Source organism: Saccostrea cucullata, unplaced genomic scaffold (assembly GCF_032062105.1).
Source record: "Saccostrea cucullata isolate Sc308-1 unplaced genomic scaffold, CSIRO_AGI_Scuc_v1 ctg942, whole genome shotgun sequence".
Taxonomy (NCBI): Eukaryota; Metazoa; Mollusca; class Bivalvia; order Ostreida; family Ostreidae; genus Saccostrea; species Saccostrea cuccullata.
Window position 1 is genome coordinate 113,953 of NW_026923157.1, and position 72,089 is coordinate 186,041.

Here is a 72,089-nt window from a genome sequence, read left to right on the forward strand (position 1 = left end):
ACTCTGGGAATCGTTCAGGTTAAAAGGTCACCCTAGTGGCCAGCATCTATGTTTATTTTTAACTTCAGAACTCGTGTCTATTACCTCTCTCTGACGAAAAGTGCAAATATACAAAAACATGTTACAATCTTATTTTAGTGCAATTTTTGTTATGATAATGATTTAAAGTAAATTAACATGTAAATTTCTATATTAAAAAAAATGTCTAGCATGATTGGACAAATTCGTTGACATTTTCACATGCCCAAACTGAGAATTTTTCTCGTCCCGCGCAATCAGACAAATATTAATGTTGATCCCTGCCTGTTTGTATGAAGTGTTGGGCAACACCATTTTAAGTAGATGTATTCGAGCAAATGGCAAAAACGTATTGTAGAAAATCTAGAAATAACTTTAGCGGGAATAGAATCAACCCCAGCTGGTTTGCTAGGATTTTCTGAAGACGAGCGATTTAGATGTACGGCTATGACCAGCGTTCTCATCAGCTGCAGACCTCAATATTATGGGAAACACCGCAAAACTCATCCAGGGCTCGCGAAGGTTCTATTCGACATTTTTGTTGATACTTTTATTTACTTGTTATTCTCATTTATTCATCGCTTTCAAAGGGAAAAAAGATAAATTCAACATTAATATACACCTATGACTTATAAAAATGTTTGCCATTTGAATTGCTATTTTTGCATTTTAACGTTTTATTTGACGTTTTGTCGTTTAAAATATAACTTAATAATTTTCCTTTCTCGGACCCTAATACACAAAATGTCATCATTCTTTTAATTTCCTTAGATTCGTCTGAAAACAGACTAAATTGTTAACGATTGTTATTTTATCGGAAAGTTGTGATATTTTACTTTAGATCGAAGATAGCTTTTACCCAACATTCTGTGTATAATTAGTCAACCCGCGGGCTGACTAGTTATGGTACGAAGAACTTCCAATGCGCTTGCGTGACCTGGAGTTCTGGGAGTGGTTCTGCAGTAAATCACGCCTGCTTATTTTATTTCAGTAAAATCAATGTAGATTGTAAACCAACAAATCCCTATTAAACACCAAAGTAATCTGTAAATTTAACTCAAAAAGGAATTTCCCGATGCTTATTTTTGTATAGAAGGTTTCAAACAGTTAACTGGTTCGCAGTAATTTAACTGGTTCGCACCTGATCATGTGTTTTACGCAGCGAAAGCATACAGTTGCTACTGTTGGATGAATTTAGTGTTTGACGCGTAAATTTAAGCTCTTTTATAAAATCTATTGAAAGTATTTTACTTATGTATTTAAATCTACAGCACAAACATTGGTTTATTACATATTTTTAGCTTTTCAGTTTTTACTGCTTTTACTTTCGTTTTCACTACAAGTCATTTCGATCCCGATGCTAAATAGTGGACAGACGTTAAGTCATACAACAGATACTTCGGAAAGAAAACACAACTGGCTAATCTTGCTCGTTTGTTGCCCCCCGCTGAAATTAGAGAATATCAATTTCAGTCTGTCTGTCTGTCCATCTATGGTTCTGTCTGTCTGTAACACTTTCACTTTCCCGCAATATTGCGTGAAGTCTTTGAACTATTGCAGTGATATTTTACACAACTGTTTACACCTTATATGGACTTTGGATGACCCTCTTGATTTTGAGGTCAAAGGTCAAGGTATTAAATTCAGTCTGTTTAAACACTTGTTTTCGCGCGATATCTCTATAAGCCATTGAGCTTTTGCAATGAAATTTTATACCACAACTCCCTATGGCCATTTATATGGCGTAAAGAATACCCCTGTGTATTTTGAGATTCAAACGTCAGTGTCATAAATTCATATATACTTCTGTGTGACTCTGTGTAAAACTTTCATTTCCAGTCAATATCTAAAGAAGGTTTTGAGTTTTTGCAATTAAATGTCATAAAGCATAACTCCCTATGGCCTCGCCCTGGACCCCCCCCCCCGATCTGCACATGCTTTTTTTAATCCGTAAATTGGCTTGTTTTTCATAAACTACGACCTGATAATCTAGGTTGTGGCAATCATATTTATGAATTAATAGGTTTATTATATTATAAGAGGTCTGATAAATGAATTTGTAGGTTTTAGTAATGTTTGTTTTATTTCAATTCTACTTTTTATGAAAAATTTTTAAGCCAAAATTCATCTAGTTACTAGTAAGTCAAATGACGATAGTTAAAATAAGCTAAAAAAAAGTTTAGGCTATACCGTCAAAGCTTACATGTAACCTGTTTGAATGAACAATAAATTTTTTTTTATTCTTAAATGTACTAGAAAATGTACAAGGTATTTCAATAATCTTTTATTTGTATTCTCAAACGAAGGTTCAGTATGGCTGTTTAAGTATCGCAAGGACAAGGGTGTTTCCCTTTTCTAAACACATAGCCAAGAGTGATTCAACCGGTGTAACGTTGAATATTGACCCGAGTTGAAAATTGACCCGGGGGTCATTTTTCAACGTTGAATATTGAGAACAAAAGTCCTTGAATTTATACCCGGGGTCATTTTTCAACAGCTTGAAAAATTTTTTCCTTACACCTGATGACGTCAACAAGTTGAAAATTGACCCTGTTGAATATTGACCCCACCTCAAAGTTTGAACATTTTTTTTTTTGCTGGGAAGTTGTTTTACGGGATTTATCATGCAATATCATTTTATTTATATTTTGGTTTCAATTTTTTCCCTTTTAAAGAATAATAAAAAAACATACAGTATCACCCCGTGTATATATGTACATTTTGATCAGTGCACGATTTCAGTTATCTTCAAGCATGACAACTTTATTTTGATGATACTTTCCAAAATCCATGGCATCCATAAATAACTACAAAACAACGAATAGGGCATAAAACAAAAATCTTTAAAAAAAAATCTGTTGTCTAGAAAGTGAGCCCTATATATATTGATCAGGCGGGTTGAACATCCCATCTTGTCAAATTCAGTATAAAAATAAAAAAATATATAGCCTAAAAATTAGAATGAAACACATCCACCAAAATGATTCCAATGATAGGTTATATTTGTGAAAAATAGAAATATTATAGCGACCATAGCATGTAAGTAATGCTGACTTTGAATGAATTGCTGAAATCCCTGTAACAATTAACTTATTTATCCGTAGCTTGTCTCGGCTTGAAAAATTATCGCTTTCGGACCATAACCTTGAGAACGAGATTATTCTTATTCTAAAAAATTCTTATTTTATACAATGTGATTCCTATTTGATAACTTGTTATTTCTATTCCATTATTTGTAATTTGTATTCGATAAATTGCTATTACAATTACAGGAAATGTGACATTATGATTCATATATCATAAAATTTACATATTTTTCTCTCGAAAACACGCGTTTCCTATTCGATGTCATTAATATTTAAAACAATCGGTTGCTAGTCGCTAATTTTGTCATTCCTATTCAATTATTTTATTTTTTTATTCGAAATTTTTTTGGTTTATGTGCAATAAAGTTGTTGTTCGAAAACATACAAGCATTCATTTCTATTCGAAAAAATACGATTCCTATTCGATAAACTTCTCATCTTATTACATAATATTATCTCTATGACCTCCTATGCGATGTTTTTTTTTAAATCTTAATCAATAATTGCCATGATTGCATTCTGGGAAATATGACAAATTAAACTAGAATTGGTTGTAAACTCATTTAAATAGGAATGTAAAGTTTAACATTATTATCGAACATGAATCATTTTATCACATAGATTGATAAAACAAAATGTGAAAATAGAGGACGAAGGCACAAGTTTTCTCTCTTCAAGACTTAGAGACTAGAGATCAGCATAAATTAAGCTGTTGCTGTTAAATATTATATAAATGTGTTTCGTTTTATACATTGATGGAGTAATTATAGAGGATTTATTTATTCAGAATACCAATTTAATTATTTGATTATGTCTCGTGTCAATTTTGACAAAGATATCCATTATGTTTTAATATTAAGTACATGTAGATCCTAATTCAAGACTTTAAAGCATTGTTACGTCTCATCAATTACGGAACATTAAAAAATATTAATACAAGTTGTAGTAATTTTTTTTTTCAGAAACATCAAGTCATACTCTGTACTATCTTTAATTGAGAAATCAATACTATTTGATATCACTCACTTTAATGAAATTTTCTAAAAGGTCTCCTGCAATATAGCATATGATCACAAGAAAAAAGAACATGAAGTCAATATGTATTTCAGATTCTATAAATAGTAACTCAAGTCTTTGTGCTGTTATACTTAATCATGTGATCAAGTTTGAGCCAATCAGAGAGCTTAGAATAAAAGGTGATATCACCTTTTCCTGCTAAATACTAGTAAGTGCTATCACCTATTTGAATAACTGCTATCACCTATTCGAATAGGTGATATTACCTGTTTGAGTTTCTTACAACAATCAATACTGAATGCTTCCTATAATATATAGATTACCACTGGAATCAAGAAAATTCGGACTCCAAGTTTTCATGCGTTTTCTACAATTTTCTTGTTGTATTCATGATATATAAGTGAAATAAATTAATTTGTAAGCAAAAAAAAAAAAAAAAAAAAAAAAAAAAGACAGCTGTTCGACGGGAAAAGGTGATATCACCCAATCAAATAGGCGATATCACCAATTCGAATAAGTGATATCACCTTTTCGAATTGGTGATATCACAAATTCAAATCAAATAGGTGATATCACTTATTCAAATAGAGGTATTTACTTATTGCAGTAAATACCAAAACGGGGCCTCATACCTATGAATTAAATCACAGTAGTGAAAACCCAATCATAAATATGTGTTTTTGTGCTGTTGAATTTTGAACCGGTTTCATGATCAAAATTCCACGACCCGGCTCAGTTTTCAACGGATTAGGGTCTAAATTCAACACCTTTGGTCTCAGTATTCAACGTTGAAAAATGACCCCCGGGTCAATTTTCAACCCGGGTCAAAATTCAACGTTACACCGGCGACATGATAAACTCTAACAAGGATGATAGTGAAGCTTATTGGGCTCCGTTTTGTTAAAAATTGCATAATGTCCATATATCCCCCTCCCCCTAAAATCTTATAGATCTGATAATGGGATTGTAGGATTATTACTTCTTTGAATAATGTTACGTGAATTGGAACTTAAATATTTATACATACTTTCCGTTCTTTTGATTTTGAAACAAAAAAATGCAAGAATCTGCATGCACAAACGCTTCTGTTCCTATGCAGAAAAAATATTAAGACGATGTTTTAATTTTAGTGCCAAACTCTGCTACTGATTAAAAATTTGTAGAAGGCATTTTTTCCAGTTCTCTATGATTCTTTAAAACATTATCACAGAGAAGAAAATTCCACTGGCTGACTCTCTAAGCTTTTTTTAAAAGCTAAACTTGTGATACATTTGTAATTGTAAACTCTACAATGTCGGCTCGTAACTAATACAGAATTCATGTGGAACAAATTAACAGATAAAATTTTTCGAATAAGTTCGAACGACCCTTCATTTTTCGGGAGATTTTAATTTTTTAATCTTGCTTAATCGACACTTTGGGTGAATTTAAATGAGAAAGCAGATGCTTGCAACCATACTGTTCTTACCTATCATATGGCTGTAAATTTCAAAAATATTAGGGGATATTTCTTTCAGATTCTTATCACGTTTTACAGCAGCTTAAATGAATTTTCACTCTAGTTTACTAATTCTTTACCATTCATTTTGAATACAGCCTCTTGGATAAACCTTGTTATCCAGTTTCTCACAATGAAAATATGAGATGAAAAGTGGTCAATGACATATAAAATGATATCAATTCTTTAAAGATTCAATCATGAGAGAACCCGCTACCATTTTAGTCGGTAGGAAAGAGTTGTATGCTCGATACGATGGAGCTTAACTGGCAGGCTTAGTTTTTATAACTTATAATTACATATTATTTTCTTTTTTTTCGCAACTTTTCTAGTTGAAATTTTCTTCACGATTGCATTTGGCATCGCCCCTTCAAATCCAAACCTAATGTGTCCTTTTAATTATATTGACTAATTTCATTTTTTTTTACCTGGTGCCTAAGAAAAATCTTCCTGACAGCTAAAAAATTTGCAAAATTGTAAAAGGCATTTTGATTGGCTAAGGCACTGATATTTGAGGCAGTATAAAATTTTATAATATTAGTGGAATTCTGTTTAATGATGATACGTATATTTATATCATTATTATCTGATTAATTTTACCTTTGTAAAATGATGATGGTGAATTTTCATAAGTTTCCCTAGATTATTTTTTATAAACGTAAAGCAAATGTCTCAGTAAATGTCAAAAGGCCTTCGTATATACTGAAATCGTGCAATAATTATGTTTGTTTTAGATACACAAATATCTGTTGTATAAGTATTCCTTAGATTTTATTAGTGTTTTTCTTGATCTGATGTACATATTAAAAAAAACATAATATTGTTCCATTTAAAACGTAATGTAAAACACACATGTACTCGTTGATTGTGTTAGATTGTTGAACTCTCTCTCTTTCTCTCTCTCTCTCTCTCTCTCTCTCTCTCTCTCTCTTATGTCCTTTAGATCTTTTTCGAACCTTCAATACACTATAATTAGCTAAATCAGTTTTAAATTTTTCAATCTAATATTAATTTAATCATGATTTAAATCTAATTCAATTTTAGTTTGAGAAATGATATGACAATCATACTCTTATACAAACGTCATAAAAAGATTAAAAAAAAAAGTATCATTTTGTGAGTGAACATAGTTTGCAGAAACCTTGAGCTCTATTCTGTCTTAAGTTATTCATTTAGTCAAAGACATTTGCTCATCTGTTGTCCGTTTTTAAGTTGAACATTTCTTCCCAGCACTCATAATTTTACATTCCGTTAATGCTGTCATTACCTTCTTGGCGTCGCCTCGTTAAAAGTCATGATAAATAAACCTGTAAAATTTTCAGTGCAATATCTAATAAATTGCTGTAAAGTATGATTGGATATTTGTGTTCTCAGTTCTAGATTCGTTTTTGCTACGTTAAATTTATCGTTGTCCTCTTTTCCTGGAATTTTTTACAAGTTTTCAAATAAGCACCAAAAAGGAAAATTGCAAAGCCCAAGAGGAATATTGTGGCAGTTATTATGGATTCCTTTGTCTTTGTCCATTTCTTCTTGTATTTTGGGTCGCAAGGTCTTTTTAGTTTATTGACATCATCTAAAATCATGGTCATATCTCTACTATTATTACTATATGTGTAAAATAAATACATGTATCATGAAACCTTTTTAAAAAAATAATTTCAATTTTTTAAAAAATGGTAAGTTATGGTCAGAATTACATTTTGAAATATAAGTCCAACGCATGAAAAAGAAAATGTTTACGAAAAAATCATATTCATCTGTCCATGATAAAAAAAAAAAAAACTTTGCTCACAGTTGGTTCTTTTGACAAAATCAAACGAAGAATTGATTATTGTTTTATTCACCTTGTTTGATATTGTCTTCATATTTGAGATCAAATGCTGAAATCGTGGATTTAAAAAGAGCTGCTTGATCTGTGTTTAATTTTACATCTAAAAGAAAAGTAGGAAATAGAGATGTAAACCATAAATATAAATGCATGGATTTTTCGATAATAAAAAAAATTGCATATAGAGCTTCCGGTGAAATGAAACGAAGAAATAACTATTGTACTATTTACCTTGTTTGAAATTTTCCTCAGATTTGAGTTCAAAAGCTGAAATTGTGAATTTGAGAAGAGTTTATTGTTCTGTTTTTATTTTTTCATCTAAAAGAAAAATACGAAATAGACATGTAAACGATAGATAAAATACACATGGATTAAATCTTTCAAAGAATACTTCAATCAAATATCTGTAAAAATGTTACACCTAACATGCACATATAACTAGAAACGTTCCCTTTATAATTGTAACCTTAACTTACTAGTGGAAAAATGAACACATCCACGCTGATGGTGACAAAGATCATGGGAACAATTACATTTCAGATGGCACCTGAGTCCGTAATACAGCGATGGACATCGGAAAGAACAGTTAAGTCCAAAATATCCCTTTTCACAGGCTTTAAAGGCAAAAGATATATGTATTTATTTTTAAAATTGTTATTTTTAATTGATTTTTTTTTGCATAAATATATAGAAAATAGAAAATCGTTTCATTCTTGATTAAAACTTACGGATGCAATCATTTCTAGAATAATCCATGTAATAGTCAGCACAACATCCTCTGTAAGCGAAAACAGAATATATGTATTCAAAATTATAAACACGTTCTTTAAATATCTATTTGTTGTTTGAAATAATAAAAAAAAAAGCCTTGTATGCTCACCCGTAACATCTTGGAGATGATTCATTTAAAGACAGAAACATCAAAAATACTATGAACTGAATAATATTAATAGCAACTGGCAATGATCCCCATTTGATTTCCACACCCATCTTCCAAGTTCACTGAAGTTGGAACAACTGATACAAATTCCGTATGAAGGATAACATTTAAAATACGTCCTTGCATCAAAGGCGCAAATGTTTTATAGGAAACTGAGCTTGCACATCCAGCTGTACAATAACAGGGAAAGTGGGGGACAAAATTAGAAACTCAAAAGCACAGATATTTTTTATCCTGATAAATGAATTAAATAAAACACAGGTTATAGAAGAAACATCGGTAAATATCAAATCCATAAATATCGATGTATTGAATTTTGTAATACGTAATTAATTATCTTTGAAGTGAAAAGTAATTTATAAATTTTGTGACTTCATGCACTAGTTCAGGGAAGGTCATTTAATATTCCAGACATTTTTTCAATCTTCTTTATGTATCATTCTGTTAGGTTTCTGGGGCATCTGCTCTCGTTCTCTTGTTTGCGTATTCCTATATCGTTGAGTAGTTTTTAAATAATCATGATACTGTTTTGACAAAATCAAAATCTACATAATTAATTAGCAGATAACCACATCCCTATAATAGTTTTCCAAAAATATTGTTTGTGTGTCGTAACTAATCATGTATTTATGACTCTTAACTATTTTTTTTAATTCTACTTATAGGACATTTCAGTTTTCATACCCATTATGTTAATAGTCAAGGCTGATTGCATGACCTACCAGGATTTCCTTTGCCTTATATAATATACACTTTAGGTATATCGTGTTCCTTTTATAGATTTTTTTTATTATGAGTAAATGCCTAAGAGATCTTACATTGATATCTGATATTGTCACTTTCTGATTCTGATTGGGATTATTTTTCACTGTATGTAGACATTTTAGAAGTATCCTTATTTTTGTTTTCACATTGTTTAATCGATAATAAAAAAGTCTTTTCTTCCGTTATCAATCATTTTCCTAATTATATAAACCATTGTGCTTTAAACTAACGATTCATAGGTCCTGTGTGTTTTCAATGTATTAAGCGGTTCCTTTGAGAACTCGTCCACGAAAAATAACCGCTATTATTACAATGTAGCATTTCCCATAGGTGTTGCGCCACAATTAAATTTGAAATGTTAAAAAAACTGGATTTAAAACTAAATACTAATATAAAATTATTTGAGACTTTGGGTTAATACGATGATTTAGTTATTCGAAAAGAACAGTATTCACAGAGGCCAAAGGGTGAGGTGACTTATGTTCTTCGAAGGTAACTTATTCAGCATGTTGACTAAAATACAAAAAAGTTTAATTATACGATTCAATAATTAAATAATAAAAACTCATAAAGAAGACTGTGCCGTCTTACTTGTAACACTTGCAAATTCCTAATAAATTCTATGAAAGAAGGTCGGTTTAATAAAAATGATCAGTCGTATAAATTTTATTTCTTTCAATGTTTCCATGGTAAAAGAAGTATTTTTAAAAGTATATTTTGAAAAGATTTTGCATTAACTCGGGGTGTCAAAAGTGTCAATAATTGATATTCGCTAAGTGTATTCGATTATATTCGAATATTCGATAAAATAGATTCATTTTGCAGTATAAAATATATATTTTTACTCTCCTGTCAACCAGTATGATGCCTTTTTATGTCATTATTTTGGAATAACACTTTACGTTGAGTTTTTAAATGCATAGCAATTTCAAGTTTACAGAATATATGAAGAGTATACATGTTCATCCAAAATATTATGAAAAATTGTTTTGAAAACTAGAAATAAAATTTGAATTTGAGACAGAAGGACAGAGTCAAGACATGATAAATAGTAAAATTGAAATAAAGGGCAGAATTCACAATGAAACAAGGAGCGCATATGTTGGATAAGACAGCTTTCACTGTATTAGTGCATTATATAGATTCTACTACAATAAACGAAATATTTACATGTTGCTGTATGGTTTTCTGGATATACTCAGGATAACAGCTCTATGCACCTGTGCTTGCAAGTTATAAAAAAGTGTTTTTATTTCTGTCGATCAGTTCATCTATGCCATGATACTTGTATTTACGTTTCTTTAATAAAATAATCTCTAAGACTTAGTGTTTCCTGAAATTTAAACATTTAAGTGTACATACCTTTTTAATCTTGTTGGTTCTCTTCCTTGTTTGTATAGATCATGTTTGGATGGCATATTAATATACTGAGATTGCCATCAATTTTATTTATTTAATTTGATTTCATTTTATAGATATATTCTACATCCTCCGGTAGAAATCAAAACTATTAGTTACACAATCAGGATACAGGATGTGAAAAAGAAATCTGCATTGGACGAGGCAAAACTTTAAATTGATTTCAATACTTGTTTCTAAGCTTTTACAATATTATTATCTCTGTAGAATATTTCATATGATTAATATTTACAGAAAATTTTATACCAACACCTCTTAAACCAAAAATTGATATTCAATTTATTCAAATTTCTTACACAAAGTCATTTTTAAGGACTATTAAAACCTTTGTATTCCTTGTTTGTGTGTTGTTTAACACTTCCAATATTTTTTTACTCATATGGAGACGCAATCATTTGCCGGTGTCGAGCTGCAAATGTTGTCTTTTACTTGGCACTCAGGGTTATTGATCAGGGATGGGTCGTTTTCGTACCAGCACCTATTGTGACATTGGATCCCGGTTCAAACAGTGAAGATCTCATTTGGTCTCCACGTCCAACAGTGGGATTCGAACCCCCGACGTAGACATCAACCTTTTACACCGCAAGTATAGACCAAACGCTTTAACCACTGTGCTACGCAGGCAATAACTATTTTACTTTAAATTTGTAAGGAAAAAGGGCAATCACGCATTATTCTATCAAATCAGGGCGGTGTATATTCTTTCTATTTGCCTTGGTGAGAAAACTACATATTAAGCAAGGCATCTCCACGGTCAAGGTTATGGAATGGATTAATAATTATATGTTTTTGTTCCCATGCTATACATTAGTATGGTGTACATGTTCTTTCTTTAAAAAATATTATTACATGAAAGCTTTTTGCAATCAAGATACACAATGAATTTATTTTCTATTTTATAAACGACTGTTGACGAGAATTGGTCTATTTATTTAATAAAATCATAAATACGACGTTAAAATTATGTCTTACTCATTTAACATATTCATCAATTTCTATGATTTCACATGAACTACTTATTATGGAATAAACGAGAAATGTATTTGTTTCACTTGCACTTTATAAAATGTTGGTTAATTTTCATAGACTGAGATGTTTTGAAGTATTTCAATAGTTATGAAATAAGGTATCTTTTTTTTGTTTGATTGGTATGTAAAACGGGCTGTTCACGTGATCAAGTCATAAACAAATAATAATTTTTTTATTCAACTTTTTAAAAATTTTCCAAAGATGTAGGATCATTATCTATTGCGAAAATCGTGATTTTGAACGATGTGATCGTTCTGTTTTAAATTTTCAATGTAAAAATTTCATTGTTAAAAAAGACGAAACATGCATGTAAACGAATAATAAAAATGAATAAAGACCAATATGATTGAAACTTCTATAAAGAATTACATATCAAATGGCTTTGTGTCAATAATGTAAATTTGACATGCATAATAACTCTTATGGAAAATCGTTTTTATTTTTTGCCTTACCTATGGAAAAATTAATACATCCATTTGATGGTGACATAGATCATGGGAACAGTTACACTTCATGCGGCCCCATAGTCCGTAATACGGCGATGGACATCAGATAGAACATTTAAGTCCAAAATATCCTTTTTCACAGGCTTTAAATGCGAAGATGTATAGATTTATTTTTTAAAATATTATTATATTCGATTCTTTTTTTATAAATATAGAAAATAAAAATCTTTTTTATCCTTAAAAACTTACGGCTACAATCATTTCGAGAATGATCCAGGTAATAACATCCTCTGTAAGAGAAAAAAATGTATGAATTCAAAATTATAAACACGTACTTTAAATATCTATTCTTTGTTCTGAAATAATAAAAAAAGCCTTGTATGCTTACCCGTTACATCTTAGAGATGATTCACTAAAAGACAGAAACATCAATAATTCTATGAACCGAATTATATTAATTGCAACTGGCAATAATGCCCTTTTGATTTCCACACCCATTTCAAATTCACTGATGCTGGAACAACTGATACAAGTTCCGTATGAAGGATTATTTTTTTAATACATCCTTGCTTTAAAGGCACAGATGTTTAGATGATTATTCCAAAAGTTTTCGTGCCTTATAGGAAACTAAACTTGCACATCCAGCTGTAACATACATGTAACAGGGATAGCCCGAGAGAGAAATTAGACACTAAAAAGCAAAATAAATACATGTATTTTGTTATTTTCATCGAGTAAAATAAAACACAGGTTAAAGAAGATACATTGATATAATATCAAATTCATAAGTAATGAAGTAAAGAATTATTTTTTTCTTTGATGCATAACGTCCCTCTCGAGACTTTTTCACTCATGTGGAGACCCTATATTACAGATATGAAGTTTTTTTTTTAGTTAACGTATATTTAATACATTTTTGTGACTTCATGCACTAGATAAGGGACTGTAATTTATTAAAGACATTTTACATTCTTTAGTTATCATTCTGCTAGATTTCCGAGACCTCTTCTCTCGTTCCTCTTTAAAGCGTTCTTCTATTTATTTGTGTAGTTTTTACAGTACTCATGGCAGTGTTTTGACAATATCAAAACCTACACAATGGCCAGCGATTAGAATTTTATCAAATATCCTTTTTTCTTACGATTACAAAGCAAAGCCATATGAATCTTTCAATTTATTTGTAATATCCCTTTATAGAATAAGAAGTTATTGAAATATATTGAGGTTTCATAATATACATGAAGTTTTCCAAGTATTCTCATCGAACATGTCTACATATATGTACATGTACATTATAAGAATTAAAACTTACATGGATTGTGTGATGAATATGATCAACGAGTGTGATCATGTATTACATGTACAATTACAAAACATTGGGTATCATTTTTCTTTTTAAGTTTATTGATTTCGAGGTTCTCCATGATCGTTTAACACGGTCGCCTCGCTAGAGTTAACTTAATTTCTCGTCAGTACCACAGTTAGAAAGTCAGCGTCATAGTTCCGACACAGGTAAAACATTAGCGCTTCAATGAGATTTTATAAATATAGTAATTGATAGATCAAAGTTTCCTCTAAATTTTATACCATTTTCAGTTTCTAATGCTTAACTGTTTTTATTTAATCTATTTAGGGTTCATTTTTTGGCTTACACGATCAAGCAATTATCTAGGCCTCCCTGGTCACAGAGAGAATTTATGTATTTCACAGTAATTGCAAATGAAGTTATTAAAGTCAGTCAAATAATATAAGGCTTAGAGAGTGTAACTTTAATGTAAAAAGAATACTACGTCCCTCATTTTTTTAAAAAAAAACAACAAACTATTGTTTGTGAATATTAATCATACATTTTTAAAATTTGTAAAAATAAACAAAATGCCTATGAAAAATAGGGCTTTTTGACTCTGAACTGTATGTTTTTTTTAATTCAGGTTTTAATATATAGTTCAGTCTTCAGATCCATAATACATAGAGATAACGTTGATTTCATGAACTTTAAACCATTATTCCCTTCGTCATATAATAGTTGTAAAGTGTAAAAGTACCTTATGTAAATATTCTTAAATAAGAAGTAGATGTCATATAGACTCGTAACTGCTTTTTTTTCTTATTTGAAGTTTGGGGGTTGGGTGTCACGACAGCCGTCGTGCTCTGTTCAATCAGTAAAAAAAGATTTTTTTTCTATTTACAATTCTTAATCTATAAATAAAATCATTAAAAACAAAATTCACGACAAATTTTTAAAGAAATTATTTACATTAAATAGAACTTAAAGTATCTTTAAATCCTCAATAGTATCCTAGTGGCTCAGAACCACGTCCACACAGACACGCTCGGTTCACGAAAAAAAACCCGCCAGCTGGCTCCAAGTTGGTATCCCGGTCTGGTTAAGGTCGTTGCCAACAGACACATGGCTAGATTATAATGGATTACATCAAGAACATTTCAACTAAATAACAATATTGAGTCACAGGTTACATATACAATTGCACTAATGGCACACGATACAAAACGTACTGGTAATTTGACCGAATACCATGCGCGGATCTAGAGGGGGTTGGGTTGGGGGGGGGGGTCCTGAACCCCCCGCCCCCCTGGAATTTACACGGTTAAAAAATGTATATACTAAAGCAAGAAAAAAAGTCACCTTGGACCCCCCTGGAATATGCTGACCCCCTAGGGAAAATGTGTGAAATGGGTACATGTATGAGAAGTGAAAGATTTATTGCTATTAATATAAGTCATAGACGTTTGGGCGAGTTAATTTTTTTTTCTTACTTGTCAAGAAATTTCTGGGATTCGAATTTTTTTTGACTAGGTGGACCCCCCCCCCCCTGCAAAAAATTTCTGGATCCACGCTTGGAACACTATTATAATACAACGTTAAGAGAACTCAATATCTTAACAAAAGTGGTTTTAACAATTAAACCCACAACACCGACTTTATCAGCGGAACTTAGTACATTGCACCGAAAATAGAACAATACACGCATAAGTAACTCTACCCAGAAAACCTGTATACGTAAATAGTAACAAAAACATTACCTAAATCAAATTTTTAAATAGTTCTACGTTTTAATGTATTAATCAAAAACTTACATATAAAATAAAAAGCAAAATTACCCCTTATGTAGATATGGTTACCGTTGAAAAAAGTATTTATCTACTCATCTTGGACTGTAAATGTACGTAAAGTATGTAAAAATTAGTGATGAAAACGTGGACCCCTGCTACTTGGTCATCTATGCAGCGATTTAAATAACTCCTAATACAATAGATCGCAATTGACCAATACCGGCAAAACTTAACTTGAGGTTCATAAAGGTATTAATATAAAGAGGTCCAGTAAAGGGTAAATAAAATAAATAAATTGTAACCAATAAGTGTCCTCCTTGAATGTGAAAGTCTGGTATATTGTATAGCTGTGTTCTTTAATGGTGATTTTGTTGCATGGCTTAGGAGAGGCAGAGACCAATCAAAATATAACAAATGAAATTCCGACCACGTGGTGCGTCACTCTGCCTTTTCTTTTATGTACATTCCTGGAGGTAAGACGTTTTTTTTTCAAAGTTTGCTATTTACCTCCTTCAACCCCGCCTCCACCTTTTTGTTTATTGTTTAAATTTATGTTTTAGCGTTTTCAGACCCATTTTCATTATTTTTCTGTTAACTCTAAGTGGTAATTACTGTACATTTGGATTATCTCCCTTTACAAAATTGGTTTATTTCTCATCTTGATATTTTTGTCTGCTAAAAATTTTATGTCATTGTTAATAATACTTTTAAGGATTTCAAACAAATTATAAAACGTCAGAGATGTGGCAACACACGACAAACAGACTTTTTACTTATTGAAGGTGGATAAGATAAGGTGTTCTAGAATTGAAAGGATTATAGAAAGAAATTAGCTAGTTGATTGCTAACAGGGCTATCAAAATACCTATTGCATTAAAATAAAAACCATAAACATACTGTAAAAAACAATAATAATTAAATATCGATTGTAACAGTGGGTGGTGGGTTGGGGTCGTAAAGTGCATATTCATGCATTTCGGAAATAATGTAAATCACTTTTTATTCGCGAAAATCTTTTTTTCGCCTAATTACGTGTATCGTATTCATTGAGATTAAAAAGAGCAATAACCACTGTTTGTAAAAGTTTTGTCTCGCTAATCAAATGTAAATTACTATCTCAGTTTTTGTATATAATATCTTTATTTTTGCTAAATCTTTAATTCATCGATATCGATCAATCGTTTTGTTTTGATCATTTATCAATCATTTTTTTAATGATTACATCCATTGTGCTTTAAACAATTTATTCATAAGGACTGTGTTTTCAATTTATTTAGTAGCTTCTTCGAGAACTCGTTGGATAAAAGGACAGCGAATATTTTCATTTCGCATAGATGTTGCTTCACTGTTAATTTTAAAGGATGAAGCATCCTGGATTAATAACTGAATACTTATATAAAATTATTTCTGATTTTCGTTTAAGACAATGAATAAGTCATCCATCTGAAATGATTCAATAATTAAATAATACAAACTCTAAACCATCTTACTTGTTTACACATGCTTGCTAAGTCCTGTTGAAACCCGATTAAAGTAGCAGGGTGAAAAAATTACTTAATCTTGTTGTAAAAATTTGATTTTTTATAACTACTTTTGGAAAAAAAGAAAGTAAAAAAGGTGAATTTTGAAAAGGATCGATTTTTAAAAAAAATTTCCTTAAATTTAGAATTTAAGTTGATGCACTCGTTTTGTCAGCGATGATTTCAATGACAACATAGATAGGTAGTTATTCTTTTGTGGATTTATAAAAACATTTTATTTAGCTATGATATATCGTTATCAATTTCAAACAATTTCATCTGACAGAAATAATTCTTTTGAGTTATAGAGAAATTAAATGATTAAAATTTATTGTTAATAAGAATAAGATTAATAAAGCGTATATAAGATAGTTCCTTTTATATCAAAATCCTCACCTCACCTCACATATCCCTTGACTTCTGTGAATGTCGTTGGAGCACCTTTGAAGACTTATCCACCACTGTCATCCAAAGTTCTCTATTTTCTGAAGCTCTTTGTGTTTCTGCGAGGCTCAGTCCAGTCCACTCAGGGATGTTGTCTTCCCAACTCTTCTTCTGCCTTCCCCGTTTTCGTCCTTGTTCGTTATTGTGCCTTACAGGATAGTCTTTGCAAGGCCACTAGTTGAGCGAGAAACTTGGCCGTACAATGTACCATCTTAGTTTTCGCTTATTGACGATAGTGAGAAGGTCATTGTGAGGTCCTATAACTTCTATGACTGTCCTGAGGACCACTGCATTGGTCACATGGTCCGTGTAATTGATGCCGAGTATCTTCCTATAGCATCTCATCTCAGTGCTCATAATCCTCTTTTCTAACTCAGCAGTGAGAGTCCCGGTCTCACAGGCATAAAGGAAGACCGACATAGCAAGGGAACGCATTAACTGAATCTTCGAACGTACAGTGATGTTTCTGTCTCTCCAGATGGTCTGTAATTTTGTAAAGGCTGCAGTTGTTCGTGCAATCCTTGCTATAATTTCTGGTTTGGAGCCTTCGTATGATATAATGGATCCGTAGTACTTGAATGACTTCACTGTCTCCAGACGTGTTCTGCTGACCTTGACTTTTGTGGTGATGCCTTGGGTGTTGTTGGTCATTAACTTTGTTTTTTCTGCACTTATCTCCATACCATATGCAGAAGCTTCTTGGTCAAGGTGTTTCACTAAGCTGGATAGCTCTGTCTCTTTCCTTGCAAGGCCACCAATGTCATCAGCAAATCACAAATTTGTGACGGTTTTTCTCCCGATGGAAACTCTCCTCATCAAGAGCATCATCCATAATCCTTTCAAGAAAGATGTTACAGAGGGTTGGAGAAAGCAGACAGCCTTAGTTTACTCCTACTGTTGTGCAGAACCAGTCACCAATACTATTATATCGGAGAATTGCACTAGTGGCCTTGAACAAGGTTGGCATTGATGTTGTATTTTCTCATGGTGGTCCATTAGGCAGCATGCCACACTCTTTCGAAGGCTTTTTTTTAAATCAATGAACACATGACAGAGGTCTTGTTGATGTTGTAGGTACTTCTCGCAGATTATTTGTAAGTTGAATATCTGTTCGGTGGTACTTCTTCCTGTTCTTAAGCTTGCTTGTTCTTCAGCAATGATGGTCTCTGTTATAAGTTTCAGTCTATTTAAAATGATCTCCAGCATCACCTTGCTTGGTTGGATTATTAAACTGATGGTCAGGTAGTTGTTACATAACTGTAGATTTCCTTCTTTGGTAAGGTGATAATCAGTGATTGTCTCCATGTAGTTGGTCATATTCCAGTGCTCCAGATGTTGTTGCAGATGGTTGAAAGAGCTGTGAATACAATAGAGATCTAAATTGCTTTTCATTCATGAAAAGCATGATTGTTTCCTATACTTGGTAATTGTCTTAGAGCAATGCAGCCATACGTTGTACTAGACAAAAAAATACTGTCTTGACATCTAACTGTTTTGCAGGGACGTTCATCTGCTACTGTGGATTCTAAGAAGCATATTATACAAATATGGACTTCAGTAAAGGTCGATATGTGGTTACGAGGGTTGTTCAATAAATAATGTCCTCGGTGCTCAGAAAGAAGCGAAAGAAGGTTTTCAATAATTTAGTCTTCATTATTATACTTATAAATCTCTTTTTATTATAACACATGTCCGTAACCTTTTTTATCCAATTTCTGATTGATTTTAGAACTCATTTTTGGGTATGACCCTTGGTATACTGGAAAATGGCAGATCCAATGATTTCATTGGCTTGTTTCTTCCTTATGAAAGGTGTTTTTTTCAATGTTGGAAATAGAAATAAGTCAAAAGGTCAAAGATCTGGCGAATATTGTTAATATGAAAAAATATTAACCATCTGTGTATCCGTAAAACCCCTTTACTCTTCAGGGCGTGCGGGTTTGGACGCTGTCATGAAGAAATTCAATTAATGCAGTGGATTTCTGATTCTGGGTCCTTCCTATAATAAACCTTTCGATTTTTTTGCAAAAAAATTGTTTTCTACCCTCATCCAGAAATTAAACTGTCTCCACGAATTCGAATTTAAACAACAATACCACTAATATTTAAGAACATTGCATAAAAATCGTCTTTGTGCTCTTGCTATTCTTTGCTCTTGTCAGACCTTCGCTGTTTTTGTCAAGTACATCTTATGGTAAATTTTGTTTTGAGGATTTTAAGCAATAGATTCATGTTCCATTATCTGTTTGAATATCCTAAAACCGTGGATAACTCCAATTACTAATATTCTAAAATACAATATAATTGTTAAGACATTTGTACTTGCTGTCGCTTTCACTCATTTTAGAAAATATAAGGTGACCTTTGAGTACTTAGCTTTTTCACCGTCAAACGTTTCTTAAATACAGGGTAAACTACCCCCGATGTGATGTCTACCAAATTTACTATGTGTCTTAAAGTCAATCCTACCTCTTCAAGTATTATTTGTTGAAATTTGGCAAATAGTACATAAGTGTTGTAGTTTTTTGTTGACAAGGACGGTACCCATTTTAAATGCAGGTTTTGGTTGCTGTACATGTCACATATTTTAGTGAATATTTCTTTGGGATTTTAAACCAGTTTTACAGAGCTTTTTTGAAGCTTTTATTTTCACTCTAATTTACCGATTCTTTACCATTCATTTATAATGCAGTATCTCGAAAAGCCATTGTTTCCAAGCTTCTCACAATGAAACTATGTGATGAAAAGTGGTCACATGAACTGTTATAAATTCATTAAAGATTCAATTATGAGAGAAAGCCAATTTTAATGTCATATGATATCTGTATTGTATGTCATACAGTTCAGGACATTATTTATTGAACAGCCCTCGTATAAGGACTATAATGGCAATTGATATTGACCGAAGACACAGAAAGTGATAGCGACCGAGCCTGCGAGGTCGCTATTATTTTCTGTGTCTGAGGTCAATATCAACTGACATGAGTCCTTATAACCACATATTGACCGTTCACTGAAGTCCATAATAGTAATCACAAGACGAAAGACCACCTTTAAGCAATCGCTTAATGGTAGCTTAATGGTGACTTAATGGTGGCTTAAAGAAGTTAATTCCTTTAAGCCATCATTAAGCCACCATTAAGCTGCAACTTACAGGTGCTTAATGTCCAACCTTCATTAAGCTACCATTAAGCCACCATTAAGCTGAACTTAATGGTGACTTAATGGTCAAACCTCAATAAACTTTTAAGCATCATATACAGAATCTTTGAACTAACTTTTAGTTGTTTTAATATCATTTACGCAAAATCTATTTCAAATCATAATTTTGTCTCGATCGTAATTTCTACGAGTTTTTTGACAACATGCAAAAACTTGTTCACTGAGAACAAAGTTGTTAGCTAATAGCCACAGGGACTTGCTCCCAGAGTCTAACAATTATTTTTTTTTCAATCATTAACAATGATAATAAAACAAGACATCCTTTGTCAGTACCGTATACTATTATCTTTTTTTAAATAAATCATTATTACATGCGTTGTTTTTATTTTTAGTGTATATGATTTTTAAAAATAAATAATTATTACAAGTCCTTGTGAAATATCTTAAATTTTCAATACCCAAACCAATTTGTTCTTAAAATTATCTTTATCCATGAACACAAAATACATATTACTTTTTTTTTTAAAAAATGGTGTTTACATTTCATGTGTTAAAAGAAACATTCCGCCAGAGAATTCACGGGAATAAAACTTTAAGTCATATAATCTCATAAAAAATCGTTGTATTTAATTTTTTTTAGGGGGGGGGGGGGGGAGGAGGGGGGTTACTGGTATACAAATGTTTAGTTTTCAAAGATTGACTTTTACCAGGGACCTATATAGGTCCCTGCTTTTACATCATGGATAATTTTAATTAATTCGTTATTTTTTTTTAAATACAGCGGTAAGTATCTGTCAAAATCTAGTCGGTCTTCAATGATTGTTATTTCAAAATCGATTTTCAGAAGAACAGCCGATCAGACTAAGCCTGTAAACATGACATCCGACCACATATACACACTGAGAAACGGGGTAAGTTTAACAGATTATCAGTGTACAGTACACCGACTGGCCAGACAATAGCCCTTTCAAAAAGATCCACAAATAAAATTGTTCATAATTTGATTAATAAATAAATTCTAGACTTTTGGAAACGTTCAACAAAATACTAGTAAATACTTTTACAAGTCCAAACCAATTTAGAAAAAAAAAACTTAAAATATTTAATATATTCCTTTGTAAACAAGAGTGGCGATAGCCTAATGGATAAAGCGTTCGCCTTGCAACCCTAAGGTCATGGGATCGCGCCCTGTCAGTGCCGTTTTTTTGTTTTTTTTTGTTTTGAATTTCGAATTTCGTTCTTTTTCATTAGTTTTACTAAATCAAGATATGTGCGAATTCTACATTTATAACATTGATAACAAATCACTTTCAAAATAATTTTTTACCCATATAAACAATATCATCGACTGCGTAATGTGACTTAATGGTGGCTTTATGGTAGCTTAATGGTAGCTTAATGGAGTTTTGGACATTAAGCACCTGTAGGTCTAGCTTAATGGTAACTTAATGGTGACTTAATGGTGGTCTAAAAGTTACCATTAAGGACCTGTAAGCCACCATTAAGCTACCATTAAGCTACATTTAAGCGCCCATTAAGGACTTTAAACTGGCTTAATGGTAACTTAATGGTGGTGTAAATGTTACTTAAAGGTGCTTAATGGTGACTTAAAGACAACCATTAAACCACCATTAAAGACCTATAAGCCACCATTAAACCGGACTTAAAGGGTGAGTTTCATCTTGTGTATATTATATAATCACCCAAAGTGATTTCACTGACACAGTCCTAACAAAACAGACTCGGCTGTCATTACGTCACAATAGCTAAACACACGCTTCTCATACTATGACGTCAAGTTTTACGTAACTTCAATGCAACAGAGCACTGTCGTGTGTTATCTTTTTCCGCCGACGCGCTACCGCGTCGTTATCACGAAAGGAGGAATATCACGTGACGTCCTTTCAGCCAATGAAAATTACCAAAATAGTCTTCTTATATTATATCACTTGATAAAGGAAAGGGATATTAAACGAAGATCATACTTAGAGAGGTGAGTCTCAAAAAAAGGTCAACCAATCCCCAGCCCCCCACACATATACCATTGATTCCTGAAAAATGTAATCCAGTTAGGAATCTGGGTCCACCGTCATAAAACTTTGAGAATTCTCAAAAGAAATTCTCAACTCAAATCTTGAGAATTACACAGCTGAGAATTTGAGAATTAAAGAGTTAAATGTATTTTTATTTTTCTCAACTTTTTTATGATGGCCGCTGAGTTTGAGAATTTTGGATTTGAGAAAATTCTCAGACTTGAGGGCATTCTCAGACTTAAGCATGTTTTATAACAGTGAACCCTGCTCAAACTAAGATTTATCCTTCCTAACATGAAACACTACTACAATTGCGCATGACCAACAAAACTTTCATCTCAATGTAGCACACATGTATTCTTTCAGGAGACTTTACTTTTTTGAGAGAGTGTGTTGTTTATATGATAAAAAATGCCTTAGGACAAGGTAGTGCCCTCCCCCTTTCTCTTATGTTTTGCTGTTGGGCTGCTCCTGCAAGTACATGAACATTTGAAAATTTTAGTGAACACTATGTACACTTATATAATTTCTTTGAATTTGAATGAAGTAGTCCTTTACAGAAGGTCAAAATTGGAAAAGGTCTTCACTTGGTTAAAATTCTGCATTTTGTGTTTTTATATGTAGCACGTTTTAAAAATGTCGTATTTACTGTTTAAAATTGGTCATACATGTGCAGTAAATATGACATTTTTAAAACCAGCTAATTTCAGCAAATTTTTATTTTTATTTAAATGAGGGTATTCAGACACACCTAGAAAAACATTGAATACACAAAATACACCATCCTGAAACCAAGCGCCCATGGTGTTTTGTACTGTTTATGATTTTTTCAAATGAAAATATTGAAAACATTTTATTTAAAACTCATTGTGTTTACTTAGTGTTTAATATTTAAACATTTTGTGTTGTTTAATATTTAAACAGAATGAAAAAAAATAAATTAAAAGATATTTTACTGACGGGTACTGTTCACATTTAAAAAATACAAAATCAAATTTCAACTTAATTATATTGTTCTCTCAGAGAAGAGGTCCCTTACTAAATAGATTCGTAGAGTCTTTGTAACGGAGGTGTTGATAGGGCTGGTTCAATCGTAAATAACACCATTCTCCTCCATGGAACCTGATTCCACCTCTGATGTTTCGAAGGTCCGTTTATGTTCTGCTCCTATTTTGTATTGTTTCATGGAATTATGAGATTGAATACTGTTTTTATCTCTATATGATTTAATTCATTCTAATTGATTTAAAAAAGATCTCTTGAATAAATTAATACATACTTAATCTGAACTGTAATTATCTCTATAAGTTATTTTCAAGTGAACTTTTCAACAATCATCTTTTTGATTTTTTGCGAAAATCGTTCACAACAATTTTGAATTATTAAGAGATAACAGTTATGAAGTTAATATGAGATTTCCTTCCGTATCAGAATAATAAATGATGTTATTTTAAAATTATTCAGGTCACTTGAAAAATTACGAAATCAAATTTTCATATTTTTTTACATGATGGCTAATAAGCCCATCAATATTTTTAAAGAAGAGTCATGAGATATAATTTCACAACCACGCACATACATGTATTCTGTTTTAAAGGGGAAAAAAGCAAAAATCAGTTTAGTATTGACAAGCTTAAATGCATACGTGGTCATGTCCCAAGAGGGGAAGGGGAATGCTTTCATTTTTAACTGTGCTTTTCCCTACAGATATGAATATTCTACCCCCGGGGATCATGCTTTGAACAAACTTCGATCTACAACACCTACGAATGCTTTCATATAAATATGACTGATGATTGCTTTGCTGTTTTGGGGGAAAATGTTTACAAATTTTTCCTTTATGTAAAATTTCTATCATTCATTATGGTCCAACCTACCACTAGGGGGTCATGATTTGAACTAACTTGAATCTACACTATCGGACAATGATTCCACATAAGTTTCATCTTTGCTGGTCCTTTCGTTCCTGAGAAGAAGATTTTTCAACAATGCCATTAATTTTTTGCTATTTTGTAATGATCTTCCTTTAGAGGATGATTGGTCCTTATTTTTAACAAACCTGAAAGCCCTTCACCCAAGGATACTCTGTGCCATGTTTGGTTGAAATAGGCCCAGTAGTACTGGGGAAGAATATGAAATTGTTTAAAGTTTACATATTTACAACGACAACGCCAATGACAACGACAGACAACAGATAAATTTCAATCAAAAAAGCTCAACTGAGCCTTTACAAAAATGGAAATATGGGAACATAGAATTGTACAATGGGAATGTAATATTATTAAATCAGAATGTAATATCATAATAGAATAACGAGAATGTAAAATTTTTAAATGGGACTGAAAATTTAACTTTGGAATTAACAGTGAAAGATACTGCACGGATAAGAAAGTTTTCAAAGTATTATGTCATCAAATAATTGTGTAAGAAATACTACATTAAAAAAAACAGCATGTCATATTGACAATTACATTTTGATAACAGCTTCAAGCACATGAACTTATATATTATAAATAAGATATAATTGCTTATACATTTTATCGAATAATCTCTTTACAACCTATTTTAAAATATGTTCCTTAATTATAAAAAAAAGATCAAAACACTTCCTAATTATTTATTCATTTTAGGTGCATACTTTTTTTATTCCCCTGTAGACAAAGGGAATATATAGGAATCACTTTTTCCGTATGTCTAGCTGTTTTTCGGCCTGTGTAAACGTCAATATCTTTCTGAAAGAGGAGATATGAATCAACTATATTCACAAAAAGATTGTCCATGACCTCATGTTAAAACCTTGACCCAAGGTCATTTGGGCATATTTAATGTCACTAACAGAAAAAGTTCAAGATTCCTGTCCTGTTTGTGTCTTTCTTCTTGATAACGAATACGTAGTAAGATCCCACAATTATACATTTAATTTAAAGAAAAATTAGATATTGATGTTCTCAGTTCTAGATAGCCTTTTGCTAAGTTGAGTTTATCGTGCTCCTCTTTCCTGGAATGCTTTACATATTTTCAAATAAGCAACAAACATGAAAAAAGCAAAGCCAAAAAGTAATATTGTAACAGTTATTAAAGATTTCTTTGTCTTTGTCCATTTCTTCTTGTATTTTGAATAGCAAGGACTTTTTGGTTGATTGACATCATCTGAAATTATGGTAATTATATCTCGACTATTATTAATATACATGTATATGTAAAATGAACATCATGAAATCTAAAAAATTAATTGAAAATAAACTAGTAAGTTATGGTCAGAATTACATTATGAAAAATAAATCCAACGCATGAAAAAAAAAAATGTTTACGAAATATCATATTTATCTGTCCATGATAAAAAAAAACATTGCTCAGAATTCTTCAGACGAAATTAAACGAAGGTATGATTATTTTTTTATTCATCTTGTTTGAAATTTTCCTCAGATTTGAGATCAAACGCTGAATGCATGGATTTAAAAAGAAATTGATTGATCTGTTAATATTTTTCAATCTAAGAGAAAAATACGAAACAGACATGTAAACGATTAATATAAACACGTGGATTTGTCGATCACAAAAAGATCTTTGCTAATAGTACTTCAGGCGAAATTAAACGAAGAAAAGATTATTGTTTCTTTCACCTTGTTTGAAATTTTCCTCAGATTTGGGATCAAATGCTAAAATTGTGGATTGAGAATGAGTTGATTTTTCTGTTTTTATTTTTCTGTCTAAAGGAAAAGTACGAAATAGACATGTAAACAATAGATATAAACACATGGATTAAATCTTTCTTAGAGAACTTTAAATCAAATGTCTGTTTTGAAAATGTAAATGTGACATGAGCACATTACCTTAAGGGACATCATTTGTAGTTTTAACCTTACCAGTGGAAAAATGAAGACATCCATTTTGAAAGTGACACCTGTCATTCGAACAATTACACTTCAGAAGGCACCTTCGTCCGTAAGACGGCAATGTACATCGAAAAGCACAGTTGAGCCCAAAATATCCCTTTTTACAGGCTTTAAACATGTTAAAGGTAAAAAATATGTATTTTTGTATACATGAAACATAGAAAATGAAATTGTGATTATAGAAAATGAAGAATCGTTTTATTCCTGATATATTAGAACTTACGGATGCAATCATTTTGAGAATAATCCATGTAATAGTCAGGACAACATCCTCTGTAAGAGATACAAATCATATTTATTCAAAGTTATATACATGTAATTTATAGATTGATTGTATGATGTTCTACGTATCATTGGAGAATTTTTCACTCATGCAGATACATTACCATATTAATGTGCTTCAAATTTTATCCTTTACTCGGCACTCAATGCCATTGAGCAGTGAGGGATCTTAATCGTGTCAATGCTTAACAGTTGCTCTCCATTTTTTATCAACTGAAGGTCGAGATTCGAATTCACGACTAGATCTCTACCGATGAAGTGTACATTTTAGATCGTTTTGCTGGTACAGTAAAACTCGTTTAGTATGAACACAGATATTGCGAATTCACGGATATAACGAACTTATCTTGGATCCCCAACTATGTTTATTTAACGAATTCCTGATACGGATATAACGAATTACGGATATAGCGATGTTATTTCAGAGGTCTCAGTGACTTCGTTATAACCGAGTTTTACTGTGTATATTGTTTAACGTCCCATTTGAGAATTTTTTCACTCCTATAGAGACATCAACATACATGCAGGTGAAGGGTTTCAAATTTAGAACTGTCTTCGGCATTTACGGTCATCGAGCAGCGAGGATTCTTTATCGTGCCAACGCCTACCGTGACAGGGGGCCTTCGTTTTTAAGGTCATATCCGAAAGACCCGTTACTTTCACTTTTAATGCCGAGCTCTTGGCGAAAGACGATCGCTTGTCTACCATGATTGGCAGATCTATTTCATGTTTAACATGATGATAAAAGCATTGTATACTTACCGTTCACATCTCGGAGACAATTCACTATAAGACAAAAACAACAATATTACTATGAATTGAAAAATATTAAAAGTCACTCGCGAAAATCCCCTTCCGATTTTCAGAATCATATTTCAAACCTCTGAGGATTGTACAAGATATACAAATTTTATGAAATAAATTACATTTAAAATACGTTCTTGCTTTTGAGGTGCATATGTTTGGATGAATATTACATGAGTTTCCGTGTTTTATAGGAAACTGAGCCAGTACTTACTTCAACTGTAACAAAACAAGGAAACAGTTAATCATAATCATAAACCAAGAAACGAAAAAAAAATTTTGAATCAACTCAGGTTTAAGAAGAAACATGAATTTTAATCAAATTCAATAAAAGTGATAATAAAGTTCAAATGTTTTAAATACTCTTTTGTGAGTTCATTTATGCATTATTGTAGATTTTTTTTTCGTGACTAATCATTATGGCAAATGAGCTTTCCAACATCAAATCGCAAGAATAACAAGGATTACAATAGTATCGCATAACTGATACCACTACTGGGTTCCCATTTTCTCTAAAGGATATCATCCTCTTTAAAAAAAAGAGTACATATCAGTAATATACATGTACTTGTTTAAGAATGGAACGTCTTGCAAAAGACACTCTGTCTTACAAAGGGAGAGGTCTATGAATGTCATCATACAAACATGCATGATTTACATCGTTATAAACAGCTATATAAAAAACCAAACCTGATCTATGGTTTTTACTTAGGACAGTCTATATCCCGGGACAAGCCCTCACCTCAGTAATGATGTCTCCCATACATTCGTACTGTAGCAAAAACGCTCCGAAACCATTTTGAAGAATACAAAAAAAATTTATTGAAAAATTAATTAAGACAAACCTTTCAATTGTTTGTCTTTTCATCATGCAGAAATTAAATATTTAATTTGAATATATCCGTTCGGTATTACAGCAAACCAAGAGGAATCTAAGATATCTTAAAACTACGAGGGTTGTTCGAAAAGTTCGTTGACATCCTTCATATCTTCTTTTATTTGACGTCATATGTTTTTCAAATTTGGTAGAAATATTTTAATAATTCAAAGTATTTGTATTAATTTTTTTTAAATATCACGATTTATTCAAAGCTCATCCAGATTTTAAAAATGGACAAATCGGGTCGCGAAGCAGGTCAAAATTTAGTTACAAAAAATACCCCAAAAAAAGTATGTAGTTATATTCTCTGTAAAATGCAGCAAAAACGTAAAACAACCTAGAAATTTGAATTTGGAATTGTTACAACGATTTGTATTCCAAATTATGGCTTACTATTTTGCTTCGTTGAAAGGAAATTTCTAATGATTAATATAAGGAAGTTTAACACCGTGCAAAAACTTTTCGAACCACCCTCGTATAGCTGTTGCGTCTGTTTAATGAATAAGAAGTTATAAAAGAATATATTTCGAATTCGAAACATGTCTGTTTTAATTTTTTCAAAGTTTTTTTTATTAAACATGTCTACAATTAAGTATCAAATTTAAAAAAAAAATATTTTGGCAGTTAATTGTCCGAAGAAATTGATGATTGAGTATGCTCACATTGTTCAAAATACCCCTACAATAAACGGAGTGCTTGCCTTGTGTATTTTTATCTTTTGATGAATCGATTTCAGGGTTCCCCAAAAACATTTTACGTGGCAGCTCCACCAGAGTTAAATTGACCAGCGTGATAGCTATATAATCAGTTGAAAAATCATGGATCCGTCATAAATAAAATATTTGCTCCATAGTGAGATCGTCATCATTAGTAAAATGAAATATAAAGTTTTAAATGAAAGGATCCTCTTAATCAAGGTACTAGTATGTGCTAATTTTCAGTTTCTAATACAATACTGATTATTTGCTCAAATTAGGGCTTTTTGGTTGGCTTGCACGATCATTTATAATAGACCTCGCCGGGCACATAAATCAAAGTGTTCACGTTTCTCGGTTATTAGACATAACATTTTAAATATTAAATAAATCATGCTTGAAAGGTTTGTCGGATTAGACTCTGGTAAAGAATGCGAAATTGCGATATTAAAATAAAGGTCAGAATTCACAATGAAACGGGGGTACATATGTTAGATTTGACAGTTTTCACTGTACAAGTTTTTTAGATATTCGGGATTATACATAAAATACTATGCTTGCGAATTTTAAATAAAAAAAAAAAACGTTCAATTTGATAATCGATCTCTCTTCGGCATGTATTTCTGTTTCCTTCATAAATATTATCGACGTGCCGTGTTTCCTTATTATTATGGAATTAAGTGTACATACCTTTTTCAAACTTGTTGGGTCTCTTCCTTGTCTGTTGGATCAATTTGGAAGACATACTCAGTATGCCATTAGTGTCATCCAAGCAATCATTTTTGTTACAAATATAATTTATATCCTCTGGCAGAGAATGAATCTATTTGTTGCTCTGATTTCAAAATTAAAAAAAAGACTACATAAAAATGTCCATAGGTTTCTGTACTATATGTATACATGGAATGTTCATTTTATTTTAAGGTGTAAAGGTAAAATATCCCTTTCGTATAGATTTCTTAACAATTTAATTTTAATTTACGATTCTGATATTCATACACAACAATAACATGACATTCAAATGGAAAAAAAGTTTGAAAAAGAACGCGTTGTTTATAGTTTCAATAGAGAACATTTTGACTAATTATGATATCAAAACAAATTGAGACAGTGAATTAAATATCAATAATTTATTATGGAATCATTGAATAAAAAATAAGACAAAAAATATGTGAAAACAATTTATAGCGATATATATTGTAATCCATATTATAAATTGTAATGAAACATTGCTTTTTAAACTGAAATAATACTGATATTGATATCGATTTTGAAGCACCCATGTGCAAAACATATATTCCCATGTTAAAGTCTGGAATGGTATTTCTTTAGAATTTTTTCAAGAAAAACAAATATAATTGTTTAAAAATTTAGCATCTGACACATACCTTACTTTAGCATTAAAAACATTATTTTGAGAGAATAATCTATTTTAACAAATTAAAGGAACCATGTAAATTTTCTTCGGATGAACTATTAGTATATCACTTTTAAAGCAACAGGCAAAAGAAAATCGAAATCAATATTTGTAAAAAAAAAAAAAACAGATTTTATTGATTTAACAAGATACGTATCGTAATTCTACTCATAGTTAAAAAAGTTGCCTAGAAAAAGACAATTCACAAAAAGAAATTAAATTACGATATTTTGCTTTGAATGTTGTTTCATTTATCAGAAGTTCAATTAAAAGGATGTTTGTCATAATCGCTAGGAGGGTAGTTACATTAATAAAGCAAAATGTCATCTAAAATAAAAGAAGGACTAAATACAAACTCTTGATAGTTTAAATCCCTCAAGGCATTCCCTGTTACACATGTCTTATGTCTTTGAATGCAAAGAAAACCTCAGCATACTCATCTTTAGCTATGCACTGAAGACACTGATGAATATCATTTTTCATTACATACCTGCAGGTGCATCGTCACACCCAGGAAAATTACCCCAGTTAGCAATATTTGGACTTCCATTGCAGGAAATCTTTTTCAATTTCCTTAGTGCAATCTGAACAAAGAAGTAGCAACTCCTTTTTCTCAATTTGGATGTTTGTACATGTTTAATGAGTTTCTTTAAAAACACGAATTCTAATCAAACATGTTTGGACCCTTTGCTCTTCTTTATCATAATATGACACATTTTTCTTTTATTCCTCATTTTTTAATCTTTAATCTTATTTTTTAAAAAGTGCACAGATATTTTGTCATTTTTCAAGCAAGTTTTTTATATATTGTATTTTACATAAGCATTAATTTTGTAGACTATAAATAGACTATTGGCATGTTTTCTCATAGGTTAATCTGACAGAAAATATTGTTAAATTTTTCCTTTGTCAGAATTCAACAAATCACTCAAACGATTACAGGCGTAGTATTTTAATAATGACAAATTCTTCTTGTCCTTTTGTACACAGGAAATAACTGGTTAATATTGAAAATTTTGTAAGAAACCTTGTAGACGTTTTCAAGGGTTATTTTGTCATGTATGAAGGCTATTCAAACAAAAGGACAGTCTTTAAGATTGTGAAAGTAAAAAAATTGCATGAAAAAATGAATAAAAGAGGTCGCTAAACTAAAATCACATTTTTTCGATGTAAATGCGTTGAGAAATTTCTGCAAAATAGCCGAATATCAGGCCTTAGGACTATATAATTATGGAGTAAAGCCCAAAGTCAAAATTCAGATTGGAAATACTCTAATTGTATTTAAGAACAGTCTTCATCGTCATTCGGAACTCCGAAGTGAAGGACTTATCTTTTTGATGGTATAAGGATTTACACGTTTATTAATTAAATAAATTATATATCGTGTTTGAAGAATAATTATTTCATTGCAAAAATTATCTATGATATCTATATTTCTATTATTATAATTCAGTTGTTACTGTATTCATGAAATTTCCCTGTAAAATAAGACAATAAGTACCTACATGTACATGTATGTAGAACGATGCTAAAATACTAAATTTGAAAAATGGCAGTGTACAAATGCTTCACGCACGGCAACAATGTGTTGCAATGTTAAGGACGATAAATCCTAAATGAATGTATAATAATTAGTCCAAGTCTTTTACAGGACAAGAATACACAAATTGATTTTAAATTTTAGAAAAGACCAACTGTTTAAAATAGTCTATCATTAGAGAAGGAAAATTCCTTCCTTCACGTACCTAAATATATGTTTGCCATTCAGTATAATTACCCACCCCCCTTTTTCCCGACATAAAATTCTTAGTGAGTATTTTCAGTATTTAACTAATACGTACTTAATATTTGTATTGTACCACAAGAAAATCAGTCTTAAAACTAACATAAAACAGTCATTAAACAATAGAATTTTAGAATACACTTCTACCGACAGTAGTATTTTAATGTGGCAGGGAATATGTTTCAAGCTCAATTAAAAACTTAACACCTTTTCTCATATAATCCGTCCACATGCAGCCTGACTTTTATGAAAAAAAATAAAGTCATTATTTTGGGGAAAAGTCGGTGTTTTTAAGCAAACAAAACATTGGAGTATTATTTTTTTTTTAAAAATCAGAACTCAACCATGCACGATAACAAAAATATTCAATAAGTTATATAGGTAGGGTATTTTCCTTTGTAATTTACGTTATTGTCTTAGGTCGATTTGACCCCATCTAAAAGTCTTTTTATTGCCAAAATGAAGATTAAAATTTATCTGGGTTTTTTAGAACTATGTCTGTACTAAAAAGATATATCAACAATTTTGTCTTTGCACCAGTGTATTTCTCTTAATTTGAAATTAACAAATGTTGTTTGCTTTAATCTTAATTTTAAACTGGAATAATTCTGTTATTTTTCACTTAAAATTTTTAAACTGAATTTCTGTGCGACTTAATTTTATGATTTTGAATCCTGAAGAGAAAAGGATTTTAGAATTTACTTTGGTAAGAAACTGTGAAAAGTCAATATCATTTCTCCTAAAGAAATATATTGATAACGTAAATTACAATTTCATTGCTATTCAAACCAAAAATTAATATTTTCTTGAAATTTTTTTCCACTCATCTAATTGACATACAGTATTTTCATACACCCATAAAATGCCACAAATACTGATTATTGTTCATCTTTTTGAGAGATTCACAGTTAGATATAATGATAACGTAAGATCTGCTGTCAAATTTATTTTTTCTTTTATTTTTCTAGTTAAGTCTCTCCCCATTTATTTTCTTTTACTGCCTATATGCTTTTTAAATTTCTTCTTTTGACTTTACCATCTCTGTTAAACGAAGTTTATGAAATATAATAACAGAGAAAGGCATTTAATGTATATTTAATTTACGTTATCATTACTGTCATTTACGTTATGAAAGTTATACTTCAGTAAGTCACCAATGAACAGAGATTTATGCGTGAACTATTGCTTCAAATAGAAAGAAGAACACATTGTTTTTAAAAACAATTAAAATTCAGGAAAAAAAAATGCATTCTTGATGAATCAATAAAGAAATAATTGAAAGTTGTTAAAGGAAACATGTAATTTACGTTATCTGATGGCGCTTTCTACATTAGATCTACATCGGAAGTTCGGTGATGTTAAGATGCTCTTGAGAGAGAACCAATAACGTTTCCTGCATGGTTCCGTATTGATCCGACATCTTATTTGCAAGATATGTATCATGTATGTTTTCTACTGATAACGTAAATTACATAACGTAAATTACTTTTTATCAGTTTTATTGGTGTAAAATGTGTACTCGAACAGATCAATGCTCGTTTTGATATTTTACGTGTTTGGTACGTCAGGAAGAATAAATGAATTGATATGCAAAGTCAGTTATACTCGTATTCTTTAAGTATTGTTGATAACGTAAAATACATCCTTAAAACGAACCACTCACCTCTGGTTACAAGACCAATGTGTTTTTGTAAGTATTCTGTTATATAACTTTTCTTTGATTCTGGTTGCATTTTATGGACTTTGTTGGATATTAAAGTAGATATTTTATGTTTTTAAATACCCTTTTATGCTATTTAAACAAGTAGTAATAATTTGATAACGTAAATTACACAAATTTTGCGACAATAGATATTTTACATTTTTTAAAAATTTCACTGTAGACATATATGTTAAAGTGCGAAAATTCAGTATATTTATGCATTATTACATGCGGAAGTCATATCTTTTAACATAAAATATAATTGCTGTGTTTTATTCAGTGGTCTAAACATTGACCTTTGCCTGAGCGACAGACTGAAAAGCCACTTTTTAGACTATATACTTGGATCCCAGGGAGGTTTTAACCTGTGTATTAACATTTTACTGTGTTGCTTTGGTAACTATAGACGTATCGCAAACAAAATATTACAAAATTTACTAGTTATTTTTATACTAACGTAATTTAAAGTGCTTGCGACATCCAAATAGCGCATTTTGACGGATTATGTGAGAAAAGGTGTTAATCCTTCCAAGTATATATTCCTATTATTACATGTATTTTATTTTCTGCAGTAATGCAAAAATCAGATCTATAGAAATGATAGGGAAAATATTAAAACTTCTTGGAAATACTAAGTGACTGCCTTCGGCATGTTCGGTGAAACGTGATTTCCACACCTCCACTTTATCGAATGATTGACAGGACAAGCACGTGGACTTCCTGTGAACCGTGTGAACTTGATGACGAAAAATAAAAGCCAATGATTACTGTCAAATGAATTTGTTAATGTCCAAAAAAAAATTGATTACCTTTACTGCTTGGAATATTTAAGAAAAAATAATAAGAATTTTTATTTAATACAAGATATCTGAAAATTGAGGGGGCATCTCTCTCTCTCTCTCTCTCTCTCTCTCTCTCTCTCTCTCTCTCTCTCTCTCTCAGTGCATTACTTATTTAGTTTTTAAAATTTAATATATTATAAATAATTTGAATGCCTCTTCATTTCCATCATCTTGCCGAGTAAAACCACGGTCGAGAAATGTCTACATATACATGTTGTACATGTAGAGGCTAGCTAAAATAATCACATAAAAGAATACAAAAGACACATAACTTAGAATATTTTGCCTTAGAATTTTAAAAAAACGAGAGGTTTTATGCAATACGTCAACAAAAAATTGTGAATTCAAAAAAAAAAATCCGTTTATTTTACTCAGAGTCGCCTTGGCATCGAAATACATGTATGGTTGATTCAACCGCGTACAATGTAATTAATTCATTCTATAAGTAGTAGTTTTATCTTCCAAAGTCCACATTATTTTATTAGTGAAAAGATATAAAGCATATGTACTATTTATATAAATAGATTAATTTTATGATGTACTTCAACTGCGCGCGAACGGTAACATGTTGTACGGCAATTAAAATAGTGTTATAAAACTTTCGATCTATATCATAGGTGCATGTATGTACAGAAAAAAAATGTTTTTATTATTTATTTACTTATTTATCTACTGTGTGTTTATATTAAAGCACCTGAAATTAGAATTATAGAATAATTTCAATGCAAGGAAAAGATCGGAGGCATTCCGAATAAGTCATTCATCTTGTGTTCATTGTTCGTTCACCGTTCACTTTGCGCTTGCATTCGCACTCCATTCGCGTTCTGCATTCACCGTTCACACATCGTTCACCAAATTGCGTTCAGCGTTCGCACATGGTTCACTCACCGTTCGTTCTGAGTTCGTTCACCGTTCAGTGGGAAAGTAGAAGGTTTCAGGGACTGTACATGTATATGTAAATTAAGAAATATATATAATATTTTTTCCTTTGATCGATATATCAAAGAAAAATTTGGACGGAAAACTTCATCAATGCATTGATGAAAAAGTTTTCCGTCCACATTTTATTTTGATACATCGATCAAAGGAAAAATATTACATTCATTTCTTATCATTTAATTACGATTTTAAATTAATAAAATGAAACTTTCTTTCACCTGTTCTATTAATTTTACGCATCAAAAACAGTGCACACGAATACATCACAACAACGTTAACGTTGCTGAAATTCAAAATGGCTCACACGTATTCTCAATAAAGAATAGCTCAAACGAAGAAAAAATCTCAAATATTGCCGTGGCATTACCAACATTCTCTGAAATAAATTACAGTACTTTAACACAAAATAAACTTACCTGTTGTGTTAATCCCAATCGGTATATTTTCCCCGGTAAGTTATCTAAGTTCGTAAATGTAAAGGGAAGCTACTCAAATATCCTGTCATGTCAGACAATTCCACCGTTAGGTCAGAGAAATTTTGGATTTTATTTGCACATCTTTTCGTCTGAATTTCAAACCAAACATATGAAAACGTATCACAACTTGTCAATGCTGTAAAATTTGAAAGAGTCTGCTGCCGACTGTTAAAGATTAAAATAATCTCCTCATTTATGCAGCGTCGTTTTTGTCTATCATTCGTTTCCCAAGATTTAACTGATTAACGGTTTTCCTCTCTTTGGTAGCATAAAAACACGTTTCTTCAGAATTCTATTGTTCATTCCAGATATCTCAAAGCCAAACATTCAACAAAAGTATGTCGATTTCTTTCTTTCTTTCCCAAAATTGTATTGTTGTTATGCAGACGATTTGAGTTGTTTAGCAAGGGGGATAATTCAAAAGGAAACGAAAGTAAAAAATAAGTCCAGGACGTAACGGACAGGTTTCGAAATTCAGGAAAATATTTATTGAAGTAAAAGTATTTCATTATTCCTTCAAGAAGTAACCTTGAAGCGGGAAATATACATGTAGAGACTGCCAAAGTACTTCCGGCTGCTTAGTGCAAATTTAAATGAGATATAGATTTTATTGATGCAGGTATCAAAAGAATTTTCAAACCAATCAGAATCTAGTATTTTATAGAAATTAAATGATATGAATATCATAAAACCTTAAAAATTGATTTAATATAAACTGCTAAGTTATGGTCAAAATTACATTGTGAAAAATATGTGCAATGCACGAAAATAAAAATGTTTACGAAATATCATTAGATATTTATCTGTCCGTGATAAAAAGAAACATTGCTCAGAATGCTTCAGACAAAATTAAACGAAGGAATGATTATCTGTTTATCACTAGCATTTTGAAATTTTCCTCAGATTTGTAATCAAACGCTGAATGCGTAGATTTAAAGAGAATTGATTGATATGTTTTTATTTTTCCATCTAAGAGAAAAGTACGAAAGAGGCATGTTAACGATAAATATAAACACGTGGATTTGTCGATTAAAAAAGCTTTTTGCTTATAGTACTTCAAAGGAAATTAAATGAAGAAATTATTATTGTTTCATTCGCCTTGTTTGAAATTTTCCTCAGATTTGGGATCAAATGCTGAAATTGTGGATTTAACATGAGTTGATCGTTCTGTTTTTATTTTTGAGTCTAAAGGAAAAGTACGAAATAGACATGTAAACAATAGATATAAACACATGGATTAAATCTTTCTTAGAGAACTTTAAATCAAATGTCTGTTTTAAAAATGTAAACGTGACATGAACAGATAACCTTAAGGAACATCATTTATAGTTGTAAACTTACCAGTGGAAAAATGAAGACATCCATTTTGAAAGTGACACCTGTCATGGGAACAGTTACACTCCAGCAGACACCAGCGTCCGTAAAAAGGAAATGTACACCGAAAAGCACAGTTGGGTCCAAAATATCCCTTTTTACAGGCTTTAAAAAGTTAAAGGCAAAAATATGTACTTTTGTATACATGAAACATGGAACATGAAATTGTGATTATAGAAAATAAACAATCGTTTTATTCTTGATATATTAGAACTTACGGATGCAATCATTTTGAGAATAATCTAGGTAATAGTCAGGACAACATCCTCTGTAAGAGATACAAATTATATTTATTCAAAATTATATACAGTGGAGCCTCATTTATCCGGACGCTTTGGTTCCCAGTTAATTTGTCCGGATATGTGAAGCGTCCGGATACCCGAATCACCAGTTAAACAAGATATAATAACATTTTGAAATTCTGTTCCGATGAAAAAGCGTCCGGATACTGAAGCATCCGGATATCTGGCGTCCGGATATCTGAAGGTCCACTGTACATGTAATTTATGGATTGATTGTATGATGTTCTACGTCTCATTGGAGAATTTTTCACTGATGCAGATACGTTAAGATATATAACTGCGCTTCAAATTTTATCCTTTACTCGGCACTCAATGCCATTAAGCAGTAAGGGATCTTAATCGTGTCAATGCCTAACAGTTGCTCTCCATTTTTTATCAACTGAAGGTGAAGATTCGAATTCCCGACTAAATCTCTACCGATGATTGATTGATTGATTGTATTCTGTTTAACGTCCCTCTCCAGAATATTTCACTGATATGGAGACGTCACCATTGCCGGTGAAGGGCTGCAAAATTTAGGCCTATGCTCGTCACTCAGGGCCTTTGAGCAGGGAGGGATCTTGATCGTGCCACGCCTGCTGTGACACGGGGCCTCGGTTTATACGGTCTCATCCGAAGGACCGCCCCATTTAGTCGCCTTTTACGACAAGCAAGGGGGTACTGAGGACCTATTCTAACCCGGATCCCCAAGGGGTTCTCTACCGATGAAGTGTACATTTTAGATCGTTTTGAAAGTATATATAGTTTAACGTCCAATTTGAGAATTTTTCACTCCTATAGAGACGTCAAAATACATGCAAGTAAAGGGTTTCAAATTTAGAACTGTCTTTGGCACTTACGGTCATCGAGCAGCGAGGGTTCTTCATCGTGCCAACGCCTACCGTGACAGGGGGCCTACTTTTTTAAGGTCATATCCGAAAGACCCTTGACTTTCACTTGTAATGCCGAACTCTTGGCCTGGCTACCGTGATTGGAAGATCTATTTTATAATTGATACTTACCCGTTACATCTCGGAGACAATTCACTATAAGGCAAAAACAACAGTATTACTATGAAATGAAAAATATTAAGAGTAACTTGCGAAGATCCCCTTCCGATTTTCAGAATCATATTTCAAACATCTGAGGCTTTTACAACATATACAAACTTTATGATATGGATCACATTTAAAATACGTTCTTGCTTTAGAGATGCATATGTTTATATGAATATTACAAAGATTTCCGTGTTTTCTATGAAACTGGCCCTGTACTCACTTCAACTGTAACAGAACAAGGAAAGAGTGAAACATGATTATATACGCAGGAATGAAAAAAACATAAGTTATTGAATCAACACAGGTTTAAAAAGAAACCTTAATTTTAATCAAAAATTCAACAAAGGTGATATTAGAGTTTAAAAGTTTTAAATACTCTTTTGTGAGTTCATTCATGCATTATTGTAGATTTATTTTTCTTGACTACTCATTATGGCGTATGAGCTTTTCAACATCAGATCGCAAGAATAACAATCATTATGAGAGTATTGCATAAGCTATAAATGTCCACTAATGTCTTCTCTTTTCTCTATAGGATGTCATTTTTTATAACATCCTCCTTATGAAAAAGTTGATATTTTGGTAATATACATGCACTTGTTTAAGAATACAAGGTCTTGGAAAAGTTGACCTGTCTTACAAAGGGAGACATCATGAATGCCATCATGGTAAAAACAGCTTGTTTTACATGGTTATAAACAGTTATATGAAAAATCAAACTTGATGTATAGTTTGTCACATAGGATAGTCTGTGTCGCAGGACAAGCCCTCATCATAGAAAGAATGTCTCCCATACATTCGTACTGTAGCATAGCAAAAAATGCAGAATCAGAAACGCTCCGAAACAATGTTGAAGACTAGAAAGGAATTTTTATTGAAAAATTACAAAATCAATTAAACATTTCATTTACTTGTCTATCCATCATGCAGAAATAAAATATTAAAGAATATATCCCTTCGCCAAGGAATCTAAGATTTTTTTCGAACTACGAGGGTTGTTCGAAAAGTTCGTTGAGTTCCGTCATATATGTTTTATTTGACGTAATATGATATCAAACTTTTGTAGCAATATTTAACAATTAATTCAAATTACTTTTTTAAACTTTTTTAAATATCACGAATTATTCAAAACTTGTCTCGATTTTAAAAAATATGAACAGATCGGGTGGCAGAACAAGTCATAATATATAATTAGTAAGTTACAAAAAGACACGAAATAATGTATGTAGTCGCATTCTCTGTAAAATGCAACAAAAACGAAAAACAACCTGGAAATTTAAATTAAGCATTGTTACATCGATTCGTATTCCAAATTATGTCCTTATATTTTGCTTCGTTGGAAAGAAATCAATTTAAAAAGATATGTAATCCTCATTTAAACGACAAAAACGATGACGTTTTAGAAAGTGGCAGAGCAGCAGATAATAGAAATTAAAACCCTAACAAGGGAATCATACATCGAATACAATTGTTAAATTTAGATATCAATTATTAGAAAAAGGTTTATAAAATGAGTTAGTATTAAGTAATATTGTATGAAATGAATAGGGATATTATTTTTTGTTATTATTTCTGAAGCTATATTTTGACGTTACATAGTCGTTTAGTGTGCTCCGCGGTTACAAAACATGCTGAGTTTAAAATGAAGTACATTGATATCTGTTGTAATGAAAATATAACGAAGACTGACACTGTCCACGCACTTTTCGAACAACCCTTGTATAGTAGTTGTATCTGTTTACTGAATAAGAAGTTTTAAAAGAATATATCTGGAATTCACAACATACATGTTTTCGTTTCCTCCAAGTACTTTTATCGAACATATCTCAAGTATCAAATTAAAAAACAAAATAGATTTGGCAGTTTATTGTCTGATGAAATTGAAGACTGAGTATGCTCACATAGTACAACATACCAGTACAATGGACGGAGCGCTTACATTGGGTATCTTTATTTTTTAATGGATCGATATCAAGGTTCTCCAAGAACATTTCACGTGCCATCTCCAGTTAAATTCATTAGCGCAATAGCTTTAAAAATCAGTTAAAAACATGGATTCACCACAGATAAAATCTTTGCGCCATGGTGAGATCGTCGTCGTTAGTAAGATAAGATATCAAATTATAAATGAAAGGATCCTCAAAATCATTTCTACTAGTATGTCCTATTTTTCAGTTTCTAATACAATATGAGTAATTTATTAAAATTAGGGCTCATTATTTGGCTTGCACGAACATTTATAACAGACCACGCTTGGCACATAAATCAAAAGTGTTCACGTTTCTCGGTAATTAGAAATAAGGTTTTGAATATTAATTAAATCATGCTGCAAGAGTTTGTCGGATTAGACTCTGGTAAACCATGTAAAATTGCGATATTAAAATAAAGTTCAGAATGCACTCTACTGGTTTATTAGATTTGCAGGGATACAACATGAAATACTATGTTTGCAAAGTTTAAACAAAAAAAAAACTTTTAATTTGTTGATCGATCTCTCTTAAGCATACTTGTATTTCTGTTTCCTTAAAAATATTCTCGAATTGCCGTGTTTCCTGATTATTATTGAATTAAGTGTACATACCTTTCAAAACTTTTTGACTCTCTTCCTCGTCTGTATATAGATCAATATGCAAGACCCATATTGAGTATGCCATTAATGTCATCCAAGCAATTAATATTTTTTGAAAATATAATTTACATCCTCTGACAGAGAATGAAACTAAGTGATGCTCTGATTTCAAAGTAAAGAAGAATATATAAAAAATATGCCCATAGGTTTTTGTAAAATCTGTTTAGAATTCACATTTTATTCTAAGATATAAAGATATGCATCACTTCAATTCTGATCAAAATGAAATTTGGCACACATAGAGTCATACACATGTTCTATAAATAACTGTGTAATGAAACGTTTTGCCCCATTTTTGTGACATCACGATGTGAAAATGACGTCAAGATGTAGGTCACTTGTTACAAAAAATGGCTGACTCAGTCGTATTAGATGAACGAACGGCTTTAAAGTAAAACGTATATCTTTGAAATTCCTTTGCAGAAGCTCAATATAAATTGTACTCGGTTTATGAAGACTTGCCAGAAATTAAATCATTAATTGGATTGATTGTTAACGTAAAGGAAGGGAGATATTAAAAAAGGAAGTTTACTCTGTCGTCCAGTGAAACCAAGCTAAAGAAGAGATGTTTCCTTAGTTAAGCAATTTGATATGAAAGATCACCAACTTACAGTTTGAAAAATAGTTAATATCTTTAAAATGCTATAATTATTAATCCCTTATATATCGTTTTATTTAAACTTTAAATATATCAGATATGATAAAAATAAGGCACCCATACTTTATCTGCATGGAATAAACGACGCTCGAAATTCATAGGATTTGGCATTTTTCCGTTATTACCTGATAATGACAAGGAGCACACGGCCGATGTGACAGGTTAGTAGAAGATGCTCAATCCTTCATGGCACGTGATCCCACCTCTGATGTTTCGGAGGTCCGTGTTTGCTCTGCTCCTTTGTCGTATTGTTTTATGGACATTGAGATTGAATACTGTGCGTTATCTCCATATTCTTCTTCAAGAAAAGGATGTCATTATCCACCAATACTATTGGCAATATTTGGCCATTTCTGACAAGCAATTATCAAGCATGTTTATCATACATGTATGTTCTCTTTTACAAAAGCAATAATTTTGTTTTTAAATAGACTGTTGGCATATTCAATTTGAATGCGTGTTTTCTCAAAGGTTTATCTGATGGAAAATATTTTTCCTTTGTCAGAATTAAACGAAGTACTTTGAAGTTTAAAGATGTAGTATCTTAACAATGTCAAATTCTTCTTGTTCTTGTGTACACATGAATTGACTAACTATTATCAAAGACTTTATAAGGAATCCAATTGACATTTTCGAATCTAAGGGTTATTCCGTCATAGGTACTTAGGCGATTCAAACAGAAACACAGTCAGTACGATTTTTAAAGTAAAGAAAATTGCATGAAAAATGAACAAGAGAGGTTGCTTAACTGAAATAAAGATTTTAATGATGTAGAAGCTTTGAGAAATTTCTGCAAAATAGTCAAATGTCTGGCCTTAGGACCATCTATTGAGAAAAGCCCTGATTTAAAATTCAGATTGTGAATACTCTATTATGATATTTAAGAACAAAAAGCCTAAAATATTTCAAGTTTGTTGAATATAAAAACAAACATTACTTGAATTTTTGTTTCATATAGAAATTTATTTTTTAAATAACAATGATTTGAAATTTTGATGTTAATCTTTTCACAGTTGATGGTCTTGTGGTCATATTGACTCGTTGTAGAGTGTATCATGTTACTGAAAGTTTTTTTTTTCTTATGAAGTTACTTAACATCTTTTTAAGCAAAAATGTTGAAAAATTAAATCCCATGTTTTATGAACATTATTCACCTGAGAATATACTCAATGATAAACAAAAGTCTTTATTAGATACTGATTAAAATCAACGTCATCAAATCATATATAGGATAGGACAAATATCGTAATGAGATACAAAATAATGTTCCTTGCCTTTTTTTTCATAAGTTCGCTGCATATATGTTGTTTGTTTAAGTAAAATATTATCAATGTTCAAATGAATATTTTATTGAATTACTTGTTTGTTATGTTTCTTATGACATATTTGAAACTCATATTTGTGTATCATTGTGCAGAAGCTTAGAATTGTCTTATTTTAATAAAAGAGAAAAGACGCATTTCAGAATAACATTTCAAAAAATAAAAAAAAGTTCTTTAGCTGGCCTTATATGAACAAATGGTTATCATTTCATTCACCTTGTTAAAAATTTACCTCCGCTGTGAGATCAAATGCTGAAATCGTGGATTGAGAAAGCCTTAATTGCTCTGTATTTAGTTTTCAATCTAAAAAAGTATGACATATGCAAGTAAAGGAGTAATAAAAATCAATAAAAAAAAATAATATTGATTCTTTCATTGAGCATTTTACATAAAATCGCTGTGTTAAAAATGTAAACAGGACATGCATATACATGTATATTTCATAAAGGAATATTCGTTTATAAGTATAGCCTTTCCAGTGGAAAAATGAACACATCCCCTTTCATAGTGACATAGATCATGGGAACAGTTACACTTCAGACGGCACTTGTGTCCGTACAATGGAGATGGACATCGGGAAGAACAGTTCAGTTCAAAATATCCCTTATCACAGGCTTTACAGACGAAAAATGTATATATAATTTCATTTTTAATAAATATAAAAAAAAAATTGTTTCATTCTTGATAACAACTTACGGAGGCAATCATTTCGAGAAGGATCCAGGTAATAGTCAGGGCAACATCCCCTGTTAGAGAAACAAAATGATATGTATTTAAAATAATATGCATGTACTTTATAGATCTATTTCCTGTTTGAATTATTAAAAAAAAATGTATTCTCACCCGAAACATCTGCGATATGCTTCACTAGAAGGCAGAAACATCAATAATACTATGAATTGAAGAAGATTAACTTGCACCTATCTTCTTTTGATTTCTGCACTCATATTTCAAGTTTGCTGAAATTTGATCAACTGATACAAATTATTTTTCAATGATAACTTTTAAAATACATCATTGCGTTGAAGGCACAGGTGTTTAGATTATTATTCAAATAGTTTCCGTGTTTTATAGGAAACTAAGCTTGTTCGTTGAGCTGTAACAGAAGAAGGATAGCCTGAGATAAAATTAGAAACATGATTAATATACAGTTTCCTTGGACAGCCATATGCATGGTAGTTTAAGTGACCATTTTGAGCAAAACCATGCTAACTTCACCGACTAAATTAGTTGATATGAGCAGCCATATTTACCATATTCTCAAAATTGATAATACAATAATTAATAATTGTTACATCAAAAGTTAATACATTGCTTAATCTCACTAACACGATAGATACATGCTGGATGCTGATTTTTTTTCTATGTATAATGTTTGGTAACCTCTAGCATGCTGGAGTAGTGGCAGTACATGTATAAGGGGAAATGTTTACCTTAAGCAAGTTTTGCTAAGTATTTTTAATCCTAATGTAATGCCTATTTGCAAGACTGTCAACAATGAAGTTGGAGGATGTCAATTTCAGACAATTTGTTCTTTGCCAATGTTATATTGCGGACTATAGAGTGATGTTATGCTATACTGAGCATTTATAGAGTGGTGTTAAAAAGCTTTACTGAGGATTTATAATCAGTGTGATGTTATAATGCTATACTAAACAATGACAGTATGATGCTATGATGCTATACTCGTCATTAAGAGTGATGTTCAGTTATGATGCTACAGTTAGCATTTATAGCGTGATTTTATGATACTATGTATAGTTTGTATACAGAACATTTATAGGGTCATGATATAATGCTAAACTGGGCATTGATAAAGATTGAGTGATGTTATAATTCTATACTGAACATTTATTGGGTGATGTTATAATGTTATCTTGATCCTTTATAAAGTGATGATGTAATATTTGAATATTTATAGAGTGGTGTAATAATGTTATACTGAGCATTTTAGAGTGATATCATAATGATATACTGAGTATTTATAGGGTGATACTTTACTGAGCATCAACGACAAGTGAGTAAATCTGTTATACCAAACAGTTATAATAAACGCTTTACTGAACATTAACGACAAGTGAGTAAAATAAACTGTTAAACTGAACAGTTATACATGAACACTTTACTGAATGAGTAAAAACTGTTATACTAAACCAGTTCTACATAAATATTTTACTGAACATCAGAAAGACAAATCATGATAAGTAGTAGTAACAAGTACCACATGTGTAACCAAATATAATTATATAAATGATTTGTCCAGTTGCACCGCCAGTTAGCTTGTATTTATAAAAGCTTTTACCTTATGCAAAATGTCATTTCAATACAGGATGATTTTAAAGCTGCTCCAAATATATAAAAATACATTTTTTTGTTATAGTGACCAAAAAAAAAAAATATACTGCCCTTAATATGACGGGAATGTACAGCCACTGCACTCATGGTAATATTCTCCAATACTTCTACATGGGCGATGGAGATCCCCGTACTTCAAATACTTCAGAGGGGGTAGTCGAGCTGAACACCAACCCTGGTGTGACGAGTTCTGTTAAACAATTGATGGCACGTGCTGTGCTTCCACCGAAATAGGTTCCTCGAGTATAATTTCCATGACATAATCGTTATATGTGACAATTCTCTTCTTGGGAGCTGAACAATAATTACTCGTAGGCCATATGTACGCAGACCCCCTTTTCCACAAAAAGTTTTTTCATTACTTTTTTTCCACTGCACTACCAGACTTACATTTATGTGTACCTTGAAATTCACAGATTCTTTATTGCACAATGTCATTGTGACCTTTTTGTTTTGTTTTGGCACTTATTTCGGGTCTCTCAAAGCAAAACATGTTCTTTATCATAATAATCGTATAGGAGGCGGGAAATATCATTGAGGGAGCTCAGTGCTCATCAGGGTTCTCCATGAGCTGTTTTACTGTGTTGTTCCCGACACAGTAAAATTTTCTCCGACACAGTAACGTGTAAGGCAATGACGACTCTTTTGTCGATTTCAAAAGTTTATTAAAGTAATCCAATTTACAATTTTTCCGTGATCGTATAGTTTTAGAAATATTCGATTCTGAAATATGATCAGAAAAGACCAATACACTTGTTATATAGATGTCCAAAGGGTCCGTCCAAAATATAAAGAGTTTAAGACCGAACTCCAAATAAATAAATAATCAAAAGTCCATGCAAAAGAATGATTCCAAAAATAATAAAATACCAATTGAAAGAGATGTAATAAGTTGAGAGTAAAACCGGGAATACTCTTTTCTTACTAAAACAGGGTATTTTGTGCTCATTGGGTATCCATGGTCCCGGATATAAAAATGCATTTCATTGGCTAATTCACCATCACTAACCACCTACGCTTTGTCCGTAGGTCTGTCCGTTGACCTATGAACCCCAACATGGCACCACCCTCGAATACAGGTAAACACTCATTACTAATATTTATGGACTCAGTCCCCATCTCTGCACCACAGGAGTTCTAGCCTTAAGCTCTTTTACTTATATACTTCAAAGTTCCCAATTTTATTGCTCTTAGTCAAAACTCTTAATAATACCATTGTATTTCCGCTCAAATTTTATTACTTACTATCGATGGGCTGGATTGGTCTTTTCGGATCAATTTCATTACAAAATGATCTAACAAATTATAGAGCATTTTAACAACACCCAAATCCAATTTGTTTTGACAAGATAATAATTGTTTACAAAATTAAAGTCCTTTTTCCAATTATAAAGTCACTGAATCTGCGTCACTAATAATATACATGCTGATTTAATAAACCTCTATATCATTTAATTTTCACTGCTAAAAACTAAAAATGATTATTATGATATAAATTTTGTCTAAGTTTAAAATGTTCAAACAATATGTCTGTGCTAAACCCTATAGGTTTACATTCGTCCCCACACACTAAGAAATTTCCCTGTACACTGGAAATTTCTCCGTTAAATCCGGAACATAATTTTAAACTTAGGCACAGTTTATTTCGTTCACAAGGATATAAGTAATCCCGCGGCACTGTTCACTTTTTATTAAACAACATCCATATTCTTCGAAGATAATAGTCACTATGTCTTTATTGTTAATTGCATACCGTAGTCGCACAGCATAGGAAATTCGTGGACGTCTTCTTCTTGTTTCCGAAATAAAGTCCAATATATACGGTTACATTGATTATATAAGTCCATTATATGTGTCCAATATATGTTCACCTAACAACTGTACGTGGATATATGGTTTTACTACTGTTCACTACTGGCGCCTTCACTACTCCTCACTAAACTTGTTCGCTTTGGAATCAATGTTCTCATCCCACACTTAGGTATAGATCAAAACTTAGTTATAGTCCACAATAATGTAAGTAACATAGTTTATCGTGTTACTTTTCAAAGTTATTCAGCTGATACAGTCCTTGTGATTAGGTAGATGACGGAGTGTAATTATCACCACTCCAGGCGGTAGTATCGCCCTTCAAATTAGAAGCCATCAATGTATGTATCCCATGCTCCTGGGTTTATTCTTGACTCCCATTAAGGTCTCATCCTTTTGGTATATCTCACTGATATTATTTAATTTACGTATTGTTTCCTCCATCAGTACTTCCATGTCAGTACCCTTTTCATCATCCACTGTATTTGTGCCTTCTGGATTAGTCTCAACAGGTTATTTAGACAAAGAACTCTTTCTACCAAGTATCTTAGATGACCACTTATATTTTTTTAAAATTCAGATTAAGAATAAACAAAAACAAATCAAAAGACAAATGAAAGCAAAATATTTTTAAACTTTTTTTTCTGTAGGCAAAGACTCTACAATACATTATTGAAAGACAATTAGTTGTTTAAAATTTGGAATAGGTAATTTCTAGATATCTTCTAAATATTGTTAAAACATTCCTATAAATTAATTTTTTTTTTCCAAGTGAATTCTTTTTAAATGAAATAATAAACATCATTCATGAAAATAGTTCGAAGGTACTATCCTTAGTAAAGACCCATGAATTGTATTGCTCCCAAAGTTAAATGACACCAAGTCTCAGAGCATTTTAATTTGATTTAACACATAACGCTGTATGATAATTAATTTGTTTTTCGTAATTTTTAGTTATGGAATTATATAATTCCAAAAATTTATTTATTTTATTACTTAACGGTGGATATATGATACGAAAAGTCATGATGATAAACTTCCAGCAAGGATGTGTAAGGCAACATTGTATAAAAACACAAGTTATTCATTTTTTTTAAAAAATCTTTAAATGAGTATTATCTTTTATTAAGAAGTTGAACATTTTTCTTGAGTGTTTTTAAATATTTACAGAAAGCTGTAGAAGATGCATGAAATATAAATATTGAAAACCAGTAGTGTTCATTTCATACCAATTTCATTTGTTTCATTAAGGACACATAGCTAATACAAAAATAATAGAAGATAAAGATAATGAAAATAAACATAGAATTATAAATTAAGTATTTTAATTTTTTTTTTTTAATTATAGACCCTTTCTGTATAAAAAAATACAAAAACTGCTTGCATGTTCTGCCCCATATATATACCTATTTTTTCGCATGGGGGCATCTAATATGTACTTTAATGGTTTGTGGTCAGTTTTTAGCGTTATGCAAATAATGATCTAACTTTTGTAACGCATAATGAATGGCAAATGCCTCTTTCTCTATTGTGGACCACCTAGTCTGAGTACTACTGAGTTTATGTGATAGATAATATATGGGTTTTTCCTCCCCCTCATTAATTTGCTGGGTAAGACACGCCCCAATACAATTATCACTAGCATCAGTGTAAAGTACATACGGTTTATTTACATCCGGGTATGCCAATAAAGGTACAACAGTTAAACTTTCCTTAAGAAAATCAAATGCAATCTGACATTGTTCGTCCCAATTAAACCTTGCATATTTTCTTGTCAGATCTCTAAGAGGTTCCGCTATTTTTGAAAAATTGGGAATAAACCTTCGGTAATAACTGCACATACCAATAAACCCTCTAACTTCCCTAACCGTAGTTGGTGCAGGTAATGTTCTAATGGCCAGTACTTTCTTTTCATCAGGTTTAACCCCCTCCGGGCCTATAACAAAACCTAAGTACTCTGTTTCTTCCTGGAAAAATTTGCATTCCTTTAGTTTTAATTTAAGACCATGCTGCCGAATTCTCCGAAAAATCTCCTCTATATGGGCTTGATGTTCTTCGGGTGTTTTCGAAAAAAATAAGAACATCGTCGAGATAGGCAGTGGCAAATTTTTCGCACCCTTGTAGAACAATGTTCATAAGTTCTTGAAATACTGCGGGTGCATTACTTAAACCAAAAGGCATTCTGTTAAAATGAAATAAACCTTTATGACAAGCAAATGCAGTTTTTTCTTTACTTTCTTCATCTAATTGAACTTGCCAATATCCGCTTTTAAGATCTAACGTAGTAAAATGTTTAGATTTATCCAATAAACTTAGGATATCATCTATAAGCGGAAGTGGATAGGATGCTGGTCTTACAATTTTATTTAATGACCGAAAATCAACACAAATTCTTTGTGTTCCGTCTTTCTTTCCAACTACTACCAAAGGGAAAGACCAAGGCGATTGTGACCTTTGTATGATTTTTGCATCAAGCATTTCATCGATGGCTTTATCAATAATTTGTCTCTTGTTAAGCGGAGTTCTGTAAGGTCTGTTTTTAATTGGGGGATGGTCACCAGTTTCTATTGTCATTGTTACAGTTTTAGTGTGCCCTAACTCACTATCCTTTTTAGCAAACAAATCTTTATTTCGTTGCACAATTTGCCTCGTATAGGATTTATATTTCTCGGGCGCATCTACTTCACTTAAATCTAGACTGTCGTTTATTATCTCCCCCGCTGTTTTAATTGCATTTATCTCGCTTTTGTCAACAGATCGAACTGTACCCACAGCGCTTCCGGGCTTCAATTGATACGCGCGGTTAGACTGATTTATGATCATAATTGGCACCTTGCGCGTGTTTCTTATTTCACCCACTGATTCTTTTAATATTAAACCGGGTTCCTCATTTAGACAATCGTGTAAATTTTTAATCTCTATCAACCCTCCATATTTTCTCGGAAAGGCGGAGTTTAATGTTCCATGACACACAACTGCCGTTTGCGGTTTTATTAAAACCTTCTTATTTATTCGCACCAAAGATGATATATGGAGATCTTCTTCTAATTTTACATATGTTTTTCCGACTCTCAAACACCTTAAATCAAAATATATCCTGACCCCATTTGCTTTTAACCGATCTCGTCCTAAAATGACACAACGATTGAGTCCCTCGGTGACATAGAATTTATGATTCATGCGTAACCCATTCATAGAAAATGCTAAGTGTACTCTACCTATCATCGAGAGTGATTCACCATTTGCAGCTTGTAAATATGGTTTTTCTTTCATATTTAAAGTTGGTTTGGACAATAGATAATTATACATTTTTCTACTAATAAGTGACACCTCAGCTCTACTAATGCTCTATATCTCACTTTCCCCAATTTCATAATACAAGAACTTGGATTTCCAGTTAAACAAATCTTATATACATTTTTTCTACCACAATTTTTATTTCACTCCCCATCGGCTTCAACATGAAGAGAGTGTCTTAGTTTTCCTGATGGGCTGAGTTTCTTTTTGAAGAGTAATAGGTGGGTCTGCGCCTAAACGACCTATCAAAACAGCCAGAATATCTCTGAGGACAATATCTGCTAATATGACCATAATTTTCACAATTCCAACACTGCAAATTGTAATCCCCTTTGTTTGTTGTTTTTGAAATTTCATTTACGCGTGTTCTATTTCTTTGATTTCCAATATTTTTTCTGTTCGTACCTATTCGTGCATAACAGAATTGTGCCCTGTGCCCTTCTTTACCACATCTGTGACAACGCTGATTGCGGAAGTGATCTACTTCCATGGGCTCAATTTCGCGAGACGGGACTTTTGGAAAATTTGTATCTTCAAACAAATTTGAAATTGATTTATTTATCAAAGGCTCATGCAAAGAGGATTCATAAAGTGTGTCACTTGTTCCTAATGCCAACCGTTTGCGCAAATTTTGTTCATGCATTGCCATTTGATCCGCGTTTTTCAAAGTTTTAGGATTTCCCCTTAACAATTTCATTCTAACAAAATCAAACAGCAAACCATCACAAAATATGTCTACCAACTGATTTTGAACAATTTGATTTTTCAAATTTTCTGGTGAATATGCATCTTCCGCTACCTGTAAAAGCCTTTCGGCAAATACTTGCACACTCTCACTGGAAGTCTGTCTCATTTTTCTCATAATTGCCAATGCGTGTTGAGGGTCAGTAATTTCTGCAAATCGACTTTTTAAAAGATGTTTTAAATCATTCCAACTAGGTAATTCACCCGAAACTTCAATTTCTGCCAAATACCTCCTAACAAAGTCCCCCACAGACCCTTTACATGTTACATACGCGATTTTCGGAATATCTTCACTTGCCATGTTTGACATTTTTGCGTATTTCTCAATATCTTTAATCCACTGTTTGAATTTTACATGATCCCCCTCAAAATAGGTAATGACCTGATTAATGGGCACCGAAATAGCCGCGGTTAATGATTTAACCTGGTTCAAAATTGAAGTCATCCATTGTTTTAAATTTCTATCCTCATCATCTTCATTCTTTTTGCCCCCATAAGGAAAGTACCCTGAACTGTCATATGTTTTATTTTCTTCATCCAAACTTTTTGAATTTAACATTTCAGTTTCTTGCGCATTGATAATTCATTTAAAGCTTTATCAAGCTGTTCTCGATGTGTTGGCGCCTTTGCCATTTTAGAAATTTCTCTTTAATTTAGAATTTTGATGTTAATTTTATAAAATTAATAAACAATTTTGCGTGGTCATCTAAAAAGTTAAGTATCAAGAGAAATTGTCTCACCTTAACTTCCCTGGTCTTCACAGTACTTCGCAGGATCCTGGTCACGGCACCAAATTGACTTGTAGTAAGCCAATGACGACTCTTTTGTCGATTTCAAAAGTTTATAAAGTAATCCAATTTACAATTTTTCCGTGATCGTATAGTTTTAGAAATATTCGATTCTGAAATATGATCAGAAAAGACCAGTACACTTTTTATATAGATGTCCAAAGGGTCCGTCCAAAATATAAAGAGTTTAAGACCGAACTCCAAATAAATAAATAAACAAAAGTCCAAAAGAATGATTCCCAAAATAATAAAATGCCAAAGAGATGTAATAAGTTGAGAGTAAAACCGGGAATACTCTTTTCTTACTAAAACAGGGTATTTTGTGCTCATTGGGTATCCATGGTCCCGGATATAAAAATGCATTTCATTGGCTAATTCACCATCACTAACCACCTACGCTTTGTCCGTAGGTCTGTCCGTTGACCTATGAACCCCAACATGGCACCACCCTCGAATACAGGTAAACACTCATTACTAATATTTATGGACTCAGTCCCCATCTCTGCACCACAGGAGTTCTAGCCTTAAGCTCTTTTACTTATATACTTCAAAGTTCCCAATTTTATTGCTCTTAGTCAAAACTCTTAATAATACCATTGTATTTCCGCTCAAATTTTATTACTTACTAACGATGGGCTGGATTGGTCTATTCGGATCAATTTCATTACAAAATGATCTAACAAATTAAAGAGCATTTGAACAACACCAAAATCTAATTTGTTTTGACAAGATAATAATTGTTTATAAAATTAAAGTCCTTTTTCCAATTATTAAGTCACTGAATCTGCGTCACTAATAATATACATGCTGATTTAATAAACCTCTACATCATTTTATTTTCACTGCTAAAAACTAAAAATGATTATTATGATATAAATTTTGTCTAAGTTTAAAATGTTCAAACAATATGTCTGTGCTAAACCCTATAGGTTTACAAACGATTCAAATTTCATGCATGCGACACAGTAAAAATTTTGCCGACACAGTAAGAGTTGTGATAATTAGAAAATCTAAACACACGAATTCTGTTTAACTGAATCTTTAATCAAACAATTCTACCTTCTTTCAATTCAAAAAGTTCTAACACTTAATAACTAGGGCTTCACCTTGAGTAATCAATCAATTATCTCCTAGACCCCCGCCGGACTTTATGCATGACGGAACAAAGACAAATAAAATGTTTTCACAATTCAGTGTACCGGTTAATTGGTAGTTGCAATAAAATTCCTTGTATTATTTATGAAAAATAATTTAAAGATGTCTTTCGTATACGGCTCTAAAATTATGTAAGCCCTGTAAGTCAAACATATCATCGTACCGAAGTCATTTAATTGATGTAAATAAATTTCCAAAAATTTTGAAATTTTAGCATGTTCAAGGAACTCTTTAAGATATTTCACTGTTCTAAAGTTCCTTTTTTGTAATGCGGTAACTCGATCAAGAAACCTGATAAATAAACACGGCAAATCTATAAGTAGTTCGACTATATGTCAGAATTTCCTCTGCTTTTCAGAACGTTTTTTTTCCCTTTTATCAGTATGTACGACCATACCATTTGTGTACATTAGCTGTTTTTAAATAAGTGTGTGATTGTGTAATTGTGATTCAGTTGTGAATTTTTTCGCAAAAATACCGCGAAATATTAATGCTTCGCGTAAACGCTGCAACACAGTAAAATCTCAAATCATGGAGAACCCTGGCTCACAGTATATTTAGTTTAAGCTTCCTCCTAGATTCTTTTTCATAAAATTATCTTCACATTCAAAAGAAGAAAACATGCACACAGTGATTGCTCTTAACTTCGTGTCTAGAGTTAGGACATTAAAAAAGAAAGAGAAAACCAACAACATATTTACTAAATTTATGTTTATGTAATAAATGCTTGAGTCTGTTGTTTAAATTCTGTTCATTAAAAAACACTCTTTACCATTGGAAAATATATTTTTTTGTTCTTTGCTCATATATTTGAATATATATGGTTTACTGTATATACCTGACGATTAGCGTAGAGGCGAAAATGCCAAGCACGAAAATGTGCTCCGGATAAAATATCTGTCAGAAAAAAATGAAAAAAAAAATAAAAACAATGCGTCTCGTCGACTTTCAGTTTAGCGTGGGTTTCATATGACTACGTTGACTCAGTATTTTTGATAACTAAGTTTTTCACACTTAAACTCATACCATATACATTTTTTTCATTTATGTAAACAATGTGTTTTCTAACGTTGTAATACAAAAGTGTTCTGCTGGACCGGTAACGCTTTGATTTTCGTTGCGTGGACCCTGATGTCCACGCAGTAAATATATAAATGAGGTTAAACCGGATTCCCTGGACATACCGCAGGCTACGCATGCGCGAGAATTCTCGGGTGTTCCAGTCGGCAATACTCGGCTGACTCCGCAACACCAATCGCAAATTTTCGAGTCTTTTCGACCAGCTTTCTGACCTCTGACGGAAAGGCCCGAGTTGATGAGATTATGAGTTCAGAGTTAAAATATACAGTAATAGAAATACGGCTTCAAGAAGGATATGGAGATAACGAACAGTATTCAATCTCAACGTCCATAAAACAATATACAAAACTAGTGCTAATTGTAACGGGAACCGTTACAGATGTTCCCCAAACGCTCCCCAACTCCCTTCTCGTGCCATATTCCCTGTAAGTTTCATTAAAGAGGGCAAAATATATGCATTTAAGACGTAAACAACGTTTTCCCAAAAGTATAGCAAGTATTTCAAATTTAAGCAATGCAGGCGTGCGCATGTGATTGCATGAGCGTAATGACGATATCATCTTGTCTACACTATTTTACTCATATGCACGTTCACGCACGTGCATGATGACCGTACCTTCTTGTAGGAGTCCATTATGTCTGTCTATGTTCTTAATCCCATCCTGTTTGGTTGAAAAACAAGGGAGTTATAGCCATTTAAAGTTTAAGCCAATCAGATTGCAGCGCACGTGCATGCGCGTGTTTTCATGACAATGATTATATATCATATTGTAGGACATCTTAAAGTATGCCTATTTTTTAAATTTCAAAGCATTTTGTAAAAAAACAGAAAAGATATTGAGATTTTTGTTTCAACCAATCAGAGAAAGCGCACGTGCAGGCACGTGCATGCATGTGAATGGTGACCATACCATCTTGTAGGAGTCCTTTATGTCTATCTTTGTTCTAATTCCCATGCTGTTTGGTTGAAAAGCAAGGGAGTTATAGTCATTTAAAGTTTCAGCCAATCAGATTGCAGCGCACGTGCATGCGCGTGATTTCATGAAATTTTTTTTATATCATATTGTAGTACATCCTAATACATGTTTATGTTATAAATTTCAAAGCATTTCATCATAAAACAAAAAAGATATTAAGATTTCTGTTTCAGCCAATCAGAGCAAAGCGCACGTGCATGCGCGTGAGTTCATGCAAATTTGACCTTGTCATCTTATCTACACAACTCATATATCTTTAAATAATGAGTTTCAAAACATTTTATCAAAAAATATAAAAGTTACAACCATATTAAATATATCAGTCATTTTACTCATTGCACGCGCCCGCACGTGCATGCGAATGCGCGCAAAATGACCTTTGTTCGGCACATCTACACAACATGCCTACTAACCCTAAAAAGGTTTTAACTTAGTTTGGTGAACAGTTTCTGAGAACACTTCCGGACAAAAAAGTACCGGAGAAGAAATAAGAAGAAAAAAGAATAATAATAATAATAATAATAACTAGGGCTAATTGTAACGGGAACCGTTACAGATGTTCCCCAAACGCTCCCCAACTCCCTTTTGTTCCATATTCTCAGAAAGTTACATCAAATAAGACATACGCGATATATTTTAGACTTTAACAAAGTTAAATCCAAAAGTATTCAGTTTCAGCATTGCACGCATGCGCATTTGAATGCATGTGGTAATGACCATATCATTTTGTCTACATGATTCATATATTTTAATATACTAAATATTACAGCATTTAATCCAAAAATATGTTTAATCTAGTGTATTTGTAATTTTACTCATTTCACGTGCATGCACGTGTATACATGTGCATGATGACCATACCCTTTTGTAGGAGTCTATTATGTCTATCTATGTTCTGAATCCCGTCCTGTTTGGTTGAAAACCAAGGGAGTTATAGCCATTAAAAATTTAAGCCAATCAGATTGCAGCGCACGTGCATGCGCGTGATTTTATGAAAATTATTATATATCATATTGTAGGATATCCTAAAGCATGCCTAGTATGTTTTAAATTTCAAAGCATTTCGTCAAAAAACAAAAAAGATATTGAGAATAATGTTTCAGCCAATCAGAGCGAAGCGCACGTTCATGCACGTGCAAGCATGTTCATGATGACAATATCTTCTTCTAGGAGTCCATCATGTCTGTCTATGATCTAAATCCCATGCTGTTTGGTTGAAAAACAAGGGAGTTATAGCCATTTAAAGTTTAAGCCAATCAGATTGCAGCGCACGTGCATGCGCGTGTTTTCATGACAATTATTATATATCATATTGTAGGACATCTTAAAGTATGCTTATGTTTTAAATTTCGAAGCATTTTGTAAAAAAACAGAAAAGATATTGAGATTTTTGTTTCAGCCAATCAGATCAAAGCGCACGTGCACGCACGTGCATGCATGTGAATGGTGACCATACCGTCTTGTAGGATTCCTTTATGTCTATCTATGTTGTAAATCCCATGCTGTTTGGTTGAAAACCAAGAGAGTTATACTCATTTAAAGTTTCAGCCAATCAGATTGCAGCGCACGTGCATGCGCGTGATTTCATGAAAAATTTTATATATCATATTGTAGTACATCCTAATGCATGTCTATGTTATAAATTTCAAAGCATTTCATCATAAAACAAAAAAGATATTGAGATTTCTGTTTCAGCCAATCAGAGCAAAGCGCACGTGCATGCGCGTGAGTTCATGCAAATTTGACCATGTCATCTTATCTACACATCTTATATATCTTTATATAATGAGTTTCAAAACATTTTATCGACAAATATAAAAGTTACAACCATATTAAATATATCAGCCATTTTACTCATTGCACGGGCCCGCACGTGCATGCGAATGCGCGCAAAATGACCTTCGTTCGGCACATCTACACAACATGCCTACTAACCCTAAAAAGGTTTTAACTTAGTTTGGTGAACAGTTTCTGAGAACACTTCCGGACAAAAAAAGTACCGGAGAAGAAATAAGAAGAAAAAAGAATAATAATAATAATAATAATAATAATAATAATAAGAAACAGAGTAAAAACAATATGTTCCCCAACTTCGTTTGGGGAACATAATAATAAGAAACAGAGTAAAAACAATATGTTCCCCAACTTCGTTTGGGGAACATAATAAGAGCAGAGCAAACACGGACCCCCGAAACATCTGAGGATCAGGTGCCATGGACGAGTGAGCATCCCCTGCTGACCGGTCACACAAGATTTCCATGTGAGTAGGGGGGGATCCGAAAAAAAATCTGCGTTCTACAGAGCTGTGCTACACGTGTACCGTCATATCTAATTTTCCAATGTTAGGTTTCTTCCGAATAGATATAGAATATTAGCATATTTAAAGTCCCACACATAATGGGATATATGTATCAAAATTTTAAAATGACAGAACTTAATGCCATGCATTCGAAGATAAAGTTTAACAATTTTACTAGCTTTGTGACCTCTGACAGAAAGACACGAGTTAATGCGATTAAAAGTTCAGAGTTAAAATAACAGGAATCCAAATACAGCTTGAAACAAGTTTTCCATGTGAGTAGGGAAGGGGGGGGGTTCCGAAAAAAAAAATCTGCGTACTACATAGCTGTACACGTGAACCGTCAGATCGAATTTTCCAAAGTTAGATTTCTCCCAAATAAATATAGAATACTAGTATATTTAAAGTCCAACATATTATGGGTTACATGTATATTTATCAAAATTTTAAAATGACAAAACTATATTTGGCAATCACAGATAAAATTTAACAAATTTGCTATGAAAGTGTATCAGTCAAAGAAGGCAGATCAATGTAGAAACTGGGAACGAACTTGCATTAATATCCAACAAACTTTAATTTTAATTTTTTTATTGAATTTTAATTAGGTACATATGGTCCACGTATTGTTGTCCTTTTTTTAAAGGACAGCAACTTGTTGAGATACTTGATCCGTCTCTCACTGCAAATTATTAGCAGCCAAATAAAATGAATCAAATTTTACCATAACGACGACATGACGTCAAGTGTATTAATTACGATCAGTGACTTATTCTGCTGTGTGGAATTTAACTGAAGATATAAAAGAATGCAGTGGTAAGTTTTTGTGTAGTTTAATGCTAATGTTCAGATCAAAATCGCAAGTTATTTCATTTTTTTTGTAAGTATGAGTTTTTGTGCAGATGTTCTTGTTGGCATAAACTAAAGCTCATCCACTTTTGCAGCATTTTTAAACAGTGTTGTGTTGTAAACTTAACATTTCAAGATTAATTTACCTGTTCTCAACTAATTTAATTGAAAATAATGGTTACGTGTATATGAGTCTATCTGGTAATCAGAGGCATAAGAACTACATTGTTTAACACGAAAAAGACGAACAAAGGGGCAGAAACAATGGAATGAATTAATAATGACCTTTAAATGTCAACAAAGGGGAACAGTTTGTGCTTGTGACTTTATTTTGTAAGATGGCAGACGCATTGTAAAATAAAAACATCTAAATTACGCGACCCGCACAGCTTTCTCACACAGAAAACACTAGTATTCACAGATTTTATTTTTTTAATATTATTACCTATATAAGTATAATTTCTTACTTAATTAAGTCCTTAGAATAATAAGTTGTCATGTAATGATAGAAACTTAATAAATGTATTTCCGATGGTGTAGTATACTGTATAATAGTCGAAATGTCTTTGTTAGAACTCTCTCAAAGAGAATCAGCTATTACAGATCACTACCAAATGTGTCCCAGACAATCTTTGTAATTTACATGTAATACGTATAAGTGGAAATTTTAGCGAGACGCAAATCTAGCGATTTGTCCTTAAAAACTGGTAATTTATTTTTAGCGATATGTTATATTAGCGATTTGAAAATGCACACTAAAGAAGCTATTACAAATAATACGCAATTAATTTTTAGCGATATTCAATTTTAGCGATCTCGGCACCTTCGCTAATAATGCCAAAATTAAATCCTCGCTAGAGATTCTACTTATACTACTGTCAGTTTTATAATCATTAAAGCTTTCCTAACAATTTATTTATATTTTTATTGAACTGATATAAAACATATCTTTTATGTTAAAACTCAATTTGTTGTGAAATATTTCCAAGGTACATGTAACTTGTCATTTTTGCCTCTTGTGCTGTACCATTTTCCAATTCGATGTTAAGCCTGAGAAAATGTAAACAAAGACATTGATATATCTGCTTAATATAGTTATATCTGCTTGAATTGCTTTTTAGAATCTTAATCGTTGGATAATATAACGAAACACTTAAAAAGCGCCCTTTATGTCAGTACAATGGTTTTCCAACATCTATAAATAATGTTCATCTCACTTGATGGGCTTCATTTCTCTAGATTTTGAATTATTGCAATCACCTTAAAACAACAATATATGTAAAATATAATAAGTCAACATTTTATCAATGGAATATATTGGAATAACAAACAGTATTCAAGCTCAAATATCCTCATGACAGTGGCAGTTTTGTTAAAAGTTATGTTAGATCTTACGAAATGAAGAATTTAACGAGACTGCTGATATTCTTATTTCATCAACTTGTTTGGCAATAATTTACCCCGTTTTTCAAATTGTACATAGTGACGTAGAGCAAGCACTTGTGTATGGAATCTACTGAGAGATGTAAACTCCGTATATGCAGTTGATGAACGTATATATCATTGCGATGTTTCAGTGTTGATTTAACAAATGTGTAATTGTTATAAAGTGCATCTAAAATAATATTCATCTTGCAGTGCATGTTCATTGTGTACCTGGATTTTATTTCATTAAGTCTACATATTTTTAAAAGAATACCATTGACCACTGTTTATAAATAAAATTAAATGCACATCACACGATTGTATATATTTCAGACATGCAGAAATACAAAAGAAAACACAAATATTGTACTTATATTTAAGTATTATATTTTTAGACTATCTTTTGACAGGTTAAATAGCGGATCTTTAGACGATGGCAAGTGGAAAAGATCCCGGGGGTCGCTCCCGTTTTGCAAAACTTGGAATGGCAATAAATGACGAACTGACCCAAAGCTATAGAGATATTCTGGAAATGGAGGTTCCACCTGCTCTAATTTTCAGCAAAGTAAAATCCTCTCCACTTTTTCAGAAACTCCGGTCCGATCAAGAGCTGATTTTAAGAAAAGCTGCAAAGTCTGATTACAGTGAATTTGACATTACACTATTATATATTTTGCTTAGAAACATCTGCTCCAAATTACAATTACCAACTAAAGGTTGGGGTGGCAATGTGATGCCTTCAAAAGAAGATATAACGGTGGGTGATGATATTGAGAGGATACGGTTAATCCGGAACAGTGTTTATGCTCACGTTAGTTCAGCATGTACTTCCCAGAAAATTTTTGAAGAAAATTGGACTATTATATCTGATGTCTGTGGGAGACTTGAATCATTTACTGGGAAAAAATACAGTGATGGCCTAAATAAAATTCTGTCACACTCATTCGAGGAAGAAGATGAAGAAAAAATAATAGAAAAAAATCAAAAGTGATTGTGAAAATGAAAAATCGGTCAAAGACCTGCTTTCCTCTCTCCTGACAATCATGCAAGAAATGAGAGCAGCCAAAGGCTGTCAGAGAGAAGGTAGGATTTAAAGATTTTTACATATTCCTTTTTAAAGTTGTCCTAATACATTGTGTATATTGTCGCAATTATTTTTTCTATACACATGTATTTTACTAATATGCTGTATGTAATATACAGTTCAAATGATTATTTCTAATCTAAGTTTCGTAAATTAGATTCGTAAAATCCTGAACACATATCTTTCAGCATTTGATTGTTTATTAAAAATTGTAAAGTGCGGAACTTACTTTGGGTCGTTCTTGGATAATACCCAAGTCATATGAGGACAATTATGAATAAAAAATATACAGATCAAAAGTAATAAATGCAAATAAAAGGTACACTTGCCTAGTGTTAAGTTTAAGCAATATATGGTATACAAATATGGGGGACATTAAGAGTATGTTAAGAGATGTTAAGAGTATGATATATACATGTAAGGCTTTATCACCACCACTTGGCTTTACGAACAACCTACTATATCCAGGTCACTTCGGTAAAGGTTCTTGAACGCCACTTGAAAATACCAAAGGCCACAGAGTATTTGTAGCCAGACACCCCTTGGTTAACACTACAGCCTTCTGGCTTAACAATCGCCAGATGGTTTTTATCCACTTGGCTTAATAAGTCGTACATATCTCTTTTCATTCAAAACTTAACGTAGAACCTATGTCGTATGACATCATAACTGATGAATGTGTTTAACCTGTGCTAGATCCATTATGATGTCATAATTAATTCATTGTCACTCTTTCCCGTACTTGACAGCTCCAATAAAAAAAGGTAGAAATTATAAACTGCATTTTGAAATTCACAGAATATTCAATCATGCTGAAATAATCTTAATTCAATTCATATATTTTTTGGTTTATAATGCTTAATGGCAATATATTTCTGGAATAAAAGAAAACCTGTAGGCACCTTTCACTTACTAGATCTAGACTTGAAGTTGACAAACCCAAGACTTTTTAGCTCACCTGAGCCGAAGGCTCAAGTGAGCTTTTCTGATCGAAATTTGTCCGTTGTCTGTCGTCGCTGTCGTTGTCGTTGTCGTTGTTGTCGTTGTTGTCGTCGTAAACTTTTCACATTTTCATCTTCTTCTCAAGAACCACTGGGCCAATTTCAACCAAACTTGCCACAAAGCATCCTTGGGTAAAGGGGATTCAAGTTTGTTCAAATGAAGGGCCACGCCCTTTTCCGAGGGGAGATAATCATGAATTTGCTAAAAATTAATGGCATTTTTAAAAAATCTTCTTCTCCAGAACCGCTGGGCCAGGAAAGTCGAAACTCAGGTGGAATCATCCTCAGGTAGTATAGATTCAAGTTTGTTCAAATCATGACCCCCGGGGCAAGGGTGGGGCCAAAATGGCCGACCCAAGTTTTACATAGGAATATATAGGAAAAATCTTTAAAAATCTTCTTCTCCAGAACCACTGGGTCAGTAAAGATGAAACTCATGTGGAATCATCCTCAGGTAGTGTAGATTCAAGTTTGTTCAAATCATGACCTCCAGGGCAAGGGTGGGGCCAAAATGGCCGACCCAAGTTTCACATAGGGAATATATAAGAAAAATCTTTAAAAATCTTCTTCTCCAGAACCACTGGGCCAGGAAAGATGTAACTGATGTGGAAGCATCCTCAGGTAGTGTAGATTCAATTTTGTTCAAATCATGACACCCGGGGCAAGGGTGGGGCCAAAATGGCCGACCCAAGTTTTACATAGGAATATATAGGAAAAATATTTTTTAAAATCTTTTTCTCCAGAACCACTGGGCCAGGAAAGATGAAACTCAGGTGGAATCATCCCCAGGTAGTGTAGATTCAAATTTGTTAAAATCATTAACCCCGGGGCAAGGGTGGGGCCAAAATGGCCGACCCAAATTTTACATAGGAATATATAAGAAAAATCTTTAAAAAATCTTCTTCTCAAGAACCACTAGGACAGGAAAGATGAAACTGATGTGGAATCATCCTCAGGTAGTGTACATTCAAGTTTGTTCAAATCATGACCCCCTGGGCTAGGTTGGGTCCAAATTGGTCGACCCAAGTTTTACATAGGGATATATAGGGAAACCTTAAAATCTTCTTTACAAGTACTTCAAAGCTATGATTAGTGATATTCATATGGAATCATCTTTAGGTAGTGTAGATTCTAGTTTGTTCAAATGATAAAGGTCTGGAGGGGGGGGGGTAGTAAATTCAAGCCGGATGTGGTCAGGTGAGCGCTGTGGCCTCTGGGCCTCTTGTTAGTGTAATGAAATTACAATGTATACAACATTCGGAATAATTTGAAAGGTATGTAACCATTTTGAAGGAATGCAAAAATAGTAAGAAATCTTTATTTGCCAGCTAAATAGTGTAATATCTTAATGAAATGTGTCTAAGTCAAAGATGTACGTGTTGTAGATCGTGTGATTGTGTGTACATTTTTGCGATATCTATAATGAAATGACGTACATTCCTTTTCACAATAATTTGCAATTGTTTCTTATTCATATTCCTGGTGTTTGATTACAATTTTTCTATTAATATGATTTTTTCAAATTAAAGGTACAATTTCTGAAAAAAATATTTATTCTGAAAGTAACCCCAAACAGTCATTTAATTATTCAATCCCGTGTAAGTGCAAAAAGGTCAAGAATATGAGTATCGGTAAATAGCCTATCTCTCATTAGTTAGAGGGGAAAGGTGTATATTTTAATCACTTTTTGTAATCATTGGGGCATGTTCTTCATCATATCAAAGATTGAAAACATTGTGACAAAGACTTCTTAAAAATATTTACAAATGTAGGGTGCAAAATTGACTAAAAATAATAGAGTTCATTTGACTGTTTTTTTAATGATGAACTGATCTTTTATGTCAATTGAATAAAAAAGAAATTATTCTTGAGAAAATATTGTTTAATAATGTTCAATTAATAAAATCTATAGGTGACGATGTTTGACGAGGTATTTTTGTGATTTTTCATATTCCCTTTATGACAAGTACCCCTAAAAATATTGAAAATGTGAAGTCGCAATATGTAATTACCATACCAAGTTTCACAGCCTGTACTAGATTTAAAAACAAGGAAACATATCATGAGCTTTTAACTGATTGATAAGCAAGTACTAATTTATCATTTTGAAAAGTTTGAAAATCTTGTGACAAAGACTTTTCCGACATAGGTTCTACCTTAAGGCAAGTGCAAAGTAATGTTTATTTTTTTTAAGTAGGTCAGGGTCATGGCGTCAAAAATCAAAGTGTATTTAGAAAGGTCTTGTCACAGGTAATATTTATTCGTAATATGAAAGTCCTATTCTTTCAAATTATATTACCAAGCATTGTTTTTGTGACAGACGAACAGACGAATGACTTTTAATGTTTCCTAGCTTTTTCAAAATCGGGGGACAACAACACAACAAAAAATAGCAATAGAATTAATACATGTATGTACAAATTTAATTAGTATACTTTCTAAATAATTTCCAGGCTATGAGAACATTATTTATTTCATTGAAGCTATCACGCTTGAAAAAGAACAGTCCAAAAAAGAAGAACGAAGATTTACTCGTGACTATTGGCGCAAAATAATGTATTGTGACCCGTCCTTCATAAAACTATGACAAATGAACAGATGCAGAAGTATATCAAGTACAGTGGACCCTCATTTATCCGGACGCTTTGGTTCCTAGTCAATTTGTCCGGCTATGTGAAGCATCCGGATATCTGAATCACCAGTTAAACAAGAAAGAATAAAATTTAAAAATTTCGTTCCGAAGAAAAATCGTCTGGATACTGAAGCATCCGGATATCTGGCGTCCGGATATTTGAAGGTTCACTGTATATCAAAGTGTGCAAAACGATGAAAACGATAACATCGACATGTCTTTATATGGAATTGTAAGGGAAAATTTTTAATACGTAAACAAAAGGAATATAAAGTATCAGTTCAGCAGTATCAGATTATTTTTTTCTTTTTGCTACAGTTATTGTAAAAATCAAATAATAAATTTTCGATGTGAATCTGCTTGTACAATTTTTTGTTGGCTAGCTTTCATTCCATTATTTTGCACTATTAGCCTCTCTGACGGTCGTTACTCTGGGAAATGAGTGCAAAGCTAATGTCGACGATGGCTGGAAAAATTGCACTGGTTGTTTTCATGTTGAATTTTCAAGGATGCGATCTGGGATATTAATCACAAGTTTGAATTTTCCCCCATTTTAATCTTAATTTACGTTTTCATCTATATAAATCATGTTTTGCGGTCTTTTTTTCTGTGAGAATTTTGAGTCGTTTCATTCAAAAAAATTCTAAGTACACTATATTTTTTTTTACCCTGTAACCCTGTGACCTTGACGTTGATGTTTGACCTACGTTTTCATAAATGTTAAATTTTCCTGATAACTTTTGATTGAGAAGAGTACAGGCTTTCATATATGCATGAGCATTATCTGTGACAAGGTATTTCCGCTATGATTTCTGACACCGTGACCTTGACCTTCACGATTGACATAATTCAAAAAAAAAGTTCAAAGTGATAACTTTTGAATGACATATGAAAGGACGTTCATAAGTAACACAAAATGGCATTTCACCCACAAAGACTCCGAAAGCGGTGGACCACAATCCCTTGCAATACTGCAAGTAATTTTGCTGAAATTACGTGACTGCCGCATCACGTGACAAGTCAAAAATTGATATAAAATCTTATCGTTCTCAGTATGTAGTTTTTCACAATAATTACAATTATCCGATATAAATAATGCACTAAAAGAATCGCCATTCCGATTATGAATATATTTTTAACTGCAAAATATTTTTGATATTTTCATTGTGCACCTTAACTGTACCGAGAAGGTAGTAAAGGGTGCAACGAAATCGATTTATCGTGAGGGCATACCCTCATTGAATCATGCCAAGTTTTTTACACATGAACCCAAGAAGCATTTAAATATTTGAAAAGTTTTTTGAACAAAACGAAATCTTGCAAATAAATTAATTATACCTATATTTTATGTAGTTGCCCAGTAAAATATTCTATTTACTAGGGGGTGTGATATTGATCCGTATCAGCCCTGCATGCATCAGGGCTGATAACCTATATCAGCCCGGAAAATTCATATCAGCCCTGCAGGGCTGATACAGCTATGGTGACGTCAGCCATATCGCATATGAAAAAAAACCCTGTTTTTATTACAAAGTATGTAATAAAAATGAATAAATCTAATCGTCCTCAACATGTTGATATGAATCACATAGCATTTTTCTGATATAAGTAAAATTATTTTTAAAAATCGCCCATCCTTGAAAAGAATGTACTTTTATCTAACACAATTCGGCGATGTTTCCATTTGTCATTGAAACACTGCGCCTTGAACAGAGTATTTCTATATTTTCTTCAATAACATTTTTTTCTGATTTCGATTTTCAAGTTAATTTAATATAAACTCATGAAAAAAGTCATACCTTAACCAATAGCTACTTTAATATATGGAATTAACAGTCCTCATGGTAATTGTATAATAACGAGTTGAACTCGTTTTTGATATACATGTAAAATTTATTATCTCTAGAAGAAAATATTAATTTCGTTTAATTTACAGGAAGAAGATGGAACATTTTCTCAATAAAATTAAAAGCAAAAGACACGTCGAAAAGAGCTCAAGTTCTCGTAATGAGTGATATGATAAAAGATACACTTAATCAAATGATGGACGCAATCAACAAAAAGTCAACGGAAGAAGAAATCAGTGATATTCAAAGCAGTTTTGAATTGTACGTTGATGGAATCACATCTGATGACGAGAAAGAGTCTGCCATGCATTTGCTTGAAAGAATGAAAAATATTATTCACAAATATGCAGGGATGAATCCAGAAAAGAAGATTGCGATTCTAAATAAATTTGTAGGGTTTATATCAACCCTCCGAAAAAATTACAGGCTTAGCGATATGAATATTAAGTATGGAATTATGTTAATGAGCATGACATTTGCAACAGAAGATGGATACAATCACTTCATAGATGACTCAAAGAAAGGGAAAGTAAATCAATATTTGATGGTATTTTTTTATGATCCAGATATCCTGTCAGCAGTTGGTCTTGTAAAAGATGACATCTCAGTTTCTATTACAGATTTAAACAGCGGTATGTTTTTGTATAGATCCTTTCTACTAAAACATTTAAATAAACAGTCATGTATCTTGATTTCAGTCAAACATCATTCAAAACATGGAAACAAAATGGTTAACTTTTTTTGGAGAAGGGGGGTTGTGGATTTTACGGTACGGTGTACAGAGAAAATCCGTTCACCCTTAAGCTTATTTCAGCTACTTTTGATTTTCTCCAAAGAAAAAAAATTAAACAAAACATGATATTTGAGGGTATGCATCGTGTACAGTGCATCTATTGGCGAGGACCATTTTTAAGCATGTCATCTATACTTTTGTCGACTTCTTCTGTCAGGTTTGCTGTCGCCCTTCGTGGTCTTTATTTAATAGGTCTACTGTCACCTGTATCGATATGATGCTTTACTATTCAAATAATGCCATAGTCCAAGCTATTTTCTGTACATAAACATGTATACTTTAGCAACAGGTTTTCTGCGAAGGAGTCATAATGTTCTTACTTTTATTACGTAAATCAGGTAAATCCTAACAAAGCATTCTACTAGTTGATAATTTCTAATTTACCAGTCAGTCCATCACTGTATCACCCTCAGCAGGTTTATCAATTACTTCTCCAGAGTGCACATTTGACTCTTGCTCAACGTTCATTAGTCTATCTTACACCGTTTCTATGAGAGTTACCACTGCTCTTGCTGTTAATGTGATCTGATATTTTTTGTACTTTTCAACTGGTTCAATAATACTATCGGTTTATGGCAAACTTAACCCCTTCGGAACACACACTTTACTAGGTACAATCATCTCACTCCTTGGCGGAATGCTCACTGTATTAGCTACAGCACCAGAGTGAACCTTCAATTATCTTTCTCCTATCATGACCATTATCATCAAGAACTTCATTACTAACATCGACGTTGCAATGATTTATTTTCATAATGTCAAGGATCAATATTTCTTTAAATTTTGTTAAATAAGCAACCACTGCCGCACTTTGATGAATTATCCTTTGTCAGGGTCTCACGAATTTCGCCTGGTTAACACCCATTCTCAATATAAGGGCTCAAATAATGTCGCCTCATTTTCATTTAAAAGAAATACCACTGATGTAATTTCTAAATCAACATAATAAATAGTCATATAACAATGAATAAGAATTCATATAATTATCGATCTGAAAGGGTATTTAAGGAGTTCCGAATTCAAATATAGTAGCCTATTTGAAATGTACGTTACTGTCGCCAAGGCAAATATTATTCTGAATCCGCTCTGTGTAATATATAGTTTTGATTCTTAAGTAAAAATTTTCTGATAAGTTAAACCTTGTATCATATATATTTCTTTTCATAACAATAAATACATGTTCTTTGTGATAATAAATAATTTTTATTGTGCAATGTCCCTGTCGCTTAATTCTATTTCAACCACATTACAAGCAAACACAAAGATTATACACCTGATAGTTTTGTTCTCCTTTATTTATTGATGGGCTAAATTTGAAATTTCAAAGGATTATTTACTCCTACTTAGATAATGTAACATGAAATTGAACGATTTGAGCAACTTTTATAAATATGTTTACGGATTGAAAGACATTTTCAATCGTAGAGATAAGAAAGAAATGTACGTTACCTATATTCTTCCATTAAGAATATATATTAAGTAGAAAATATGAGACGACTGTGAATAAGCAACCCCTTGTATCCTGTAAACTGGCAAATACGTTTTGCTTAACACAATTATAAATTATTTTTTACATGAAAAGTGATCATTTGAAATGTACGTGACTGAAATGTACGTTACCATGAAATTCGAATTAAGTGAATCTCGCACGAATTTTCATGTATTCTCATACTTTCACACACTCGAATGTGTACACAAAGGAAAGTTTCAAAGGTTAGAGGTCGGCTAAATCCCAAAATTAATGAAAAGAAACATTTCTGCTTAGGGAAAAAAATATATTAAGGTCAATTATATGTAATATAATTTTGATACCTGGTATATATTTCCGAAAACGTAACTTGTATGATGCATTTCTTATGATATGCAAGTTCAAATAGTATCAATATATTGCGTGTCTAACGTACGCTTGTGGAAGAGAATTGATTTTTATATTTGAAATGTACGTTACGTATGGTAACGTACATTTTACGTATTTCTAACTGACATTTTTTTTAATTTAGTCAATGAATTGCGTTTACACGAGCGAAACAAAATTATCGTTACAATCCATTTGACAACTGGCCACATAAATCCATCTAAATTCACCCTAATCCTCGTAAATGTTTTAGACTGTTACCACATGCTAGATAATTTATTTCTAAGTGTCTTAAATTCATCTTAGGCAACCTTTTTGTAGTTTGTTTACTTTTAATATGCGACTTTTCGTCAATATTAATTTAATTGTTGTTGATAATTTAAAACAAAGTATGAATAGGCTTATAATTGGTAAAAAAAGAAACAAAAAATAGAAAAAAAGAAACAAATAGGCCTAAACCCAGAACACAAGACGGTCACGTACATTTCAAATACAGAAAGGCACACAATACTCAGTTTTGTTTGAATCATTGCATTTTGGGTTATATTTTTCCAGATCTGCTGAAAAGCACGTATGTTTGTGTTTTGAAAAACGATGTTGCAACATACTAAGTGAAATTGTTAACAAACTGTCGATGGATATATTCGGAATAGATTTATGCTAAGTTTCAATGGCCAAACACGAGCATTTGTTAGATCATAGCAAAATACGTCTCTTATATTTTTTTGTCTGTACCCTTGCACACAGGTAGAAGTAACTAGGCTACGACCGGAAACAGCACAAAAGAATGGTAATGAACTGAGGTGGAGGGGACGCTCCAATAATATGTGAAATGAACGTTACCGAAGTGACGTGACATTCATGTAGTTGATGACAAATAACTTCGTTTGTTACATTATGATTTCTTATATTACTGCCTTAAAACGCTTCATTGAAATGATTTCTATGTCAATAATTGCTTTTTTTTCAAAATTTCTTATTACTAATTTACATATTATTACAAGCTTGAAATGTACGTTACCTACTCATATTCTGAGGCAATCGTGTCTTTATAGTGGAGTTAGCGACATATAACACAATGTGATTACATAGAGAATCTTTTTTAAATAAACTGAAACAAAACTATGAATTTTTAGATGAATTTTAAGCTTTTTATTAAACAGAAATATATCTTGAAATGTACGTTGCATTTACGTAGTTTTCTAAATCGGCATGGATATATGTTAAAAAAGACAGTAACTACAAAATAGAAGTTTACTACATGTACATGTTAGGTTCCAGTATCTATAGAAAATGACAAGATTCCAAACTGATAGCTCTAAACAAAACAGAGAGAAGAATTTAAAGCATATATTTAAAAAATGTTTTTATACATCTGTATCAAAAATTAACCATTGTTTTTCTGAAAGGAAAAATCAAACGCACGTTCGTATGCCGAGAAAATATGTTGCTGACAGAGTTGGTAGGGTGTGCTGGTGTTAAGATGAGCTATTCCAATTGTGATTTTAATGACTACATTTTTTTAACATATCTTTTTGGACATTGAAGAAAGAGTAACGTACATTTCAAGCTACATTTCTGAAAAAAAATCACCCTCTGCTTTATCGTCTTGTCATTATTCCATGTATTATAATTTGATGAAAAAAATCTGGAAACAAAATCTTCAGATACTTTCTTTCAAAGGTAATTGATAGAAAAATTGTTTTCTTGAACTTCATTTTTTAAAAAATCAGAGAGGCATTTGTGCCCTTATATTGAGAATGGGTGTTAAGCCAAATTGGTCAAGAGTCTGATAATCTGGCCTAATTCAGAGAGTGTTTTGTCGGTGTTTGTCTCTTCTCTTTAAGATGTACCAGGCATCGGTCAGTTTGGTTTGGAGGTGATCTATCTCGTATAGACCTTTCACATGTCTCATAATGCTGACCTCTGTCAGTCGTAAATCGCCAAGGACAACTAGAGTTTAATTATAACTAATTTACAAGTTTCTCGGAATAATCTGTGTCATCCATATCATTTCCTTTGCATTAAAGACAACACAGGTAATTAAATGTGTATAATATTGGGACTGAAAATGTAAATTTCGATGAATTTTGCTGTCGTTACAATCAATATCTTAAAAAACAGACATACGCACTCAAAGTTCCTCTGCCGACATTGCTCAATGCTCTAAATGTTGCTGAGCCCATGCGGCGTAGGAAAAGAGATATGACTACCGTCACGAGAAAAGGGCCCTTAAGGTCAAATTTTCATAAAATGACCTTTTGATGAATTTTGATAGCCGAACTCGTTCTGAATGCAAATATACATAAATTTTGAAAATATCTCACTTTTTCAGTTTTTTATGAGCATTTTAGTGAGGCGCTCCAAAACCAACTTTGACGTTACTCACTGAAAACGTAATGACGTCGCCTGCGTCTAATTCATTTTTCATAAATTCTTAAAATTACGTTATTTAGATACTAGTAACATCGATCGTTTTGAGAATTTAAAACTTAAAGGTATTTAATTTTTTTTCTTCCAAGCGACTAATATGTAACTATTCCTAAGGAATTTCGTATTTTGTTATTATTTATTGTTACTAATTTAGAGCAGATCTAGTTATTTCGTAAGGGGGGGGGTGTCTAAAAAGAATCTAGGAATAGTTTATACAGGTAACATAATCAGTAAGGAATTAATATTTGTTTAAATCTTTTTATATGAAATATTCTAATTCAATTTATAAAATATATTTATAAAGCTCTCGGACACTTAAAGATTAAAGGAAATATATATACAGAGAGA

The 72,089-nt window shown here is 32.1% G+C and overlaps 1 protein-coding gene across 6 annotated transcripts; it reads right to left on the bottom strand.

The window, feature by feature from the left end:
* Positions 1–6,966: 6,966 nt before the first annotated feature.
* LOC134263330 (cell death abnormality protein 1-like) lies at positions 6,967–38,855 on the bottom strand. 6 transcript variants are annotated; one of them, XR_009991241.1, is made up of 5 exons: positions 27,221–27,613; positions 26,400–26,449; positions 7,924–8,061; positions 7,679–7,747; positions 6,967–7,192 (listed from the first exon to the last, which is right to left on the bottom strand). XR_009991241.1 is itself a non-coding variant. In XM_062745665.1 (5 exons), exons 1-5 carry the CDS (start codon positions 38,781–38,783, stop codon positions 25,261–25,263), a joined length of 555 nt encoding a protein of 184 aa, XP_062601649.1. In that variant the 5' UTR covers positions 38,784–38,855; the 3' UTR covers positions 24,878–25,260. The 6 variants fall into 6 exon arrangements, 3 of the variants coding, with proteins under 3 accessions (XP_062601649.1, XP_062601648.1, XP_062601650.1); XR_009991240.1 differs by lacking the exon at positions 7,924–8,061 and adding an exon at positions 26,147–26,284 and having other exon boundaries at positions 7,679–7,765; XM_062745665.1 differs by lacking the exons at positions 6,967–7,192; positions 7,679–7,747; positions 7,924–8,061; positions 27,221–27,613 and adding exons at positions 24,878–25,430; positions 25,904–25,990; positions 26,147–26,284; positions 38,674–38,855.
* Positions 38,856–72,089: the final 33,234 nt, after the last annotated feature.

What these genes read in the sequence shown, in the direction of transcription:
- LOC134263330 (XM_062745665.1), bottom strand. Translation starts at nt 38,783, where the DNA reads ATGATTCTGAAAATCGGAAGGGGATCTTCGCAAGTTACTCTTAATATT. An exon ending in TTCTCAAAATGATTGCATCC is followed by an intron (nt 26,285 to 26,399) that starts GTAAGTTCTAAT and finishes ACATGTTTAAAG; the next exon opens with CCTGTAAAAAGGGATATTTT. An exon ending in ATGTCTTCATTTTTCCACTG is followed by an intron (nt 25,991 to 26,146) that starts GTAAGGTTAAAA and finishes CTTTTCCTTTAG; the next exon opens with ACAGAAAAATAAAAACAGAA.